The sequence below is a fragment of the Aplidium turbinatum genome, chromosome 10 (genome assembly GCF_918807975.1).
Source record: "Aplidium turbinatum chromosome 10, kaAplTurb1.1, whole genome shotgun sequence".
Classification (NCBI taxonomy): Eukaryota; Metazoa; Chordata; class Ascidiacea; order Aplousobranchia; family Polyclinidae; genus Aplidium; species Aplidium turbinatum.
In genome coordinates, this window is record NC_137481.1 from 17,167,220 (window position 1) to 17,238,728 (window position 71,509).

At 37.9% G+C, this 71,509-nt stretch overlaps 4 protein-coding genes across 6 annotated transcripts; 2 read left to right on the forward strand and 2 right to left on the reverse strand.

The window, feature by feature from the left end:
• The first annotated feature begins 2,573 nt into the window (after positions 1–2,573).
• LOC145778179 (testis-expressed protein 264 homolog) lies at positions 2,574–9,085 on the forward strand. The gene is made up of 4 exons (XM_082589616.1): positions 2,574–2,893; positions 4,699–4,920; positions 5,024–5,160; positions 7,675–9,085. The coding sequence occupies exons 1-4, from the start codon at positions 2,627–2,629 to the stop codon at positions 7,778–7,780; spliced, it is 732 nt and encodes a 243-aa protein (XP_082445742.1). The 5' UTR covers positions 2,574–2,626; the 3' UTR covers positions 7,781–9,085.
• A 4,214-nt stretch (positions 9,086–13,299) lies between these two features.
• LOC145777987 (peroxiredoxin-2-like) lies at positions 13,300–18,109 on the forward strand. The gene is made up of 5 exons (XM_082589363.1): positions 13,300–13,424; positions 15,770–15,954; positions 16,235–16,474; positions 17,410–17,575; positions 17,923–18,109. The coding sequence occupies exons 1-5, from the start codon at positions 13,380–13,382 to the stop codon at positions 17,971–17,973; spliced, it is 687 nt and encodes a 228-aa protein (XP_082445489.1). The 5' UTR covers positions 13,300–13,379; the 3' UTR covers positions 17,974–18,109.
• Positions 18,110–18,773: 664 nt separating this feature from the next.
• LOC145777998 (uncharacterized) lies at positions 18,774–40,987 on the reverse strand. Of its 2 annotated transcripts, none has more exons than XM_082589379.1 (28): positions 40,374–40,987; positions 39,390–39,553; positions 38,668–38,792; positions 36,156–36,382; positions 35,724–35,878; positions 34,321–34,499; positions 33,633–33,770; positions 33,130–33,277; positions 30,859–30,976; positions 30,155–30,278; positions 29,568–29,734; positions 28,867–28,994; positions 28,580–28,654; positions 28,034–28,136; positions 27,393–27,662; positions 27,000–27,161; positions 26,380–26,552; positions 26,053–26,118; positions 25,447–25,593; positions 24,794–25,005; positions 24,452–24,556; positions 23,762–23,864; positions 22,824–22,978; positions 22,055–22,179; positions 21,299–21,515; positions 20,661–20,792; positions 20,457–20,542; positions 18,774–20,111 (listed from the first exon to the last, which is right to left on the reverse strand). In XM_082589379.1, the coding sequence occupies exons 1-28, from the start codon at positions 40,874–40,876 to the stop codon at positions 19,937–19,939; spliced, it is 4,482 nt and encodes a 1,493-aa protein (XP_082445505.1). In that variant the 5' UTR covers positions 40,877–40,987; the 3' UTR covers positions 18,774–19,936. The 2 variants fall into 2 exon arrangements, with proteins under 2 accessions (XP_082445505.1, XP_082445503.1); XM_082589377.1 differs by having other exon boundaries at positions 31,558–33,277.
• Positions 40,988–42,249: 1,262 nt separating this feature from the next.
• On the reverse strand, positions 42,250–56,339 carry LOC145778536 (uncharacterized). Of its 2 annotated transcripts, none has more exons than XM_082590035.1 (7): positions 56,203–56,339; positions 54,178–54,332; positions 50,894–50,996; positions 50,427–50,476; positions 44,411–44,541; positions 44,190–44,295; positions 42,250–43,270 (listed from the first exon to the last, which is right to left on the reverse strand). In XM_082590035.1, exons 1-7 carry the CDS (start codon positions 56,300–56,302, stop codon positions 43,202–43,204), a joined length of 714 nt encoding a protein of 237 aa, XP_082446161.1. In that variant the 5' UTR covers positions 56,303–56,339; the 3' UTR covers positions 42,250–43,201. The 2 variants fall into 2 exon arrangements, with proteins under 2 accessions (XP_082446161.1, XP_082446162.1); XM_082590036.1 differs by having other exon boundaries at positions 42,251–43,270; positions 44,411–44,529.
• Positions 56,340–71,509: the final 15,170 nt, after the last annotated feature.

Sequence of the window (71,509 nt, forward strand, 5' to 3'; positions counted from 1 at the left end):
TTAGAAGGATTTTTAAAATTTCAGCGAAGTCACTGACTCTGATAAGCTTTCATCAGACCAACGACGTGCGCTTGAAGAGTCAAAGCGCCATGTAACTGCTTAATACGTCGCATAACTAATTAACTTCCACCGAACGAGGTCGTGTGGCCTCTTGCGTCACAATGCTCTGGGCACGAGTGGGAAAACTTCTACACTGAAACGCTACCATTTTCTGTTGTGCAAAGTTTCTCTAGGCTTTTTTCTTTAGGTTTATTTTTGCGCATTATGTGAGCGAAAGTGAATTTTCCCTGGGCTTTTTCTTTCTTACTGTAATACCAAAACTTAACAAATTTTGCTGCATCTTGCTGTAATTGCCGACTCGTATAATCTAATTTTGTAACCAACTATGCCTTATCAATATTACTCGGAGATCAAAGCAAGACATTGTGACGTAAGACTTGAACTAAGTTGCGCGTAATTAGTGTAAAAGTAACGGTAATCCCCATCGGTTCTTAGCGAAGACTTCACCTTTGTTACGCTGATTCAATGTCACCAATCGTTGAAGCAACGTAATTATCGAAAGTTTTCCTGCTTGAATGGAACCTAAGAGATACAGTATTCACATTTTCTAGATGCGCGCTAGAATGCACGGGAAATTATATTTTTGCAACAATTGTTCGTGCTATGCAATGACGATTTCTATAAATATTTCTCGGCGGACAAATATGACCGATCTAGATGGTACTTCCCGCGGACATCACATGCTGTGACGGCGGACATGACCGCCATGAATTTCGAGGCCTGTAATTCTTATTTATTTAGTGAAAAAATATCAATCCAAACATTTTAAAGACTTGAGAACACTGGAATGGCCCATTTTGGTGAGTCCGATCCCTTAACGGGGGATTTTTTCAAGTTTTTTTTAAAATTATTGGGTACAGTAGCCTAATTATCATTGCCGTTTTAGGGTTAGAGGTTAGGAACTCACCGAATTGGACTCACCGAATCGGACTCACCGAATAGTAGCAGACCCTGAGAACACAATAGCAGTGATTACATTACTCATCAATTGATTGATTGAATCTTTATCCTCGGACTGGGAAAGCTTCTTGCAGAGCTTAATCCTGGCAGTTTCGCATACTTGTAGAAGCTTTGAATCACTGACACAGGCCTGGTCACCGAGATTGACAGAGTGAAGTTTCCGATTGTTGAAGTCTTGTTGCCAGGGAATTATTCCATCCATTAGATGCCGCTGAATGGAGAGCAGTTCTTAACGTGCGTTGCTCAAGCGCACACACCGAGAGTCGAACCAGCGCCGCTTGATCTTGAAGCTTTTTCGTTCCAGAAGTCACGCTAACCAACTGAGCTATCGGGGTGGACCTGGTTTTTTTTCGCTGAGACTTCTCGGTCATTTGACCAAAATGACTTGAAAAAAATTCCGTCATTTTTTATTTATTTCGGTCATTTTTTCTGATGAAAATATTTCCTTTCAAGTAGCTGATACAAACCAGACTTTGCACTTCCTGACTAGCTTCAACATTAAGTTTCGCTGAGAACTGTTGTTTTTTTTTCGGACATTTTGACCGAATTGACTATATTTTTTTCAAACATTTTGCTAAAAAATCGGTCAATGACCGAAAGAAAAAAACCCAGGGGCGGACGCCATTACACAACGCAACAGTGAAAAAAAATTAATTTATTAAAGAAATTAAAATGAACAACACAGCATAAGAAACACGAAAACACAGAGGAATTAAAATGATTTAACAAAGTCTTCAAATATTTTGACTTGCTCTGCGTAACGAGTGCGGGCGAGACGTACTATGGCATCATAGTTAGTGCATTGCCATTTGTTGCCTTTAAGAGGCAGCATGGATGCAACAGATATTACGTCACATGCTGGGAAAATGGAGATGTCCTGATATAAAATCATCCGGGACATTTTACATACTTCAAACATGTGCTATGTTCCTGTTACTGACAAATAAATCATTGATTGATTGACATTTGTAAATTTGCCTCCGGCTCTGAACACCCCCACACTAACCTGTATAATATACATGTTTAAATAAGTTTCTACATTCTCTAATGCATATATCTGAATTATATCTGCATCCAAGGCAAAGGCTCACTCTTTATTACACTTCCTTACCTTTTCCATGACCAGATCAAAACGGATATAATAAAAGCATGACCGCTCTTGCGCAATCGTAATATTACTCGAATGCGCAATATTTACTATCGTCATCTAGCGGTTGCTGTTTTTAACTTTTATTTGCCACATGGCGCTAGAGTATTATTTTCCGATTTTATTGATGTTTCAATGGCAATTCTAGGTTCTCCAGAAGAGATTTAACAGCAAAGTTAGTGCAGACGGTCAAAAAGTTTTCAATTTTATTAGGGACAGGGTTTTGAGCCTAGGTGAAATATTTGCTGAAATCTGAAAAGTGTTTTTTTTCTAATTTTTAGTGCAGAAATAGGGATAGCAATCTTTTTGCCTGTGCCATTTCAGTTTTTGAGTTTAAACAAACATTAGCCTGTTTTATTTGTTACGGGCTATTTTACCAAAAATTTGTGTTTAGGGGAATCACTATACATGTTTTTGTCTTGTTAGGTGTGTTGTGCAGTGTAAGTATTAAGTAAAAAAATGTTGGGTTTATTTGAAAACATGCCTGTACTGGTAATATTTATTTTGGTATCATGTGTAACTTCAGCAATTGCATGTTTTTTGTATTACATTGGAATACTTCGCCAAGTTAAAGTCAAAGTCGGAAAGCCTGTTTTGAGGAATGTTTGGATTGCATACAAACAACATGTGGGTGCTTACAAAAACTGTGGACCACACTTCAATGAAGTTATCACATTGTGTCCTGATTTAGACACTATTGGAATATATTATGATGATCCAAAAGTTGTAAGTGAAAATTCCTATTGGTAATTAGCTGTGTTGGTGAACACCAGAGGTGGGCAGTAGCGCGCTACTTTTGTAGCGGCGCTACTTTTTTGGTAAAAGTAGCGGCGCTACTTTTTAGTTGGAGTAGCGGCTGCAGTAGGGCGCTATTTTTTTCCAAAGTAGCGGGAGAGGCGCTACTTTTTTCAGTCGCACTCCTGCTACTTTTTAATTTAAATTGAAAAAAATGCTTGTTTTTTTTGCAATACTGGCGTGGTCAAGCAGCTATATAATCGGCTTGGTTGCAAAGTTTCGGTTTTTTCTAGCTGACGTCAAATTCTTCGGCGAATATCTCCGTCTGATGAAGCCTATCTGCCAAGCTTTAGACATTCTCCAGGGCGAGTCCAAGGCATATTAAGGAGTCTTGCTTCCAACCATCACAATTTGCGGGAAGAAGTTGACCGAGATCAGTGATCTTGTGACCTGTGAGGAGTTGAAAGTGAAAGTCCTTGAAGGGGTGCAGAAACGATTGAACAAGTGCTTCAACAACATGAAATGCGTTATGGCATCATGTCTTCATCCCTCCTTCAAGACGTCGTGGCTACAATTTCTGCACTGCGTTTCCATTGATGATGCTGACGCACTGCGAGAAAAAGTCAAGACAGATGTAATTCGACTGTTGCGGGAGACATCAAGCCAGGTTGATACCGAGAAGAGTGACACCAACACCAGTCATGACTCCGAGGATGTATTTTTTGGAGTGTTTGCGCCATCCCGTGAAACGTCGATGCAGAAGGAAGCAGCAATTGTGGACGCTTTTTTTCGGACAAGAGCAAGTCCTTGAGCTTTTCGAATACTGAGTTAAAACATCTGTTCATTAAATACAACACCCCCCATTCCTTCCAGTGCTCCGGTGGAGAGACTTTTCTCTGTTGGAAAAGATGTGCTTAAGCGAAAGCGGGCAGGACTTATTGGGTCTGCTACTATTCGGTGAGTCCGATTCGGTGAGTTCCTAACCTCTAACCCCTAATCCTAATCCCGAACCCTAAAACGGCAATGATAATTAGGCTACGGTACCCGATAATTTAAAAAAAAAATTGAAAAAATCCCCCGTTAAGGGATCGGACTCACCAAATCGGACTCACCGAAACGGGCCATTCCGGGACTTATTAGTGACTCTCATTTTGAAATGCTCGTGTTTTTGAAACTTAATTAACATTTAATTTCCCTTAGAATGTGTTTTCTATAACGACATTAAAATGACAGCGTGAACGAATGATAACATTCGTTTTCAAGGTCATTTTTGAGTCACTAGGGACTTGAGTGTTTCCTAGTGTCATTTTAGACAAAAGTAGTGGAAGAAGTAGCGGTAGCGCGCGCTACTTTGGCCCGAGTAGCGGTAGCGGGTAGCGCACAACTTTTGTAAATTGGTAGCGGTAGAACGCGCTACTTTGGCCCAAGTAGCGGTAGTGGGTAGCGCGCTACTTTAAAAGTAGCGGGTGAACACCAGATAATTAAAGTTTTTTTTTTCATGCAAACTTTATTTTGTCTCAAACATACCCTAATCTGCATTTTAATCTTCAGCAGTGTTTATTGAAGCAATGGTTCCAAACTTTTCTTACTATTTGTTGCAACAATCAAGTAAAACCTGCATGTAATACTTGTTTGTGTCTTTTACGATATTAGCAAGAAATAGAATTTTGTTTATTACAAATACACCATTACCGTACATTATGTGAGGTTATGTAATACTATGTGTGTTGTGTATCTTGCGCATTTGTGGTACCCACTATTCATTTAATGTTAAGAAAAAATTGCTTTCATTTTAGGTGCCTCAAAAAGAACTTCGTTACATTGTGGGTGTTGTTCTCTGCGACGGGGATGAGAAGCCTTCTCAGAGTCTTGTTACACTTCTTTCTTCACACAAATTCCACACTTTTCTGCTGCCTTCAGTAGATTATGCTGTTAAAACTACATTCCCAAACAAGTTCCAGTTCTGTTGCATGATTGCCCCTTGGAAAGTCTATCCTGCTCTGAGTGCTTATGTTGAAGTGAGCATAGACCAGATCTTTTTTTTTTGCTACATTTTCATTGAAATACTGCTTCAACAATGAAACATATTTATCTTTGTAATAATATTGTTGCATTTTACAGGAACATAAGTTGTCGCCTCACCCGTTCATTGAATTATACTCCAAAAGCAATATATATTACATGGCTCCACTCAGCAAGCAAAAGGACTTTTATGTTCCCGAAATTGACTGCAATAGTGAGACACCATCAAAGCCAAGGTTCTCCACTTTCATTTTCCTTTCATTCTTCAGTGCATTTTGTGATTTTAAATGACTTAAAAACCTATATATTTCATAAGTTTGATAGGCCTACCCTATACCAAAGAGCTTAGTATTCTCCAGTTTAAAGGACTTTGTTTCTATGCACAACAATACCCATTAATCAAAACCATTAGAAGATTTTAAAGTGAGTGTTAAATTTTTAGCTGATATTTCCTGCCCTAACATGAAAGAAAGAATCTTTAGAGTAAATAAAATACAATTTTGTTTGAAATTTTTCCACCCAAAGGAGATGTCGTGTATTGTATCCAGGCTTACGTCCGGTAGTTGAAGATTTTAAATTAAGAAGACGGGAAAGCAGAGGAGCCAATCTTCATGTCCACCTTCAGGCATGTCTCAAAGTGTCCTGCCAAAGCCACGGCAGCACGCTCTTGAGCGGTGTCGAAGGGTTCTCGCCACTCGGCTATGCAGCCGACAGGAGATGATAGTAATGAGGTTAACACATGGTATCTAACTGCACGGGTCTGCTACTATTCGGCTAGTCCGATTCGGCTAGTCCAAATCGGCTAGTCCGATTCAGCTAGTTCCCTATTCGGCTACAGTCCAATTCGGCTAGTCCTACTCGGCTAGTTCCGTATTACTAATACTAATCGATTCCTCTGCCATAATAAAGTAACATCAACTGAGAGTCTAACGAAGGAAGTAACCAAAGGAATATAGGTCATGTAACGCCGAAACCCAGGTTTATTCTAAACTGCCACTTAGGTTTTAACTTTATCTTTTATGTCAAACGCTATTTGGCAACTGTCTTTTTTTCGTTGACACGTTTTCGCTGAGACTTAATGAGATAAAGTTTTGATGTAAAACACTTATTTTGAACGAACCCACACAATAAAATTCGTCATTGTACAATTACATTGATCAACGTCTGTAGACGTTAAATCAATGTAAAAATGACGGATTTTGCCGCCTGGGAAGGCACTCAAAGGTAAACACTGGATAAAATGCAAAAGAAACGATGTTGTGGAATAAAATACAAAATTCTCTGAATAAACAGAAGAATCGAACATCCATCTCTCTGTTATCATTTTTAATATAGAAATTCCTTTTTGTGGTCCCTTTGTCTGGAACAAATCCAAACTGTGCTGTTGAAATTTCCGATTTTAGTTTTGGTCTCAATCTCATCATCATGCTTCGGAGTAAGATCTTTGTTAGATGATTCACAAGGCTAATTGTTATGTGGAGTGAGCATTCTGTTGCTCCGGTTTTCTTTGGTAAAGTTATGAATATAGAACGTACCATATCACTAGGGATGTTTCCGGTGTCATAAATGTGATTTAAGATCTCAGTGCTTAGGTCTAAACCCCACTCATCTAAAGCTTCGATAATTTCAACTGTAAAAGAAACGATATTGTGGAACAAAATACAAAATTCTCTAAATAAACAGAAGGCGTCTTTGGATTTAGAATTTTGTAATAGTTGAGGATTCCAATATATTCTAAGTTTGCATGCAGACGGCAACGCAGGATACATGTCAATTTTATCTGAGCAAACATTAATAGTCCAAAAATAAAGTTAATTCGCTTTTTAGTTTTAAGATCCCAGTGGTTAGGTCTAAACCCCACTCATCTAAAGATTCGATGATTTCAACTATAAAAGAAACGATATTGTGGAATAAAATACAACATTCTTTAAATAAACAGAAGGCGTCGTTGGATTTGGAATTTTGTAATATATTCTAGGTTACAGATGGTGACGTAGGGTACATGTCGATATTATGTGAGCAAACATTTCAATTTAATAGTTCAAACATTTTGCGCTAAATTTCATTTCAATTTATTTTTCTTTGTCGGAATGCAAAAGAAACGATATTGTGGAATAAAATACAATTCAAAACTGTAGCCGAATAGGGAACTAGCCGAAACGGGCCATTCCGTAACTGCACTGTTGAATCGAGAAGTGAAATTCTTCTTCTACGCTGACGGCCTCACCAAGACAGGCGTAGATGCGTCCGGCTCGTATTCGTGCGGACATTGGGCTTTTCCACTCAATCATGCATCGATAGAGAATGTCATCTTTCGAATGTGGTGCTGAAGAACAACCCGCATCACTAACGATTGCACCATTGTGGTTCCAATCAAGCTGAAGGTCTGCGAGTGATAACTTTCCGGTGTAGTCCTGGAACATCGTAAACCTGGAGTGGTAAAAGAACTCGGCCTTAGGCTGAAACGAAGAAGGATAAAAAATTGTGCAAATTAGTCGACTCCTTGACCTGGAGGTAAAAGTACGTGTACAATGTTTAAAGAGATGCCGGTAGGCTTTGGCCACCTACGGAGAACAGGCAACTGTGACGTACTAATGTGACAAAACACTTAAGCACATGCTGATATGAACATGAAGATTAGCTTCTTTGGCTTTCGTACTACATCCAATGCTTTCATCACCACGCATGAGGCTGACATTAATTTTTGTAGATGTGTTTAGAATCCTATTAATATTGCTTGTACTTTTTAGTTCTGAAGAAACAGAGAAGGGGGCACCGGCTGCAGATATATCTGATGAAGAAAGTCAGGGAACAGCGTCTTCCTTTGAAGTAATCACTGCCGAACAATGCCAATAGACCAAATAACGAATATTCATGTGTGTAAATGTTTGTGTTGGTAAATGTCTGATGTCTTGCACTTGATGTCTGCTGGCAATTTTTTGTTATGTTTTAAGTGTCCATAGTATCAAAAGTAATTGTCACAATTCTCATTGAGATTTATTTCACATCGATGGATGCTTTTTGCGACCGCACAATATTTCTTGTAGTCCAGACACTAATAGCCTAAAATTATTTTTTTTTAAATAGGACATAACCGGATGTTGTGACTTTTAAGACCTCAGTTTTACTTTTTTGCTTTCATTTTTCTCACAAGCTGCTTATAAAATATACTAATCCTTTTCTACATATTCCACAATGTACAATTGTACATATATACTGATTAATTTTGTCAGGCTGCTCCTTGATCTGTAATGCTTGTCGGAGTTATTTTCACAAATAACTTACACACTTTCTTTTTCTTAAGTCACAAAAATGTACAGCTGTTTGCTTTCCACAATGAGACAAACAATCAGACATGTGTGTCCCGATGTTATACCTTAGCCTCAAATATGGATTTCTATGTTTGTGGAAAGTTTTTAAGTGTGGCTGCTTCTGGAGTCATGTTTCAAGGTGTTCAAACTGCAACGTCAACTGGTGTTTATGTTAATCTTGACATTTATGATTTTCAGCACTATTTATGAAATTGGATTTGAAACTAAGAATTGCTGCCATCACTGTCATTGCTGGTGTGACAGTAGAGTGAATGTAATTTCAAATTTTATTCATGCGATTTTTCAACAATCACAAAAGTGACAACTGCTTATTTTTTCATATAAGATAAATCATAAAAAGCTGTGTATGGTGATTTTATATCACGTTTAATTTGGTGTCAAAAGATTTTGTGCATGTGTATTTAACTTTCTGTTCAAGCGCACTGTTTTACCGACTTGTTATGGTAGTAATGTATTTTTGTCTATAGGCTGTTGAAATAATCGTTCGGTGAAGTACTTTGGCCTAATTCTGTTTTTTGCTCCAAGGATTTATGCCACCAAATATGAAATATGAGACACTTTCTGCGCTCTGTAGAAAAGGTTTTAGTTAAGGTCACACTTTGCACATTCCAAACCAAAGTGGTTTATTGAAAATCAAATTTTTTAGCACTGCAATTTACAATTACAGTAGCACGTGTGATTGACATGTGTTACGTATCTGACTGCATGTTTTTGTCGTAGCCCATGAATGTTTTGTCGCCTACTTGCCTAGTAGGCTATGTATGCTTACGTATAACCTAAGTATTATCTGGAAATTTGTGATGTGTACAACAAGCCGGTGGCAAGAAGACTCGTAGTTTGTTAAATGTGTTTGCTGTTCTAATTAGGCAGGCTAGCATGTTTCTGAATGTAGGCCTATATGATAGCAAAAGAGGAGCTACAAAAATTGCTGAGAAGCTACAAAGCTCATACTTTTGTTTGCGCATTGTCATGATGCGCGAAACGTCAGTGAAGCAATAAAACAAATAGTGTGTTTCACTGTTTCTGCTTCCACTTTCGCATTCATGAGTTGAACGTTGCAGCTGGAATAGGAATGCCAATCAAAAAATTCCAATATTTATTATGAACATTTATGTCATACAAAAGTCCGTAAACATATTAACGACATATTGTCCTGTGACCTATTTCAAATTCACTTTTGCAAAAAAGTGCTATTTAAAAAACTCCGGTTCCGCATTCAACTCACGTTTTTTCAAAACGCACTAAAAATTTCTCACCGCTCCAGCTCGCACAATGATTCTGTTTCGTGTCTGAACTCAATTCCAGCAATGCATGCATTGCATATAGGCCTGTTATTATTCACTGACATTGCATTCAAATTCATTAGGTTAAACTGTAGCAATGGATTAATTATAAATGATTCAAAAATAACATACCGCAGCGTAATGCACTTCTCCGCAACACAAATAAATAAAAATTGCTAGTTGCGTCAAAACAAAAAAGCTTAACAACTGCTGTGACTGACTGCAAAAATGGAATTATGCAATGCCAGATCATTAATTTTGTCTCAATTTGGGAAAATAGGCATTGAATGCCGGTGTGTGAGATGGTGAAAACCTTTATCCGTTATTTTTAACCATAGACAGACAAAACAAAGTAACTTCCGCGGGTGAGGATGGCGAATGAGGAAATGACAGGAGTAACAAACTGGTTAGCAGCAAATAAGCTATCACTAAATGTAAAAAAAACAAAATATATGTTATTCAATAATACCAATAAACTTTCAAACCTCTCTTACACACTGTCTGTGCAATCAACCCATTGAACGTGTCAACACTATCAGTTTTCTGGGCATTCTGCTGAGTGAAGACTTGTCATGGAAACCCCATATGCTATCCTTACTGCAAAAACTTTGGAGTGATCTGCAAGGTTAAGTCCTACTTAAACACCAACAATCTGATTTGCCTTTACCATTCCTTAATCGAAAGCAATCTCCGGTATTGCATAAGTGTATGGAAGCATGGTCATGTAACTGTTTTAAATAAACTTCAAAAGATTTGCAACAAATTTATAAAAATGATTGCAAAACATGAATCAAATCACTCTCAATCCCATAATTTTTTCACAATTGACGAACTATACACAATAGAAACTGCAAAATTTATGTTCAAACTCAAACACAATCACTTACCCCAATGCTTTAATTCTCTATTTCAACTTAATAACAATTTGCACTCAATATCAACCAGAAGCAACAATAACTTTTTCCTCCCCTACTTCTCCAAAAGACTGACTCAACATTCCATCCAGTTTAATGGAGTTAAAGTGTGGAACAATCTCCCGAAAACCGTCACTGAAATTGAAAGCTTTTCAATATTTTGCAGTAAGGGGACGTTCAAATATTACGTAACGCCTTCGAGGGGGAGGGGGGGGGGTATGCAAAGCGTTACGTTAGCGTCACATCGGGGGGGAGCTGGGGGTTCAAGCAAAACGTTACGTAACGCTTTCGAGTACGGAATGGTAGTTTTTTGTGCTGAATTTGTAGTGAAAAAGCGCTACATGGGGGAGGGGGGGATTGAAAAAAGCGTTACGTTGGCGTTACATGGGGGAGGGGGGGGGGTCAAAAATTCGGAAAAAAAGCGTTACGTAATATTTGAACGTTCCCTAACCTGAAAAAGCACTTGCGTTCTGAAAATCAACCTGTAACAACCTATGCTGTAACTCTTTAATTTTCTGACTGTATTATTGATTGTTACACCAAATCCTGGCATAGCATGCCTTTCCAAATGCCACTTTTGTAAATTTATCCTACATATATTACTATATTATACATTAACATATCTTAATATACGTAGGCTATATCTTATCATATATTACACCCGAATAGTTAAAGATGATGATTAGCCTACTATCTTTACTCTTCCATGAATAAGCTACTATACTGTATTGCATAATTTTATATTGCCAGATAAGAATATACAGTAGAACTCGGTTAATCCGGATCTTCGCCTATTCCGGATGAACCTGGAAGTACAAATGAGTCAGGCTTGATAGAACCGTCATCGGTTAATCCGGATCGTCGCCTAATCCGGATGGAATCGCCGGTCAAATCGAATCCGGATTAACCGAGTTCTACTGTATCACTAAGTTACTACAAGCTTGCATCTAACTACCCCCTGATTATTATAAGCTATTATGTTTGTTCAGAGGATCGCTTGACTTTTCGTAAGATTATTGTTTAGATTGGTTTGGAAAAGATGCTTGAAACAGCTCAGACACTACATCCTTCATCGGCACTACCAAAGAATCTCCACCTCTCATTAGCGATACCAAAACACTCCATCCTTCACTGACGCTATAAAAGATGATTCAACTCTTATTGGCAATACGAAAAACACGCTGCTATATCATCATACTTCTTATGCTCTTACATGTGCTGGAAATTAATTTAAAAAACAAAGCTTTTTTACCTATTTTATCTTAATAATGAGCTGCCATATTGTGTATTTGTTCTGCATTCTATAAGCTACTTAATTTCGTTGCTGCGAACACTTCATTTCTGTATAAAACCTGTAAATAGTCCTTGTTTTGATAGTCCCTTATGTAATTTCAATATGTGTGTGTGTATTAGTTTGTTTTTGTGATGTTGTTGGGTTCAGTCGTGTTCTCATTGCTTTAAGAATTGACGCTCCAGTTGTTTTAGGAACGAGGAGGCGACTGATTCTTAACTTATTCATCTACTTGTTTTAATGTATCAGGTTTGGTGGCCGTGCTTAACTATATTTATCGATGCATATACCGTAAAATTAGATCCTTTTATGCACGTCTTAAACCATTATGGTTTTGCCACCTTTTCCTTTTGTTGGTTTTGTTACTGTATTTCTTTTTCACAATATCATTTCTTTTGTATTCTGACAAAGAGAGAGAGAGAGAGAGAGAGAAACCTTTTATTTTGTCTGTTGCGAGAAAAGTATACGGTACAAAATATAGACAATGCAAATAAAATAGCACCATAACTAGAATCTACAACAGACAGGAAGCAGCGAAAGACTATATTAGTCATCGAGTCAGCTGCTTCCCGTGTTTTTAATGTGACAAATGTCAAACATCGGCATTACGTTGAAACCAAGATATGCGTTAAAACAGGATAAGCTTAAGTTCCGTAAAAGATGAAAACAAAAAGTTGTTTACTGCTGCGACAGTCAAGTGAATTCCTGTGATTTTATTCAAATATCAAAAAATATCATGCCCTACAAAAGTAGTAAGTTATGAGAAAAAAAAACAAAAAACTATGCATAAACAACAACTTCTAACTGCTAGCATAAAAGACGAAACAGAAACACTAAAAGTAAGAATTATGCTGGTATATAACTTTAATCATAGTATATAACTTTCCCGGATAACTTTAAACCTTAACAACCTTGACAAAGAAAAATAAATTGAATTGAATTGAATTGAATTATTGCAAAGAGATATATAGACTACGGTATTACAATTTGGGTGGAATGATAACTTTATTAAACTATAAACAGACATAACTCAGCAACAACACTAAATCTATTAATCTAACATTATGGTACCCGGTCATTTGGTCGACAGGACGTTAGGTCAACAGAACGATTCATTTTAGGGTTAGTTAACTAACCCCCAAATATCCTGTCGACCAAACGACCGGCTACGTAACATTAATGAAACAATAAGCAAATATTTTAGGCAAGTCATACAGCCCTTTTCAAGCCTATAAGAAAAATCATTTTTCTAAAAGAAATACTAAAGAACCATACAGTATCACAGCAAAAATATGGTCAAATCTAGACATTTGAGAAACTAGCTTCTCGCTCACACAAAAGCAGCGGTTGAGCACTATGTGGCATGAGTTAGAGGTATGATACTGATGAGCCCAGCTTCATGGGTGAAACACGTGTCTATCGTTGTCAATTCTTGCTACACTTGCCTGCCGAGAAACACTCAATTGACTTGTGAAATAGAATTGCGATTTGGGCATTGTCGAAACAACGGTTAGAAAATTTGGAGTGGTCTGGCAACACCGTGTAAGAGCAAAACATTTGTTATTGTTTCGACTTCCTTTGGGTTTAGGCTAGTCGAATATTTCACCAGAAAAAAAACTAGTTGTTTGATTCATTATGTCATTTTTTCGTCCTTTGGTAAATGGTGTTTCAAAACTGTTGGTAAGTTGAATTATTTTGTTTGAAATTATCTTAACTTTTTTCTAGTAATGTTTGCATAAAGCAGAAAAATAGGCTAATGTGTTTGAAGCGTTTAGACACCATAGTGATGTCTGTGCTGTGAGGACCTGAACTTTGAGAAGATGTGAGAAGCGACAAAACGCGGACGTTATAGCGTGTATAATAGCAAAGCAGGACAATCAGTTTAAAATATGGCACGGTCGTAACACCTAAAAATTTTGTACATTTAGAATTTTTTTTTTACTCATTTTAATTGTTAAAGAAAAAAAACTCACTAGCCTATTTTTCTCTTTGTTTTAAATTTAAAAAAAATTTGTTAAAGTGTTACGACGACGCCACGGTTACGACCGTGCCATATTTCAAACTGATTGTCCTGCTTTGGTATACACGCTATAACGTCCGCGTTTTGTCGCTTCTACCTTTTTCTATACCTCTGTTCAGTAGCATAGCCAGGAATTTTGAAAGGGGGGGGTTTTCGCCTAAGACGACAGCCAACGGCGGGGGGTCTGGGGGGCCTCCCCCAGAAAATTTTAAAAAATTACATTGAATTTGGTGCATTCTGAGAGCATTTTCAACAAAAATGTGGGTATGAATATTCCTGAAAAATGGTACTGTCCGGTGGCATAGCAAAAGGATAAAATCATGTTTTCTTCGGCATTTTTCGGAAATAAAGCTAAGTCTCTATGTTTTCTTGTTGCTAATTCCTGGCTGAGATGTTTGGTATTAGCAAAACTCGCTCTTTTAATGCAGATTTGTTTAAAATTAGGCAAATCTTTTGTAGACTGAAAGCATCATTCTCAATATCGTGACGTCACACACGTGCCAGAGTGGGGGGGGGGGTTGTAACCACCAAAACCCCTCCCTTGGCTACGCCACTGCCTCTGTTATGTTTGTCATATACTGTTTTTTCGTTGTGATGGTCAGAACTAAAAACAAACTAAACTGAACGGCCCCAAAAATGCGTAGCGTAACGATTGAGTCAATTCGGGTTAGAATTTAGTTCAAAAAATAAATCACCTTTTGGTAGAATCGAACTCATATCCTTGCGAGTACGAGCCAGACAAAGATCGCACGCGCCACAGATTTACTTGGCAAAAACAGTTGAATTTAGAATTTATACATGCACGTTTTTTCATGTGTTTCGCTTAAAAAGAGAAGGTGAAAAAAGAAAAAAATAAGCAGCAAGCGCGCAGACGCATCAACAGCGCGCATGCGCAGTAAAAGCGACTTTAAGATTAAAAAAAAGGCATGGAACGGCTGTATTTACGGCGCCGTAAGTGTAGCCACTTCCTTTTTTATTTGTTTCACACAGTGTTAATAGTTACCATGTATGGTAGTCATGGTACCCCTAAGGCTACCATTCCTCATCGCTCGAGCATAAAGCTTGCTTTTTTCCTTCAAAAACGAAGAAAAGCTGGTTAATTTTTTCATGATTCGTATTTTTTACATCAGCTCATGTGAAGCATTAGTAGAGTCTGTGTGTGAATTTCCATTGATTGTGTTTTTTTGCTGCTTCTAGCTGTCTTTTGTGCCATGTTTTTTATTTTTATGTTGTCATGACGAGCAGCAGATAAAATGACTATATATTTATATGTTTTCTGAATGAAGATAATTTTCTATGCTGTTTTAATAGTGAGTAATAATCTTGAATTCTTTTTCAATAGTGTTAAAATTTGATAATTAATCTGGGTAAATTTTTTGCGCCACAAGAAAATGTGGTCAAATTTTCCAAACAAAATTGTATACGACCTTCACCCCAGAACTGCTTGCTCAAGTTTACTCAGTTGAATTTGTTTTAGTGTAGATATTTACTGGTGTAATTTGAGAAAATAACTGATTGCATGCACTACATTTTCATTGATACTATATCGAATAAGTTTGGTGGCTGCATGTATTGGTGATTCTAATTTCCAAAGAAAGCACTTTATCAATGTATATTATATATATTTTTAACTTTATGGTTTTGTCATGTTTTTTTTTCTCGTTTAGTGCCAAGCTCGCGTTTTGGTGCTTGCGCAAATTTGCTCTTTTGCAAAATATGCCCTTTAAGTGATTTGAGAGAATGAAGAAGAAGAGAATACATTTTAAACAAACTTAAACAAAAAATACTTTTAGCAAACTTTAGGAAGTCGGTACTGGTATGTGGTAACCCAGTTACTATATGTGGTAATAACCTCAGCCTATGTTTTAAGGTAACTGAGTAATGATTAGGAATGTTTGAAATATATTTATTCAATCTGTGAAGGGTTTAAAAATTAGTTGGTGAAGCAAAGTTTTCTTTGGAATTGTTCATTGAATTTGTACTGTAGTGTATACTTTTTGCACAGACAAACCGCACTCCTGCTTTGATTCAAGCAAGTAACCTCAGCGTGGCAAGCAGGCATTATGCTAAAGTGACACAACCCGCCCCATCTTTTCAAGGAAAAGCAGTGATCAACGGACAGATTCAAGATCTTTCTTCTGATGATTATCTTGGAAAATATTTAGTTCTATTTTTCTATCCCCTTGATTTGTAAGTTTTTCATACAATAGCCTATATATTGAAATGAAGTATGTCCAATGCTCAAAATGCTTTTGGTATACCACGTGCTAAATGTAGTTTTACTTGAATAACGTTTAAAATTTGGCACATTGTTTAGATATAGTATTGAGTTTTTATAATAAAAAAATGTAGTTTAAGTTTTTTTTATAAGAATTTACACAGTTGCTTGCTACTGTCTTTACTTATTTCTTGATCTTTAACTCTTTAAGCATCACCAATTCACCATGTAACTGTTGTATACATTCCACAGCACTTTTGTTTGTCCGACCGAGATCATATCCTTCAGTGACCGAGCGGACGAATTCAAGGCCGTAGATACCGAAGTGATCGGAGCCTCTGTAGACTCCCACTTCAGCCACTTAGCTTGGGTGAATACTCCAAGGAAGAAAGGAGGGCTTGGGGAAATGAAGATTCTACTTCTGTCAGACATTACAAAAAATATTTCAAAGGATTACGGTGTTTTGTTGGAAGATGCTGGCATTGCACTAAGGTAGAAAAGTCACGTCATTGATTGTTTATGCTATCATAGCAATGACCGGAAAAAGAATCACAAACAATAGTTTAATCAATTTTTGGAGGGAATCTTTATTCTCGGATGGAAAAAGCATCTTTGGAAGTTTGTTCCTGACAATTTTTTATGCTACTTTGAACCGCTCACGCCCGGTCACGGACATGAATATAGTGAAGTTTCCCCTTGTGAGCAAAATGGTTGGAACGCCTAGTTAATTTAATCAAAAAATAAAGAGCCCAAAATGTAGCTACTAAACTTATGTTCAGCGAACAAACCTTTCGAAAACTATACTGTATTCATCTTTAGCGCTATAAATGTATAATTTTATAGTGCTGAAGACAGTATAGCGTTTGAAAGGTTGGTTTGCTGAACATGAGTTGTCATATGTAAATTATCCAACCCACTTAATGTTTTGAATGAAAAACCGTGCTTGAAATACGTTATTCAAACTCACATCCAGATGAATCATTGCTGCTTGATATTGCCATTCTAAATTCACAAAGTTGGGTATTGATCCAAATCGCTTCTGAATACCTGTTTTTAGGAAAACGGAAGAAACCAGGCTGAACCACTTGTAAAAATGCTCACTCAGATGTCAGGTCTAACTTACTCAATGAACTTACTTACTGATTGCGCCATAATCTAACCAACAGTTGTACAATGCATTGTTTTGACAATTACATTTTACTCTGATTATTTGTTAATATATGGCGCTGTTAAAGCAAAATAAATTGACTTGACTTGACTTACACCTATTTTTATGCATAAGGTTGGAGATCATTTTCACTGTGTGTAAGTAATAGCTGCATATTTGACAACTATTGGCCCGTTTATTGAAAAAAGCGCTTTTGTAAAAAGCAAACTGGAAAAAAGCATTAGAGTTCGATCAGAGCAAGTTTTGGTTTGCTTTTCAGAGGACTGTTCATCATTGATGGAAAAGGCATCGTGCGATATTCAGGCATAAACGATCTGCCTGTTGGAAGGAGCGTTGACGAAGTCTTGCGTTTGGTGCAAGCATTTCAGTTCACTGATAAACACGGCGAAGTCTGTCCCGCCAGTTGGAGTCCTGGATCGAAAACGGTACGCATATAACTAGGGATTGTAGATTATGGGGATGCGAAACTTCATCCGCTTTTGGCTTATCCGCAACACTAGAAGGGTTACGTTTTTTTGTAATTTACAAAATATTTTACTTTTTATGGGTTATATAAGAAGAGTGAAGTTGGTTTTAAAGTAATTTAAGGTTTTTAGTTGAAAGCAAGCCAGCAGTAAAGCGTAAAAAAATGTTAAATTGGCAATTGACCCTTCTAATGTTGAAGGAACAACGGAGTTGCGCGTCCCGTAATGTACCGTCCCTAGCATATAACGCTTGTGTCCGTTCCAACCTTGGTTTTGCTTCACTGAACAACTTTCCGTTTTATTTTTAGATGAAACCAAGCGTTGATGGCTCGAAGGAATATTTTGAATCTGCCAATTGAGTTCCACTTAGATACACAATGATCGAGAAATACACAAGTTCTTTTTCCATAGTTTACCTCGATTGTGAATGACTTCAGTTCTCAACCATGAAAAGTGTGTTTTTTTTGAAATTAAACGCTGTATCGTGAAATGTGATCAATGTTTGAATTTTTGGTTGTCCTTCCCAATAGCTCAGTTGGTTAAGCGCCGAAGATCAAACAGCGCTGGTTCGACCAACTTCGACTCACGGGGTATGCGCTTGAGCAACGCTTTTCAGGACTGCTTTCCATTTAGCCTAGTGGATGGAATAATTCACAGACAACAACAATCAGAAACTTATCTCGTTAACGGGCAAGTCAGTCAGTGGTTTAAAGCCTCTGCAAGTACCGGTATGCGAAACTGCAAGAAATAACCTTTGAGGCTTTCTCAGTGCGAGAACGAAGATTAGCAAACCAATGCAGTTTAAAGACAACCTTTCATTTATCGGTAGGTTACCCAGCAAACAAACTTCTTCAGTCCGAATGTAGAGGCCATTGCTAAAATTTGAAATAGTATTACAGTAGCCTATATTGAAATCTCAAGCTGCCTCCAATTAGAGATACCGGTAGGTCACTTGATAAAGGGTTTACACTTTACATAGAGTGAATTAGTTTAACAAAAACGATCTTGTCACCAATCTCATCCACGTAGAAGAAGTACTGGCCTAAAATGTTACGCTAAGGAGATTGGTTGCGCACAACAATGCTTTTCACCTATGACAAACTCAAGTTTTTCGCCTACTAAACTGAAAGCCAAACTGCTGTCCAAGATGAGACCTAAAAACATTTTAGCGCCAAATTTTAAAAATGTGGCATTTTTTAATGGATTCGCTGGTTAAAATATGGCACAGTCGCAACAACTTACCAACAAAATAATGCAAAAACGGTAAGTTAGGCCTATAATTAATGGCACCACAATTTTTTTTTCTTTAAGTTAGCCTACTTATTTTAAAACATCTATCTTACGCCCCAATTGTATCAAAAACTTGGTTTGATTGAATCAGAATTGGAAAACTTATAAAGATAAAATTACGTAGTTCAAAAACTGTTCAAAGAAACCACAGTTTACGGTTAGCCTACTCTGTTCACTTAGGAAAAGTGTGTTCCGTTTGTTTGTGCGCAAAAATACATGCTATAGACCTAAATTGAAAGTTTTCTGAGAAATTTTGAACACAATAGGCTACACTAATCGGGAAATCAAGTCAACGATAATTTGCGCATTAATTTTGAAAAGCAGAATTCCAAAACATTGACAGCAAATTGTTCAAAAAAGCATGCATCAAGTATATGTGAGTAACGATATTTTGCATTAGCCTATCAAGAGATATTTGGTGATATTTCTGCTGAACCAGAAAGATAGCCTACCTAGGCTATAGCCTAAACCATTCACTTCAGGCAGCAAAAGATGTTTTTATTGAGTTGCATAACAATCTTTAGCTCAAAAAATTGAACAAATTTCTTCGCCAGATACCAATATAAAAAAACGTAGGCCTACGCTTTGGTAGCCTATTTTACATCATAACAACAGGCCATATTTCAGAACTTGAGCCCAACACAGTAAAGTAAATTTACGGTCTGGGTAATGAAAAAGTAATGATTAACTAACATTGGGCAGCATACTGTGCTACGTGATCAGAAAAACAGGCGTGTTGCAGTCTGGGCAGTTGATAACAGTTTTAAACGTTATTCTGGAAGTGTTAAATGCCAATGAGCTTTGGCAAATTGATACAGATAAGTGCAAGATTCTAGTTTCAAAAGCAGAAATTAAAGCAGTGTTTTCAAGACATCAAGGAATGGCCTACTGGAGTGCGTCCTCAATATTAGGCTACAATCAAGGTAAGTAGAAAAAAAAAGAACAAAATTATTGTATGGTGAAAGAACGTACATAATTAAATGAAATAAAGTTCACGGAATGAGTCAAGCAAAGCGTCGAGTTTGATTTACATCAACGAGTTCCTGTCATAATTGCTCCTTTTCTCAAAGCATTCATTCTGCTCATCTTGGGGGGAACAGGAGAATATGAACCTTTGCTCCCATTCAGGGAGTCATCATCATTTGGATCAGGAGTTTCAACTTTAGGTCGGGGTGTAACTAGCCGTATTCGCTTTCTCAAAGATGAACTGTAAATAAAAACTAGTTAAATTTGAAACTAGGCTACATGCTTACGTCTTTAGGCTAAAGCAGGGACCGACACAACAGGTATTTGCAATCTATGGAGGCTAATGCAGGCTAAGCAAAAGATTCTACAACTGTGTGAAACTGGGAAAAAATAGTGCTAAGCCTCATACAAAGCTTTCTTAATTTCTTAGTCTGTAATAAAGATTACTACAATCAATTAAGTTGCGTTTTTTTTACTTCAGGTAAGCTCTTAATAAAACCCACAAAGTAACATACAATGACATTCAGTTTAAAACAAGCATTGCTGCTACATGAAAGCTCGCTTAACCAGGCCACACTTAGCCTACCCGGGTCTTTTTTCAAATTCATATGGAATTGGAACCGATTGCATAGTTGAAGAGCCGGCTTGAGTCATGGGTCGTCCGAGTGGAACCTGTAACACAATAACGTCTTACTAAGCCTGCCGACTTGATGCAATCCAAAAATGAAATTGGCCTCATCACAATGGAGTCGTTACATGTTATCCAGCATATTCTGATGTTGATTCTTACCATATCCCGCTGTGGTTCCAATGCTTTCGTGTTATTAAATTTATCGCGTGACATGTCCAATGGATTTTCAATGATGCTTTCGTGCGTTGTCATAAACAAAGGAATGAAAGCCATGTAATCAATAAAGGAGACCTGAAACCGCACAAGATCCAGTTAAACTAACTTAGGCTTACAGCCTACAGCTTGACATTATTGTCTTAACCCAGAGAGTGATTAATGTCTTTTCTAGTGTTTCTGCCAAACCAGTAATAGATTTCAAGTTAAATCAAACTACAGTAAATTCAAAAGGTACGTAGTTTGATGATCGTGTGGTTTACTGATTGTGGCAAAGCTGTTGTTGCAACTCTGGAGCTGTTCTGACGAAAAGCGGTAAAATAGAGCGAAATAAATGTCATTAAGTTAGTTACTCTTTCCTTTTTGTAGACTTCTTGTCAGAAATTATCAAGTCTGTGAATCTCTGAACATTGAATTGACTTATAGTAAACATTTTTTAGACATGAGGAAGAAAATGGGTTCTTGGATTTTCTGATGTTTCGTTTATTAGTTTAAATATATGAAAACGCTTCAGGGGAAACTTGTTCACTTCAAACTCTCCCCTTCCTCCCTTGCAATCCGATAACAATAATAATGTTCTTTACCTCTCTGTAAGTATTTGGCTCAATCTTTTGAATGACGTATTCTTCTTGAACCCTATTCAGTCCTCCAGCGATTAATTCTATCCTTAATGACGTTGTTTTGATGTAATTCGAACTTCGATCTGAGCAAGTGTTCCAATAGAACATCGCCCGATAAAGTCCTATCTTCCTCTCCATGTCCGCAAGATCATTAATCTCCATCCATTGTCGAGTCTGGTCACTGTGGGATAAACCAAGTCTGTTAGAAATACGACATGCAACGTCGCAATAACATCAAACTGACTCTGAAAAGATACATTGTAAGTGACCATAAAATATTGAGCTTTTATTGTAACACTTGCCGTGCATCTTCAACTGAAGCAGAGTTTTTTATGGAAAATAGTGCAAAACGATAAATGTTGGAATGCTTTTTAAATATGCAAATAGACTGCAACTACGGTATAAAAACGTTTTTAGAATGTGAGTGATATTTTACATGATAGTTAATCTACTACAGCCAGCCTACAAGTGCACAAAATTGACAACAAAACTTTTTACAAAAATCTTTACAATTATATATAGCCTACTGTACTTATTATTATACATTTTTATAGCACTGAAGATAAAGACAGTATATTTTTCGAAGCGTTTGCTGAACAAGATTTTAATATTTACATTTTGGGCTCTTTATTTTTTGACCTTTACAATTATATTTAAAAAAGGTGATGACAAAATTTGTTTTCTGACGTCGTTTTGACGTTTAGTGCTGACGTCACTCACTCCATGACGGATAACAGCCGCTCACACAAAGCTGCGATGACAGCAAACATTTTGAAAGTCACCAAGCTTGCGTCATCAATTCCAAGAACTTTAAGGATGTAGTTCACTTGCTTGTCGTTGAGACCCTAAAAGAAAGTGAACAATTGAAACAACGCAAAATTAAAAACACGACAAAGAGCATTGTTTTCATTCAATAATATTTTTAAATAAATAAATAACTCGTGATGAATGGAGACTGAGGATATGCCTTGCCAGACCCCGTCCTACCCTGATTCTAGGAAATGAGACGTAAAACAGGAAGAAGAAGAAATCACAAAAAAATAAACCAAAGTTTCTTTTTGTTGATAGAAACCCATTAAAAGTTTGTGGCGTTTGGCTAATTGTATTTTTCTTTTAGGTTAGTGGTAACCTACAGCACAAACGACAAAAGGGAACCTTATTAGTGTTTGCTATCGCTTAAATTTGTAGTGAAAGCCTCGGAACGACACTCCAAAGAGTGCCTGTTCGACACCGCTCAAGAGCATGTTGACGTAGCCTTATATTTGACAGGACAATTAAAGGCATGCCTGAAGGTGGACACGAAGATTGGCTTTCTTGCCTTTCCGTCCACTTAATCTAACTCTTCAACCACCAGGCAGAAGTTCAGAAATGATAAAAAATTTAACGTATAAAAGCAATTGCAAGCTTAATCTCGATTTTATTTACAAGATCCCGCTACAAACTATTTAAGTAAAACAAACGGTTGAAATCACAAAATTTTAGTATTTACTTGCAGAGCGGGAATGCCTTCAAGTGCAACACGAGTTTCGTTCATATTGATAACAAAATTCTCATCGGTGTCTTCAACCAAGAAAGCTTTTCCGTACGTTTCCAAATTGCTCGGCCTAACAAGGCGGTAGTGCGTCAAATAGTCTATTGATCCTTCTGCATAAGAAAATAATGATAATTTTTAAAAGCAAATCTTCGTTTCCATTGCAGTGACCAAGTGTGGCAAACGTTTTAGCCTCTGCTACGGCAGACTTTGGTTTGACACTACACGCATGCCAGTTCAATACCAAAATGCTTGAAGGCGAAACATTTATTTTTTGCTCTCAGAGCTCGAAATAAAGAAGTAGTGCGGACAGGGAAAACACGCGCGTCTCTGGAAAGCCGTTTACATACAGAAGCCTAACGTATAAGGCGTTTGAAAGAGCTGTTGAATCAAAAAGACTATTAAACAATGATTGACGCCGCTTTGGGGAACAACTCTACTTCTAAAACCTTCTTACTATTTCTTCAGTTTATGTCAATTCAAAATCCTATCATTCGAAATATCCAATTTAAAGACACCATCTATCTTACAGGTTGGAAAACAAAGGATGTTGTAAAGTTTTTCTTCATGCAAGAGGCGCAACAAAGCAGCTGCTCTACCGTAAATAAATACCATTTCGCACCATAGAACAACTGGTGTTAAGAAAAAATAATAGAACATTACGAAATATAATTTTGTTTAGAAATGAAACTAAATGTTTTACAATTCTGAAATATTTTTGTGATCGATTGATCACTTGCGAGTTTCAACAGTTGGCCTATTGTTTCGTGTAGAGTTCACAAAAAATGTTAAATTTGGAAATATTTTTAAACAAACCAAGACTAACAACTTTCTTTGAAGCAAAACAATGTATTTCAAAGTGTTTTCAAGCTGTGTTTGAATGGTTCTAAAAATACCTCGCTCATCAATGTCAGTCGCCCCAGCTTTATCATCAAGTTGAATCATCCGAGGATCTTGGTCGTTCAAGCAACAATCCGCTAACAGTTGATCCAAGCGAGACTGAAGATGAAAACACGGAATATATTGATGCTGGTTGCAAAACCAATAAGGGAAGCAAACGAGTTTCAAGGTAATACAGCATTATCTATAACTAAGTCGAACATGGATGGACACCTTATAACCAAACTTCACTGGAATAAAAATATTGTGAAAATATTCTTGTTGTTTTTGTTACTAATGTTTATTGCAGACGAAAATCGTCTACAATAAACACACAAAAACGACAAAACAAGCAAACCAGGCAGAGTGGGCATTATCAATTAATGATTAAGATAAAGAGCCAGATGACAACTAATTAATTGAAGTTGTCAGGTCGGCAAAATAATCAGAAGCCGCCAAGGACATTATCAGACTGTTGCCTGAGTTAATGCAGCGCTCTACATGACAGAAAACAAGTTTTTTTTTCTCAATAAGGTCTCGAAAGAGAAGATTTTAAAATTCATTTGGTGCTTACGCGCACTCACACAACATGGAAGATTACAAAGAATTCTACACAAGTCATTGCATGCCAGTTATAAGGTGTAAGTTTTTTTAATTTCAAAAGTTGAATCACAAAAAAATTAATTTAAACCTAACTTTTGTGTCACCTGTAACGACTTTCCTCCTCTTAAAAAGAGAACTTGCACTCTTCTTGGCCCCACAAGCGGTGTTGTTGGTCTTTTTCCTGGGGCTGTAGTTTTTTCTTTTAGGCGCTAAAACAGCCAGCAAAGTTATATACTTAGACTAGAAAGTAACTATTGCAAACACACACAAAATTTATGTGTAAAAACGTCTTAAACGAAAAAAAGATACAATTCGTAAAAAATTCTTTGTAACGTCCTTACAAAAGATAAAAATTGAACTAATCCAAGGCTATGCTCTTATACACTTCCTGGAACGTTTAGCGTAGAAAATGAAAAGTAATGATCGATAATTTTTATTACATTTACCTTTTTAACAACCTTGACCACATTTCCGTCTTCATCAACAAATTCCTCCACATATTCCTCCTCATAACTCTTTTCCATCATTTGCTTCTCTTTCTTCTTCTTTTTCTTCTTCTGCTGATGTTTGTCAATATCGAATACCTCTTTACTGATCTTCCCATCTTTAATCCGGCGGCCATCTTTAGTTAGTCGAATCACCTCACCATCTTTGTCATCTGCATGACATGTGACTTGCATTACATATAGAGAGAACAAATTCAAGATTTGAATTCATTTCATTAAAAGGTTTTAGGAATTGAATTTTAACGAGTAGATTTTTTTAAATGTACGTGCTCGTATCGCACCTAGATACTATATCCAAGTAGCAATACACGGTATAGCAATATTTCCCTTAAGTTGTAGAAGACTATCGATGTTTAACTTATTCTAGAAGTGCTTATAAGAACTAAATTGGTAAACATGAGAATATACTATATGCCAATGAGAGAGAGATTGTTTATTTACCTTTCAATATTACAAGTAAAATACAGAATGAAAAAACATATATGCAGGAAGCATATTGCTGGGCAAAAAACATGAGCTAAAATGTCTTACTATAGCAGTTGAATTTCTGCAGCAACAGATCAAAAAGTCATGCTTTTTAAACTAATTCTCACATATTTGCCTGGCGATCATCTTGTCAAGATCAGCACTTCCAACTGAATCGTATTCAGATTCAGCATCCAACTCATCGTCGTCGTATATTTTCTTGTCTTTGCCTTTCTTTTTCTTTTGCCCTTTGACTTTTCTTCTTTGTACGGTTCCTATTCGTTTAACACGTAAAGTAAGTAATTTATAACTACACATTCTTCAACAGTTTAACATATTATGTGGAGTCAATTAAGTTTAAAAGCTGAAAAATGCATGGTACTGTTGTAGGACTACATGGAAATGGCAATCATTTAATCAAGCTGAAAACAAATAATGAACAAAATGTCAGTGGGCTGATGTCGTAACGTATGCAAAGACCACGAAAAGTGACTGCTGGTATTTAAATATGTGTAACTTATTGAATAGATTTGTGAGCAGAGTGAGCAGAGAAGCCAGCGAGTGTAAAAACGTTGCATTGCAAGAGTCAATTGCCGCACAATTATTGTCATCCAGTAATGTTATATTGATTGCTGTCACAACGTTAGATGGTATTGAAATAGAAAAGTAGTAAGTTTATAACATAGACTGCAGCAAATTCACAGTTACGATCCATTCAGCATAGTATAACGTACCGTCTTCTTCAAACACGTCTTCATAAATTGATTGCTCATCGCTATCATCAGAAGAAACTTCTCCGGCTGAATTGCAAGCATACATGTTTATAACTTGATTAAACGTTTTGGTGTGTTCAATATATGGATGCATCAATCATTTATTTAGCAAGCATCATCAAATCTCAGTATCTTAAATTAAGCTATTTTCTGGACAACAAACAAAAACAACAAAAAAGTAATTTTCTCAATTGGATAAATTTTCTCAATTGGATAATGGATAAAAAAGCTATTCATAACTTTATTTGGTCGAATAAGTTATCTCACAAGAACAATGCGGTCACCAACCTTTTCCCTTCTTCTTTTTGCTTTTATCTTTCTTTTTCTTCGCCCGAAGCGGATCTGAAGGGTCAAACTCAGAGGACATATCATCAGAATTTGAAGACGCGTCGCCTCCCAGTTTTGTCCTGTCCTTCTTCTTTTTGTCTCTCCTTCTTTCTTTTTTCTTCCACGGATCATTTCTGTATTGCCATTAAATAAAATTGCACTATGCAGTGGAAATAATGTTCCTGGAAATACTTGATATGTTTGTAATATAAATTGAAATTAGTTCACTTATCTTACATACCCAGTGCGACATATGATTTCAAGAAAACACCACGTTGTTTTAAAACAGCGTAAAGGTGCAAATAATAATTAACAAGGCATTCACTACTTCGAAGTACTTTTCAATTGAGTACACTATTTAAAAAAATCATTTGCTCAAAACTAAGCGATGAGCAAAAAAATATTCCTTTGCACTTTGAAATATCCAAACCACTGTGATGGACAGATTGTAATAGAAAAAAAGAGTCTGAAACGATTGCTGCATAGATAAATAGATAAAACTTACCACACCCATTAGTGGTGAACAAGTCGAAAATAATTGAGTTCAGTTCTCAGTTCCTACAAAGCGGTAACTAACTTACGGATCGTCGTATCCCATGTCCCTGTCGTCGGTTTTTCTGGATTTGTCGAGAATCTTTCTGCGCGATCCACGATCGTACTTGACAGCGGTCTTCCCATCGCCGAAGTAGCTGTCGTCGTCTGATGACGATGAAATCGAGCCTCGCCCTTCGCGATTTTTACGCCTGTATTTTATTTGAAAAATTTTATGTTATTTTCCGAGCAACAAAGATTGTGATAATTTGACAGTTTGAAATATTCGATGGTGGGTACAAATTAAAGTTTCGATGAAACGTGGTTATTTTCGAAATTGCCTGTTTAAACTACAGCGGCTTAGATTTTTATATCAGACAATGTTGATAGTTTGTAAAAATGAGAAAAAAATATTAGATTTGTGGAAGATAAGCTTCATCAACCTTTCTTTCTTCTTTTCCTTCTTTTCCACATATCGGTTGTATTCATCCCACTGTCGCTCCTTCTCTTCTTTTCTTTGGATCTTCTCTTGTCGTCTCTTCTCGTATGCTCGTCGCTCTTTCTTAGACATCTTAGCAAGCCGCTCCTCCGGTTCTTCGGAGCTCAAAGAGCTTTCGGAGCTTGGAGGTCGAGGACGCCGTTTCTTCTTGTCCCGTCGTCTCCGATCACGACTGTCGTAACTGTCATCAGAATTGATGTCGCTGCTATTGTAACTGAAACCAAAACATAAAATACGGAAACGGTTTAATTAGGTAGGAACGGCTGACATAACAGAGTGGCCGTAACACCATCACTGCAGCACAACATCATCTTTTGAAAATAACAATAATAACTGAAAATAACAAGTAGGCTAAACCATGTGAAATACACTTTTCTTTGTTGTCCACCTGCAAAGCAATGCAGGAATGGACAATTAGTAACTCTAGCGCTGTTGAAGGAAAAACTTCCTACATTTATTTCCACGTCTACAATATTTGCTCGAAATTAGAAAAATGTTAGTCAGAATAACTTAAGAATATAATTCGGCAGCAGGTAGCCTAACTGCAATATGTAACACGAACAAAAAAATTCTTCCTCTTCCTACCGATCACGACGCCTTCTGTGTTTGTCCTTCTTTCTTCTTGATGACTTTTCATCTCCAGCTGAACTTTCTTCTGTGCTTGTTGAATATCTTCTGCGTCTGTGATCTGTTGAGGAACGAAAATATTTTGTTGACGCTGCGGTTTGCATCAGAGCAAAGGAGTCAGTTTGCGACTCTCGTTAAAAATAGAAAGTCCTACAAGTAAAAACTATAATGGTATGAAATGTTTACATTGTTTATTATTTACATAAGCTGTCTATGTTTCAGATAAAGGATATCTCAAACTAGTACAGTTGTTTGAGTTCAAAAATCCACGTTCAGTTTTACAGGACTCACATAAGCCAGTGTTTTTTTAAACTTTTTTTTTATACAATACTTGAATTGGCTGATCGAATACTTTACGAAATGCATAGCAATTAGTCTCGTAATGTTAAAAAATCTATGGTACTTTTAATTGCATAGCGTAAAGTATATTGAGCAGTGAAGGCGTTATCGGTTTTGTATGAATTGCACATTGCTTCATGGATCTCGATCTGTAGCTCTATTTACGTTTTTTGTCTTTTCTTCTTCCCTTCCTTCTGTCGCGATCGTAAGAAGAGTCGGAATCATCGTCAGAATCCGAATCTGAAAAACGTCAAAATTATATAACTCTACGTAAATTCAACGTTACCAAACGCTCTAACGCTACAAGAAAAGGTTGAGAAAATATTCAAAGTTTACATGTTTAAATAAATAAAAATTGAATACCAAAAAAAAAATAACCTTCAAATTTAAATAGCGCGCTATTGGGCTGAAGTTACGTATAAAAACAAAGACGAATCATACAAAATACGAACATTTTCGATGTCTTCCTCTATGCCGTCTTCTAGGCCTTGAGTCGTCACTTGAAGTGTAATCGGAAGAGCTGCTGTCGCTGTGACGTCTCCGGTGTCTTCGTCGTCGTCTGTGACGTCGGTCTCGCGAACTGCAACATCAAATGCACGTGGTCGATTGTTGACAAATCGAAAAGGGACAATTTTATGTTCTACAAATAATTTCATAAAGGCGATAGTCTACTCTAGATACTAGTGAAACATCTTAAAAAACAAGTAGAAAGACGTTTATTTTAAAACAATTAAACTGCGCGCGGAAAGATGGAAACAACTGTGTACTACCAGCGTGTAGGCCTACCAGCGTGTAGGCAAGCATCGGGCGAATCATGTGAATGAAACGCTCAAGCAAAATTGATAGAAATACAAGAGTTGCAAAGCAACCAAATTGGAGAAACGCGTTTGGTATTTGATGCAATTATTTTTATTCCAGATTGGGTTCATTTCTTTCACATCGCAATAATCAGGGTTCTCAACAGGGAAACTTTTGCTTATCAACAGGGCAATTTACCAAAGCAGAAAATATAGACTTGCAGTCGGTGCAGGCTGCCTGATGTTTGCCCAGTTTCGGATCCAAACATAGTTGGTGGGGTACATTTAAGAATAAAAATCCGATGAGGGGCAAAAGAGAACAAAAAATTGAGATGTACTGGGTTACATTGACTAACTCGTCACTGTAGTCATCGCTATCTGAGTCACGATGTCGCCTTCTCCTTCTGTGACGACGATGCCGACTTCGGCTGTGAGATGATCCCGAATCTGAATAACTATCGTCCGAATCGTGACGACGTCTTCCCTTCTTCTTTCCTCGGCGACGATGTCGGCTTCGACTTCTCTGTTGATTTCAATTGTGTGTAAACAATTTGTCTTTTTTTGTTTTTATTAATTTATACAAGTCAATTGCACTGGGACAAATAAACCATATGGATGAAAACAAGCAAAAAAAATTGCTCATTCTACTGTCTGTTAAGCGTACCACTTTTGGTGACCAAAAAAAAGTAACGCAAGTGAAAGCGATTTGCTGATTTCTCATCGAAAAGGGTGAAGTTAATATCTGCATTGTACGCACAGGTTTCTAAATAAGCGTTAATGAGATGTAAACGATTTACTGCAATAAATACAGCAAACTCTAAACCACGTTTGTCTTCCAAGTTATACTGAAAGTGTCAGAGGTTCAAAGCCTTTCCAAATATGCAGAAAGACTACGATGAAGACAACAGAAAATATAATTCTCGTCATCACGCATAGTTCATACGCTGGAATAGCTGTCATCACGAGAGTCGTCTGAATCGCTTCTGTGTTTGTGTCTCCGACGATGTCTTCGACGATGAGATCGCGACCGACTACTGTCGTCAGAATAATCCGACCTTGAGTAGCTCCTGCGTGCACGACAAACGCATTGAATTCATCACTTGTATACAGCTTCGATCAACTTGTTTTGACAGAAAACAGTTCGAATGATTGAGGACTGAAAATGCTTGGTTATGCGGAAATAGTGTCACTGCACTTTTGCACTTGATGAGTGTGAACAAAGAAAACGAAAACAACAGCATAGCAAAGTTAACAACAAATTTTACATGAAACCTTGATTTATTTACTGGCTTAAAACGAATCGAATGTAGGTCAGTCAATTACACTTTCGTCAAAAAAAAAAAAATGGAAAAAATTCTTTGAACAAAGTACGCGGCAAAACCAGCCCATGGATGATCAAAATAGCTGTTATTCAACTTGAGCAATTAGTTATCGTAGAGGGTAGAGATAAGGTAAATCTCAAACACCGACATCAAGAAGTAGTCGGACAATTTCGTTATAATACCTCTAGGACAAAACCAGTTAAAGAATGATGACTAGTGTATAGTGAGCTGCAGATTTTTAAGACATTTATTGTATAAGGTGGGTCCACATTTTTGACTTTGCATGTATGATCTTGTGCATTAATGTGTATTGTATTGGACTCACCGACGTCGACGCCGATGCCTTTTTTTCTTGCCCCGTCTAGACTCGGCATCTGCTCCGCTATCGTAGCTTCCGCTTTCATCGCTGTAAGAGTAACTTCTCCTACGGCGACGACGGCGTCCTATAAAGGAAATTGTTGTTGTTGCTTACAGTGTTGTGCACATGTTGCTTACACTGGCATAAAAGACCGACTTAATTCTTTGCAGTCAAAAACTTGATTTCCAACAACAGCAGGTTATTTCAAAACGTTGTAGCAAACTAGGCTACACTGTTTGTTAAACAATCTTAACATTAAAAAGGCAGATGAAGTAATTTTACAGAGATTTACATTACAGTATGTTCTCAAGGAATTAAAGCCACTCACGCAAAATAGGCGTTATCATCTTCATAGAAAGTTAGTTCGTTCAAACTAATTCAAGTTAGAAACAGTTAATAACGTGACATGAAGTACAATGGTCACACCACCTATAGCCTGCGATTTCTTTGTGTATTTCAAATGCATGTGAAATCTCAGACTTTAGTTGATGTGATCGTTTTACACATTGCAATAAATACACAAGAAGGCACAGAGCAGGTGGTGAGTGATCAGTTGCAAACATGTCAGGCTAGTCTCAACGCACAACATTCGCAGAATGTTGTACAACTTAACAAATCCACGTAGCATTTTTTCGTGAAAAATGCTAACAGTCTTTTTTAACTCACTCCTGCTTCTGCTGTCATCGCTGTAGTCGTCGTCATAATCATCAGAAGAATGTCTTCTCCGACGCCGGCGATGTTTATCCTTCTTTCGGCGCCGTCTCCGACGGTCTCGACTGTCATCGCTCATTTGTGAGTCTCTTGAGTAATCAGAATATTCGCTGGCATCTGAGTCGTCGTCGCCATCTCTTCGGCGATGACGTCGACGTCGTTCGCGTGAGCCACGTCGTTTTCCCCGACGTTTTTTTCTTCCTCCACCGTCTTCAGAATCAGAACCACTGTAATCATCGCTGTATGAAGATCCACGGCGACCTTTACGACGACCGTGTTTGCGATCTTTGCGATGTCTTCGTCTGCGATGACCATCTTCACCATCACTACCAGAACTATAGCTATCCTCTCCTGAACCGCCATCTCTGTCACGTCTATGACGCCTTCGTCGACGCGATCGATGGCGAGATCCTCTGGAATCGTCAGAGTAACTTCCATCGCTGCCACTTCTACTACCATCTCTTCGTCGCCGATGTTTGTCTTTTCGGCGTCGATGTCGACGATCACGACTATCGTCGCTGTAGTCACTTTGATCGGAGTGATCGTCGCCGTCTCTCCTTCTACGTCCACCTTTTCCCCTTCTTCCATGTCCGCGTCTTTTTCCTCCATCTGTGCTATAGTCATCATCATCATCACTCCCACTTCTATTTCTGCGATTTCGATGTTTTCGCCGACGATCTTTGCCTCCTCTATCGTCACCATCATCGTCGCTGTAATCGTCGGTACCGGATCCATGTTTACCACGTCCTTTGCCTCTTCTCCGACGCCCGCCACGTCCTCCATCCGTGTAAGATCCTTCGCTGTCGTCATCTTCACCACCGCCTTTGCCTTTCTTTTTGTTCCTTCGGCCTTTGTGTCTCCTTCCTTGGTCATCGTTATCGCTGTAGTCTTCAGAGCCAGAGTCAGTGCGACCTCTTCTCCCCTTTTTCTTTTTTCTTCTACCATCTCCCAGATCGTCTTCGCTTTCGCTGTCTCCGTCGGTTCTTCGACCTACTTTCTTTTTCCCTTTTCCTTTTTTGTTACGTCGTCCACCGTCGTCGCTGTCATAGCTGTCTGATCCACCGGCAGAGCCTTTTCTTCCTTTGCGCCGACCCTTTCCGCGACGTCGACTACCGCTGTAATCACTTTCATCGTCGTCATAATCTCCACCCTTTTTCTTTCCTTTTCCTCGTTTTCCTTTACTTTTTGGGTTTTTGCTGTCGAAAGAGTCTTCGCTCCCGTCTCGAGATTTGTTTCTTCTCCCACGGCGACCACCTTTCTTCTTACCCATCCCCCCGTCATCGTCAGAATACTCACTTCCGCTGTCACCTTTCCTCCCACCTTTTTTACGCCTATTTCCTTTGTGACTTCCATAAGCGCTTTCAATCTCAGATCCTACAGAGCCAGCTCTTCCTTTCACACGGCCTCCTTTTTTGCGACCACCGAGTTCGTCAACAGAAAAATCACTGTCACCACCAATGCTGCCTTTTTGTTTTCCCCTGTGCCTTCTGCCGCCTGGTAATCCATCGCTGTCTTCGCTACCCCTACCATCACTGTCTTCACCGCGACGGTGCCGTCCTCTTCGTTCTCGTGCTTCAGTATCACTGAAGGCCAAGCCGCTGTCAGCTCGTTCACTCTCCTCTTCCCAATCGTAATCTCTTCCACCCTTCTTCCTTCGATTACGTTGCACCGCTCGCTGAAATATAAACGTAGCTATTAAAAAAAAGCTTTCTTTGCAGGGACAATCATTAGTGATACATTTTTGAGTCTAAAGGGCGATGTCACGACTTACGACACGTTTATGCCAGTTCATGCTAACTGAAGCACTAATTGCACAGAGATCATTTAGATAACAATCTCGACATATATGACAGAAGAACCGATAGATGCCATCTACTGGACGTTTTGAGATTGTTCCTACAGACTGGTTTACTTTGTAGTTTATTGGTGTCAATTATGAAAAGTACATTACGAAAACCAACTGCATTAAACTCAACGTGGAAATAAAAACCATTGTAGAAAACTGGGAACTTAAACATACTAATCATTACCTCAATTTTGTCAACATCGTCAAGGAAAATGGGTTCACCGTCTTCATCCAAAAGAGGATTGCCCTCTTCATCCATTGCGATGTCAGCAGCACCAACAGATTGTGCATCCCACGTGTCCAAAAGATCAGCATCTTCTTCCTGTAGAAGATAGGCTATTCCATTACAAGGTCCAAATTTATCCAAAAACAGTACCGTATCGTTTAATGCTGACACGAAGTTATTTCCAACCGGTCTGCAATTATTAGGCTACCATATGCCCTAATAGCTCAATTGATAAATATGTCTCTGTAAACGAAAAAAAGAAAAATCATTAGACAGTGGTTACTGGTTATACTGTTGGTAGGCCGTTGCGTCGAAAAGAAGGGCATTTTTAAAAGTACTCTTTTTTTCAGCAGCATCTAGCGGATAGAATGATTTACTGAGAGCAACTCTTCAACCGCAACCAGAAACATTTTACTCTGGATGCGGCGCCCGCCTTGTGTCAGTGATACAAACTGCAGCACCCTGACTAGCGATGTATGCCGTTTTTTCGTCGTTTCATTATCTCAAAGAGAACTTGTTAATGCTGCAACTTCAAAAGGGCAACTTTTTCTAACCGAAAGGGGGCAAAGTTGTCGCGGTTTAGACTGTCTTAATCTGAAAATAATTATGCACTTAACCAAACTTTGCATACCGGTAATCCTCTTACCGACAATCCCATCGATTGTGCAAGCTTTTGCTTCAGTCTTCGTTTTGCTGATTCCGAAGCTCTTGAGCCTGCCTTGTTCAATTCCATCATGTCATTGTAAACATCCTCTGACACGTACTGGTATTTAGCAATCTTACGTCCACTGCTTGTGCGAACAAAAGTCTTGATACGCCGTTCTCCTGAAAATGAAAAAGGATGAGAGCTAAGAAAAAGCGCACCAAAATGTGAGCGATTTTTTAGCATTATAAAGATAAGACATAGTCAGAAATTTTTTGTTGTAATCCTAAAATTATATTCTGTGAAACAAAACAAAAAATAGAAAAGGGTTAAATTATGAAGGCTGCAAATGTGAAGCAAGTCATATTGCACCAAGCCATGAGAAATCTCAGTACATAAAAAGCTTCAGATGCTGTTCAAGTGATGTAGTTTGAAGAGAAAAATAGAAAAAGAAAGCGTTATTGTTTACTCTGGGACATTTAATACAACCAATCTTTTGTTTTAAAGGTGTTCAAAGATACATGACGACAACAAGCAAACAAACAAAACAAGTAATCTGACCTTTACAAAGTCCTACAGAAGATCGACAATCCAATGTATTACTCAAAGCTACATTGGTTTCTATAGCCACATGAGTTTTCATACTTAAAACATGATATCATCACATAATATTTTACTCGCAAAAATGCCATCAACTGTGAGATTTAATACATATTCGTGATATCATTGTTCAGAACTACAATCTCTTTAAGGTGCCGTGCCTGTTTCAAGTGTAGGTTCTCACGTAGAATTGATTGAGTGTTGAAAGCTTTATAGTAGGACCGGGAAAGCTTCTTTTCAAGCTTATTTTTGGCAGTTTAACGCACATATAGACTTTAAACCATTGACGGATAAAGGCTTATAGGGGGCCTTTATGCCGCTATGCACTGACGCACGGTCACCAAGATTGGCAGAGTACAGTTTACGTTTGTTGTTATGTTGTTGCGTGCAAATTAATCCATTCACTAAGGGTCACTAAATGTAAAACTCTCCTTGGACCACATTTCCCAACCACACGCCCCAGGAGGTAAACTATCATCGCTTGATTTTGCCGTTTCTTTGTTTGAAAACAATCTACTTAGCTATCGGGGTAAATTTTGGAAAATTACTTTATTAACTTTACATTTAAATTATTTTGACACTTTGCTCAGTTGTACCATAAAAACCTCAGTGGATAGTTACAAAAGGAAAGTTAGTAACGTCCTTCAAGTTCGACAGTTTAAGTAACTTTTGGGTTTAAATACTTTAGCCTACTTGACATCATGTAGCCAGAATTTATTTTACGTTTATTGCACTTATGTTTTGTTAAAATTCTGACGCAAAGTGAAGAAAACATCATCATACGCAAAGAAAATCATCAATCGTACTTTGCCCGTCTTTCCCAACACGCCAGGCCAACTTTTCGGAAAATATTTTTTGGTGTTCTTTTCTCAGCAAAGCCATCTGTTTGTCTTCGTCTTCCTTTGCCTTCTCGATTAATTGTCGTACGAACCAATAGCTGTGTCGGAAACCACCTCCGATTCTGAGGGCACAAAAATAATCTTGGTGAGAAGAGTTATAAACATGTTGGGACTATTGTTTGGCAAGCACAATGAAAAGTCAAGAAATACCCAGAATTTTTATTGTTAATTCTCATTTTGTTTTTAGACTTTTTGTGGTAAAAAAGCCAATACTTCAAGAGCATACCTTAAGTTTTAAAATTCTGCACTATGTAGGCTACGATTGCAACTACACGTACAAACACTTAACTTTTCACACGTAAGACTGAGACTACGATTGTCCCTGGACAAATAACTGACCTTATATATTTCGTTGTCTCACATTTGGAATGTTCGAGACGCAGCGCACAACGCCAGCACTCGTTCGGCGTGTCATCAACCTTTTTAATTGCTGATGGCCGCTTCAAAGGAATCGCATTAATCTTCGAAGGACTTTTGCGAGCTGCAGCAGTACATGGAGGAGATGCCGACATGGGAGGAGCGGAAACAAAGCCTCTATATTCAACCCTCTTTTCACCTCTGGAAGCCTGTATAACACAATCAATATAACACAAATGACTTCATTTAATGCAGCACAGCAGGGAAACAGTGACCCTTCCCTGAATTTAAACTTTCTCACCAAATTCAAAAGCAATAGTATTTTTGTTTCTATCGGCTTCTCCTGTTTGCCTAAGATTTTTCATAGTTTTCTGATGCCCACATCAACAAAACAAATTCAACATTTGTGGACATTCATTGTCCACAAATCAAGAGTACCGGTAGCATCGTAGTTTTAAATAGGAACAGACAATAACGATGGTAAAAATTTAACATTTAACGCTTGGAAATTTAAATTTTTGTATTGCGCGGCATCCAACAAACCCAGATAAAAAAAGATATATATAAACAATAGTATGATTTATCAGCAACCTATCAGAAGCACTACTTTGAGTACAAAAAGATACCAACAAAACATGCAAGAAGAGCCTATACTGCCAGGGTATAAGGAGATGATTTTTCTTTTACACTTCAATCTATGCGTTGGTGAAATTACCTCCCAAATCAAAAAGTGGTATTATACACAACAAGGCAGGCGGAACATACGCAAGGTTATGGCTGGCTTTCAACAGAATTGTATTCTTTGTTTTATTTATCTCTGCATTGATACAGGCCTTTCAGAGGCATTCCATTGTTGATCGTTCAAAGACAATAGATGACATTGTATTTATAGACAACAAGGCTTTTGTTTTCGCAAAACAATTAAAAGGAAGGAATATTTTCAAAACAGTAGAAAACCGATTATTATTTATAATAGGTTTCTAGTAATTTCAAACTTTCGCAAAGCGATTGACCCTAAAGAGAGTTTCATGTTTGCCATAGAGCGAACACACTGGAACCACGGCCTACTAAAACACGGCCAAATATGTTGCTATTTGGGAAAATTTCTAAGAGTCTGAATTGTTACAATCATAGTCATGACAAACCTGTCATTTTTCCACTTACAGAAGTATGTAAAATAAGCAATACTTGCATTTAGACATATTTTTGGCTGGTTTTGGCGGAGATTAGATAATAGATATGTACGTTAAGCACAATTTATGCAATAAGAATATAAATTATGTAAGACTTTCCAAAGTTCTGCATCCTGCAGGTAGTCTCATAATACAGTCGTTGGGTTTTTTGTATAGCAGGCTCTTTCGCCAAAAGACATATTTTACTTGCAAAATTAAACTTGGCGAAAAACAATACAAACTAAAATTTAAATTGGCACATTGAATAAACAGCTTACAACATAGAATTGACAAAAAAATTTGATATTTTGAATGGAACATGCAATTGCACCAAACGATACTACCTCCAGGGTGCAGTTGGAAAGTCTTACATATTACATTATTATTGTGTAAACTGTGCTCAACATATGTACCTAATCTTCGGTTAAACAAGACAAACATATGTCTAGGTGCAAATATTGCTTATTTTACTTACTTCTGGACATGGGAAGATGACAGGTTTGTCATAGTTATGATTGTAACAATTCAGACTCTTAGAAATTTCCTCAAATAGCAACATATTTGGCCGTGTTCTAGTAGGTCATGCTGGAACCTACAGAATCTACAAACTATTACTTCCAATATTATTAGCCTACAAGTACTTTGTACAATGTTGAAAAACCTCATGAATTAAAAAATGTAAGTTCTAAATAACGATATAAATACCAACTAATGTTAAGTCGACAGTTAATTTGAAAAACTTGAAACCAATTCAAACACATCTACCATGTTTTTCCGCAAGATACACAGCACTACATATAACAGACTGGGTTGCACATTATGTAAATTTGCCTCAATACTGACAGCCAGGAGAGAACCATTAGCGTAGCGTAACACAAAAAAAAGTGAATTTTTGGAAGAAAACATATTTTACGCAGAAAAAGTATCAAGAGAAAGGTTGTGAGAGTATCACAAACATTATTTCTTGGAGGGCAATTACCACGAGGTCCAATTGAGTTAGTAGCGCAAGTGAATCAAGCTACAAGTTTGCAATATTTTTGTGAATAACTATTTACTGTACATAACTATTTACTGTATATCAACGACTAGACAACGAAATGCCATTTTAATCTAGGCTGCGACAATGAAAACACTTTGTCGCCACGAAGTCTTTGAATGAACGATGTCGTCGTCGTTTGGTTATCCATTTCAGACCAAACAAGCTTCACACATGTACGATTACACAACTTTATACAATCACCTAAACAATCGATAACCTCGTAATTGTTTGAAGACAAAAACAAATTACGACTAAGAAAACAAAACGGGCAGCTAAGACATACCCAAACAGAAGGATGGATGGCCGGTAACCGCTCAACTTCTTCCATTGTTGTCCGAACATAAAACGGAGGTAAGCCAGCATTTGACATTTCTGATTCTGGTCGAGGAGCCAGATGAGATGGCACACCTGCAACCATATTAATAGAAGTTTTCAAATGTTCTCATTAATTTCTTGAAACTTGGGTGTTCCTGTTAGTTACAGACTATTAAGCTACCTGTACCACTTTTCACAAATTCTTTTTAGCTTACTCCAGCCACTATAGCAATAGTTTAACCCTCGTACCTATACTACAAACACAGACAAATGGGTGTATTTGATAAAGTTTAATACCGAAGTTGTTTTTGGACGTTTCAATGTTGCAGTAAAAAGTAGGCTTAGTCGTAAGCTTAGCCTATTCAGCACGCTACTGTGGAGGTGCGTAAGCGTAACTGCGTAGTATCAAAAGATTGACAATGTTGCAATGCAAACACAAAGCTTCCACTCAATGGAGTCTTTTCGAATATGCACAAGAATTAGGCCTACTTACTTTTCAAATGCAGATTGAACAAAGCTTACTATAGTGAGAGTAGCCTTAGTCAACCTAGCTCTTGTGTAATCGTACAATTATCTTTGCAACATACGAGTAGGCTACATTCAAAATCTACATTGTGGTAGCCTACAAGAATCAAGTCATCTGACATTTACGACATGTAAAATTACCAATGTGATTTGTAAACTATTCACCGGATGTTAAGCCAGGAAATCGCTGCTGTCCAGGACTGGTAGTTGCGCGTAGCTGGGCATTCTGTACCGCGTTTGAAGATCGATTTATGTTTGGCAACTTTGGAAAAGATAAATCATTTTGTTCTCTGGTAGCAGATGCCATCTCACCGAATGAATAAGATTGTCTGAAAGCCAGTTATAATTTCAGATTAACTTTTAAAATTAGGCAACTGATCGATTTGCCGCAGATAGTTTTATACAAACATGCTAGTTTTTTTTCTTGATAGCTTATATGGCGCAGTATGATTGCCATATTTACGATACAAGATTCGCTTTTGCATTTGGAAAATGTTTCTTACAGGGATATCTGAAGAAGAGAATACGAAGGCTTACAGCGATTGCTTCTTCTCGCGATACTAGAAGAGCGGTAGTCGGTATCGCGATAAACATGCGGTTCTTTTTGAAATTGCAAAAAGTTTTGTAGTCCAGCGGGTACAATCAGCTACAGAAGAGTTAGCAAATGCAATGTCGAACATATTTAAAGAATACTTGTTTGGAAAGACAATTGATAGGTTACCAGTAAGCTGTTTTCTCAACAAAGCCTTTGCGATAGGCTGGGTGTAAAGCAAGTACCGTATAGGCCTACGTATATTTGAATTAACACGTAATTATGAGCATTCAGTGAATATCCGTACTTGATGGTAAATGCAGGTTATCATAACAAGGTTTGCTAAATTATTATCGGTGCCAATTGTCATTTTACGATGAACAGACGTAATAAAAGCCTTCGTACCCTCTTCTTTAAATATTTCTGGTTTCTTAATACTTTTTTAACGTTTCCCATACACTTACAATACAAGCCAAAACCTTCTGCGCAAACAAATTACCAAATTTTATTCTTTGTGTTATAGACCAAGGTTAGTCTAATAGTAGTAACTGTTGAAAAGAAAAATTAGTTAGGTCTGGGCGACAGACACATAAAAAATCAATGTGAAATACACTAACCTTCGATGATTGGCATCTACTGTTGCTCTGTGGCTAAAGTGGTTTTCATTTAACGAAACTATGGGACTACTTCTCGGGGCTGTGGGAGGCGGATGCACCAGAGATGAATAATACACATCGGCTTGCTCACCGCTTGAACTTGGCCTCTGTGAAGCTACCTGAGTATCAAGTCGTTTATCTTGACTTAAAGTGGACACTGGTTTGGTCAAACGTTTCACTACAAATCCTTCAGGTTCGGAACTTTTCACACTCTCTGTTGATTTTTTCCTGTCGGTTTCATTGTCTGTCACTTCAGGATCACGATGTAATGCTGTGGTGATGTTGTGGTCCAACTCTGGCGTCACATCTGATATTCCAGAGACAGTAGCGCCAGTGACCCTTAAACCCCCACTCAGAGCAAAAATAGAATGCTTTGAGGTCGAGCTTGATTCAACTAAATTGTCTTTGATTGGTTTATTAACATTTCCTTTGCTGGCCTCTTGAGATTCTTTTTTAAATAGCATTGTTCGAATCTCATGGAATCATAACTTTACTCAATAAAACTATGCCATCGATACTGTAATTCTTCACACACCGCCAAACGCCCGTAACGACTCCAAGAATTGGCTGACTGATATGAAAGATTTCATACAATGGTCATCAGAAAGAACTCTTGTACCACATTGTTCTATCGTCATTATCTTCTTCAAGACAAGTCTTGCTTCAAGCGCACGTATTGGCGGATTCGATTACGCTGCCTGAATGTCAGTGTACGTTGGCCAAAAGTAATGTTGCAATTGCTTTTCGTGCTTGTGTTACTAAATCAGTGTGTGAAGACACAAATCAACACAAGCCGTAAATAAGGGAACAATTGCTACCAGGTACGGTAATAAACCTTCGACTAGGGAATGAAAATGCCATTAGCCTTGATTGTGACAACTCATGTTACTGCGTTTGACTTCGAAAACTAAAAATATTTCTGCTCGTAAAAGTGGTTTCCAAAAAAAACTAGCCCAGGCTACACATAAATTATAACTGAATGGTGGTAGGCTAAACAAATAGGCTGGGCCGGGAGTTACATAGTTTAACCAACAACTTTACCGAGAAATAGGCTAGATAAAATCTGAAAAGGCGTCAAAAGGAGCACCTTTGTCAGTTTGTTTGTGTGAACTAGTCCATTTCTGGCCTCTTCTTCGGCACGTTGATCTCATTATTTTAAGAAAACCCGTAAATTCAAGTAAGTTATCCACATTTCCTACCTGAAAAATTTTTGTTTATTTAAACTTCTCGCCGTTTATTTTTGTGATCGACTTAGTTTCAGACACGTGCTGTACTGAAAGTCAATTCAACCTTCAGCCACCTTTCACTGACGTGTTGAAAGGCCATATCGTTCATTGTCAATGACGAAAAATAAACGATATCATATATTTGTTTCACATTGCATTGACAAGTTAGGCATTGAGTTTTCGTGTCTTGGTTTTCGGTTGACAAATTGAGCCCCTAATCAAAATTGATCAAACGCCCTTACGCCCATAACTATGCCAACAATTACAGTTGCAAAAATTTAATTAGTTTAAGTTTGAAACTGAAAAACTACGCTGCTTGCCTCCACCTAACGGTAATTTAAAAGCGTTTTCCAGACACATATCGGTAACTAACTTGCGTCGAAACCTTTGAAGGTTAATTTGATAATTCGTTGTAAGCGACTGGATACTGAAATACGACCGTATCGTGAAAAACTGTTAAAATACTATATGAAGTATTTCGAGAAGGGGTGTCAAAACCGTTCAATATGTGCGTGACAAGAGTTTTAGAAGGGAGTAAAAACACTGACGTTATATTATATTTGAACAACTCCTGAAAAAATAAATAAAAGAACCATGCATTTGATAAATAAAATTCCTGAACTAATTGTAATCTAGTGTTTATTAACTTGTCTTTTGTTCCTCAATGCAGTCATCGCATTAATTTATCAAAACTTTGAAAACGGTTGTATTATACGTATCCACATTACCAGAATAAGTTTTACAAGATAAAATCACAAAAGCTTCAAGTTGAAAAGTCCAAACCACTCGAGGAACTGTTCAAACATTACAGGCTTCTAAAAACAACCACAAAGCCTTCTTCAGTTCTGCTCCTTCGTTCGGCGACATCTTTTTTGTTGCCGAGGCATTACGAAAAACGCAATAAATACATTACATATCTGAGTGAAAGCAATATTCAAGATTTCCGTTCTACCAAAGGCTTAAACAGACAAATTCTATAGCGCTTGATTATAGGTAGTAGTTCCAAGAGTTCGGTGGTACAAACTATTCAATTGCTGAAGATCGACAAAGCGCTATGAACAGTACAGTAGGCGACGACACACACCTCTAACTGCAACGATTGAAAATTTTGAAAAGGTTTTTAACAACCTTGTCAAATGGTAAAGCAACGTAAAACAATACAAACTTTGTTCGCTGGGCTATTACTGAAAAGCATATTTTAATTTTGCTACTGCTTAGCATTTTATGATGTTGCAAATGGGTGCGAGAATGTGAAGATTTCGTTTCCAAAATAGCATTCGCGATTTCGTTTTATTGCAAAAACAAGCCAGGAGTAGGCTATTTTGATAACCACGGGTTGACATTTCCTATACCGCAGTCTTCTTGCAACTGTCCTTGAACGGTCAAAGGGTAACTTTTCAAAGCAGCATTGTGTTGCATCATATTAACAATCCATACCACACGATACAATAGCCTAAGCAAGCTTGAAAAGCAATAAGCACGCAAAAAAACTGCATGTCTGAACAAGCTCAGACCTCGATGGAATACAATGCAAGCAAACGGAGCAGTTGAGGAAGGCAATTCTTATTCATGCATTTCCTGCATTAACTTGTGTAGTGATTCTTGGATTTTCTCTTTCATTTTGTCACTCGCCTGAAAATCATGTAGTTTTATTTAAGACAACCTCCTCGAAAACAATAGTTTGACAAAGCAGAGATTGATTCACATTCACTTTCTAAGGTTCTCCTATCCACAAAAAAGTTTTTATGCACGTTGGAAAATAGCAAATTGACAAGAGTTAGAAGTGTTGAAAACAAAATTTTGTTTTAATCTAAAATCCTTTTTGGGTTTCGTTTTGAGAGCGAAGCGAAACGCTAAAGAATAATCTCTTAATACAGACACCGCCAGAAAAACAAGCATATTTGGTCCTGCGTCATATCCTTGAAAGGCTAACTAATTAGTAAATCTGATAAATTTGCTTGATACAAAAATATTTACAATTTGGGTAGAAACTAGAGAGCAGGGCTGGGGAGCCACTGCAAAAAAGCATAGGCTCCGGCCCCAGCTACGGAGCTATCAAGAATTCATCCACTAGCTCCAGCTCTGGAGCTATAAACTTTTAAACAGCGGCTCTGGTGCCATACTTTATCCGACTTATTCTTTTAAGCGGTATGCGCTTAACCGATGTTTTTACTTAACAGCAGATTGGATTTGGTTTGGGAATTCAGGTTTTGATTCAAATAAACGATTGATACGTTTAAGCAGTATACCATTAACCGATTTCATCTGTATTCAATACTGGAGCTGATAAATATTTTGTAGCTCCAGCTCCGGCTCCACAAGAAATGTTTAAAAAGGCTCCAGCTCCGGAGAAAATGCTTGGCTCCAACGCTCCAGCTCGGGCTCCCCAGCCCTGCTAGAGAGGTAACTTTTTTAAACCATAAACAAACATTATGCCTGTTTACTTGTTTAGTGTTTATAGTACAAAATATTTCACAGCGAAATGGCGCCGCATAGCACAATATGAAACTCGCTTCGAATACAATTAGCAAATAATAAAAAAACAACTTACGACCATAGGGCTTCCCCGGTCTGAATACATTTTAAACTCAAAAGCTGTCACACCATCGCCAGCCTTCATTGTACGTGGGGTTTCGGTTAAGTTGAGTTGGTTGGAACTGCACAAAAAACAATCAATCAAATAGCTTCAAATCTGCCTACGATTACGCACAATGCAAAGCTAACTGTAGGGTTCAAAAGTCTCGCGAACGAGTTTGAGTCTTATCGGTTCACCTTACGCCTTTTCTTGAGAACAAGGGTGTCCCTTCAATGCTCCTGAACGGTGGATGCGTGGGTGCTGGAGTCTTCACATTAAGTCTCTTGCTTTTGGACGTTGCTGCACTTGGAGGAACCTTCAAAGTTATCTAGATATCAAATAACACAGCTTCGATGTTTCGGCTAAAAGCGACGCAGATAGATCAAAATCTATTGATTACCTAAGTCGAAGTCAATTATCCAATCATATCACCAATACATTACAAGTCATGAAATCAAATCTTTGATTACTATTCAATCTGCCAGTTTACACTTAACTAGCCTAAACTAATGAAACAATTGCACCAACACATCAATTATCCTATTATGAAACTATTCTGACTAAGCAGTACAAACGGTGGCAATAACCCCTGAACGACAGGCTAAAAAATGCAGTAAAAACCTCAATATCAAATTTGAGATAAATGAAACATTGACTTTGATTAAGATTAGCAGTGTAAGAAGCATAAAAAGTAGTTCTAAACGGTGCAAGTCTTTTAGGTGCATACAGTTAGGTACTTGCCCAATAGGTGCCCACACTATGGCGTCAGGATATTTAAGTGCGGCGCCCAGTCGTTTAGGTGTTATTCCCAGTAACGTCTATTTCATTAAGTGCGATGGTAACACTGCAGACAGTGGCGTAGGCAGGATTTTTTCAAGGGGGGCATTCAAAATGCTTTTCAAATTGAAACAAAAATGAAAACAAATTTCAAAAAACGCTCATTTGCTAATTATAACCAATTAGCAAGTTATATTGTATAGCATTAGTTTGTAGCAACAATCAGGCACTGCACACTGATGTTTCAAACTGAAATTCACCAACACAGCGGGGAGAACTGTCGCATGATAATCAAGCATTTCTGATAAATGATTATGAGTGTAATTTGAAACACTGAATAGCATCTAAATGACCGGGCGTCATAATGCACCGCACCTAAATATCCTGACGCCACAGTGCGCGCACCTATTTGGCAGGCACCTAACTGTCTGCACCTAAAAGACGTGGACCCGTTCTAAACTATTGTTTATTTAAATAAGCAGCTTTACTATAAATGCAAAAACATACAGTTATTTACTTTCTCCACACGAACTTGTAAATAGAAAATGGGCATGGTCTAGTTGTACAATTCAATAGTGACATAATGTTGTGGCAAATAAGACTTCAAAAATGATATATTTTTCAATTAAGGGCATGAAACATTTGCTGTACTTTTTTGGTTAACGAAGTAACGGTCTCACGCAGTGACGAAGCGGGAAAGGAAACTGCTGTAGCATAAAGGATGACTGGCTATGACGTTCACAGTTGAAAGACGATTAACCTTGTCAGATCAACACTCGACAGGTCACACCTTTGACTTGCACCAAGATGGCACCAAAATGCAGCAGTGAATAGAAATTATTACAAAGTTAATTTAGAACGCGATTGGTATCATATATAGAATACACATTAAGCAAAATCTCCTGAACATAGGCGCCAACTTTTCAAACAATCTTGGGGGGGCGAGAAAGGTGATGACGTCATAAACATAACGCTATTTTACTCAATTAAAATAGTCTTTGATTAAGCTTACTGTCTTGTTTATTGACACCTAGGTCGCCAACCGAATTTATTAGAACCGCTGTTTGAAACGATTAATTAGTTTTACGCATATATGGTAGCAAATAACTGCAGACAGGACGTCACTGTTTCGACCTTAAGGTCTTCTCAGTGCAGTAAATCGTACACTAGACGTGAACGCCTTATTACTATATAAGTAATGCAGCGTGGGATTTTTCCATTTGTGGTACGCAAGGAACCACATTTGGATACTTTCACCCATCTTGCCAGAGTGCTCAAACTGCCGAAGCAGTGAGCTTTGCGCAATGCAACAGCAAGATGTCTGCTAGCAAAGTGCTCAATTGGCGAACCAAGAGCATTAATGCAAATGTTATATGGTATAACATATATGCAAATGCTATATGGTAGCGAGACATGGGTATTGAGAGAGAGTGAACTGGCAATCCTGAGAAGAACGGAAAGGTCAATGGTGAGAGCAATGTGTGGGGTGAAAACGAGAAGGGAAAAAAGGACTGAAGAATTGTTGGATATGCTAGAGATGAGAGAGACCATAGACCAAATGGCAAGGGCAAATGGAGTAAGATGGTATGGACATGTGATAAGGAGGGAGGAAGGAAGTTTTCTTAGAAAGGCACTAGATCTAAAGGTGGATGGGAAGAGGAAACGCGGTCGTCAAAGAAGAACGTGGAAACAACAAGTGAAGGATGAGTTTAAAAAAGTCGGACTGAAGGAGGAAGATGCAAGGGACAGGGTGAAATGGAGAAAAAGGATAAAAACAATTGCTGCGCGGAAACAATCGGCCACCCCCACTAGTGGGGAACAAACCGACGATGGATTATGATGACGCATATAGTACGCCTAGTCGTAAAAAATTTGATATTGTTAGCACATAATTGAAACAGTTGGAAAACAAGCCGATTCATTTCCTTTTTATGCGAGTGAATAACAACAATCAAGACAGTGAAGTTATCGAAATAAAACGCAAAAAATCATGATCTAAAGCAGAGTGGAAACCCGCTATCAGTTTTATCAACCTCGTTTCGCTCGTTTTGCTAATTACTTACCTTCAAAGCGCTACCAACGGCAAAGTGTTTTCTCTTTTGTTGTTTATCGAAAGTCTTTACAGTTATTTATATACTCGAGCATAGGTCGAGATGTTCGCAAGTGATTTTCACCTCAAAAAGACAGGTTCAACTTATACACGGGACAAGCTGTTGTCTCCAGCTCGGCAGTTTTCAAAATGAACGCATTTTTGCTGCCGCAAAATCGTTGACGACGTAGATTACGGAGTTTGAAATGGCGTTGTCCTAAGTAAAAGTTTTGAATACGTATATTTGCAGTGATTTCAAATTTAATGATTTCTTGTTAATTCTAAACTTTATGCACTTGTTGAGCAATATGCTAAGCAGGGCTGGAAAAAATGTTTAGCTTCCCGGGAATCTGTTTTTTAGCGAAAAAATTTCCCGCGGCTTACAATCACGATAATGACGTCATAATTACACCGTTTACAGTTTTCCGGCGAAAAGCCTCAAGCAAAAAATATAGACGGCCATTTGTAGCTTCATAGTTCCAATAAAGACTCTTGGTATCGTATTCGTAAGCAGGCATGGCGCACTGTTTGTGCCTGATGTGCCCGCTTTGATCGGAATACATTGGCCAACAACAATAGCTTAATAAATTAGACGCCGCATGCTTACAAATTAGATTCACTGACTCACCGACCACCGTGTGAATGTCATGAAACAATGCGACATCACGAGCCGCTTGTTACGTACTTGACAAGTTAACAATATGCTTCATGCTCGAATGGGTTGATAGTATGTGCAATGTGCATGAATAGAATAACTAATTATTAAGCGATATAGGCATATAGCACAAAAAACGGCCAGATTTGTATTTTTTTTCCAGCGGTCAAGCATGTCCTACCGGACTGGCCCTTTCAGCGGACATTTAATATCTCAACCGGACATATTTTTTGCATGTAGATTTTGCACAAAATCACACTACAGTATTGTGTAGTCGTGTTTGTAGAAGAAGATTTTCTACAGCAGACAAATGTGTCTAACACCCTCCCTTCTGTGCAGAAATTCTATTTCTATCACTATCAGCGTGAATAAGGTCGCCACATTCGCCTTAGCACGTGCGGAACCCAGCTGAGACTTGCTTCTCTGTGACGTTTCTTTTTAACAAACGATCAATGTAACGCAATAATCCTCATTGTTAAAATTAGAATACATATCCTGCCGAAAAGTTCAGACAACTTTATTTCAAGGCAACATTGCAAGGCGTTGAAATGATGTAAAAATGGCTACTTTTGCCATCAGCTCGTTAACCACGCCACTCTAGTGTGATCTTTAAAACAATTGCCTGTAGCCTCCTATTATTGTTTCAGCTCCGTATTTGTTCGGGTTAAACAAACAATTGTAACAATTCAAATTTAAAATATATTTTTGCTGTATTAGCTCTATTTTTGTCAGGAATTTTGCGGCGGTCAGTTATGACCGACCAATGAGTCGGCTTCGGCAGACATTATTCGAGGTCATTCCGGAGGTCATGATCGCCGGATATTTCGAGGCCTGCAAGACGTTGGGAAAATTACTTCTGTAATCTACAAAACAACCAGTCGGTTACACGAAGAATAACGAAACGCATTAATTAATTTGACAACAAAATCAAAATTACGACGTTAAAACAACTGTTTTTGTAAATCAAAGAAACCGCAAGCAAGTTTTGCCCATGCGAAATTACTACAAATACATTACCAGGACATAAAAAATGGTGACGATTTCTTGTTGTTTGGTCTATCTACCACAGCTTTGTACATTTTCGAGCGAACGTCATTAGTACTAAAATGCCATAGTTTTCCTTTGAAATGTAGGTCAAGAGCTTGTTTCACGATGCTATTACACTTGCTTATGTGAGGCCCATTCCAGTGAAAGAGCAGCTCGTTGCTAATGTCTTTATTTTTTATTTGTGGATGTTTTTGTACCTCCGCAAACATTTGAATTTTTTCAATTACACTTTCCGTGCTTTTTACGACGCTTTCGGGCGGACTACTGCAAAATATTTGCGCAATTTTGCTAAGAACTTGTTCAGCTCGGAGGTACAAGTTGGAAATCGTAAATACGCACTACGCAGTGATACGAATCAGTGTCGGAACTGCAATGTGGTAGCAAATTACGATGACGGTTGACGGTGAATGAAAGACGTTAGTAACGTGATTCTTCCGGTAAAAATTTCCCGCGAACCGACAAATTTCCCGGGAATGTCATTCCCGGATTCCCCATTTTTTCCAGGCCTGATGCTAAGCTCACCAGACAAAACAGCGGAAAGAGCTGTTGAGATCAATTTTTTTATTTTTGCGTGTAGCATATAATCGTTCTTGTTACGTAACATTCCATGATCGTTGAAGTCGATGTCAAACCTAAGCGGCCGCATAAAACATTGATGTCAGGTTAGCTAGGTGACAATAGCGGTAAGAGACGTCGTTAATGCAGGCAATATCTGCGACCAAGACCATTTAAACACCTTTTCTTTTATCGGTTTTCGATTTAATTCTCACACATTGCGAACAAAACAATGCGTTCTGTTGAATCATAATTGATCTCACAGCGGGAAAACCTCGTTGAAAATAGCGCGTTTAGTTTAGCTGGTTTACTTAATATTGCAGTGAATACTAGTTACGTTACTATTCCAGCAGCGTAAGTTACTCTACCATCTACTTTGTAATTTCCATACGGTATGAGAAAGCCATGCGATCAGCTGCTGTTTTGCGGGCAAGAGCAACGTAGGCTGTTTTTCGCTTTCGGCATTCCTAAAGTCCGTTTAATTAAATGATCTAAATGTCTTTCGCGAAGTGTTTTATTTTTGAAACACCACTTGTAATAACCATTTTTGTTGCCCCTCAACCATAAGTTTATGGGGGGCGCCGCCCCCCGGAAGTCGGCGCGTATGCTCCTGAAAATCAGGGATATCGCTAAGTAGAAGTTCTACTCATTGGAGCTACTGAACAATAGCCTACTAGATCTTTGCGGCTAATTGGGCAAACCAGCATAGAAATGAAAAAGCTGAACACAACCAAGATGCATTCATTACTTATACCCACAGCCCACACCCATGTCACTGGTATGCCAGTGTAAAGATTGGCGTGGTTACGGCTCAACACGTCACCGAACAGGCTTTGGACTTTTCCGCCAGTCCATTCAACAGTGGCAAGTGGAAAGTCCATGCAGCCTTTCTCTTACAAGTGTGAGGCTGGGAAACAGACAACCAACCTTATTACCAACGACTTCACCACGTCACGCCCATGAACGACGAAACAAAAGACTGGCTGCACTGCATTCTGGTAGCCTGTCAGCATGGCCAGAGCAAACATCAGCACTCTTGGGTGGTAAACTAACGAAACAGAGGATCAGACAAAGTAGTCCCATCACATACCTTTCTTTTGGATTTCCTGATAGGATAGACTGAAATCAAGTCTTCAATCACTAAAATGCAACAAATACATTGACAAAAAGTGAAACTTCGAAAGAGGGGTGACAATATTGAAACGTGACACATCAAAACATTCTTTCGTCAATTAACATTAATAGACTGTAAAGTGCAAACATTTCAATGTGAATCACATCCACAACTCGAATGCCCGCAATCAGGAGTTTATTTTGAACTTAAAAAAATCATAGGGTATAGATAGAACGGAAGTATGATAGTGATTATTTAAACTGACTGTCAAAATAAATTTATTTAACATTGTTTTTTTAACTGATTAGATGTTGTTTACTAATGAAATTACACAATTCAATTTGGATTTTAAAACGTTTGCAGTTTCCACAAGCCTAAAAAGAGTACTGTGAAAAATCTGATAAACATAATAACCAAATATATAAACCTAACAGCTAACGCACCATTGTCCACGTCCCCACAAAGATCTGGTTTGCAAGATTTTTTCGATTGCGATGTCTTCTCGGAGGTATCAGGTAGCACCACCTCAGGATTGTCTTCTTTCACCTATACAGTAACCCTTACTACATGTGAAAAATGACAATGTATATGTAATTATGTATCCCATACCATAGGCGTCGAAATAGGGTGGGCAGGGTGGGCGACGCCCACCCTGCCGTGAAACGAGGGTGGGCAAAATATGTTTCGCCCACCCTGTTTTCATGCCACTTATGAAGTGTTCGTTACAATTATTTCCGTTTTTCTTAAACGCTGGACTAATTAGTGGACTATCCAACCAACTGCAGCGCAACTTCTTGTTTTACGCTATGTCTCTCGCTAGGTATCCGACAGAACAAAGCAATTCCATAACAACGCTGCGTGGAAAAACGGCGGTACGCACTGCATTGTTGTTGCTACGGCAACTGCCACAGCTGGCAATTCCTGGTGAGAGAAAGCCACGTTTGATCTTTTCTCCAAATTTGCATCGGCAAGTTGATCTTTTCTCCGAATGGTCTCACTTTCGTTACGTCACAATCAAACTTCAGTTCCCGGTCATCGTAAGGGAATGTGAATATGACATCATAATGAACATGACAATAAAATAACCGATACAAACTAAAGACGTACTAAAAACAATCGCTTTTACAAATGCAACAAATCCGAAGGCGCCACTTTAAAGATAACAGGTCACGAGTCACGCGCTTTTTAGGTTGCAAAGGAAAACATAAAAGAAGTTTGTTTAGTTTAGCAGCGCTCATAAGATCGTAAGATGCAAGAAAGAAAACATCCAACCTATTAAAGCTTAATTGCTGCAGCGACGCTAAACGCAGTCTTTGTGAGAAAGACTAACCAAACTTTTCGAAATTAGCGTCGGCAATTGTAAGGACAACAAGATTACAAGAAAAAACTAATTTTCTTAGACTACACCAGACTAAAATGTTGATTCAATCTTACTATTGCTGGATGTTTTATTTGGGTTACTTCCTACTTAGCCGGCGCTTAGACACGTGCCCAGCTGAGAGAATCTTTTATAAAAATATCACCCTATAATTCAGGCCTTGAAACTGAAGGCGGCCATCGCCGCGATTAACCTACAAAAACCGACATTTTGTCCACCGGGTCTCGCCCTTCCGTCGGCCGCATTTATCCGCCATGAAGTTCCGAGAAAATTTTACACAAGCGGCCTTGTAAATAAAGTAGTACTGTAGTACTTTGCCACTTATAATCACAAAGGACTAGAAAAGAGTTAAAGTACTCGATAAATCACAATACACCCTGTATATGCTTGAATTGTTAACATTATTGAGTGATCAAGCAGCTGATGTCTGACGATAAGCTGGATGCAAGTGACACCACAATACACTTTATTAATGCGATATATTCAGTCTTCGAAATTAGCGTCGGCAAATGGCGCATTAGCGTCGGCAATAAAAATGCCGAGGCCACACGAGCGCTTGTAACGTTAGGGTTAAACATTCCTCCCAGTCGTTATGGCACAGCATAGATTTGTTCCCTAGTCAACACCCTGATGGATCTTTATGAAAAAGAAAGAGGCCTGTGGAGTGGTATCAAAGCCCGAAAGCCGCAAAACGTGGACGCTTCATTGCGAACGGCAAAGACGGTATAGATTTACAGCCAAGCGATGAGCCTCTTGATGTGTCTGATTCCAGTGATGACGCGACAACCTCGTGCTCCGATACAGCATCTGATGATTCTGACAGCTAGTTCTTTATCAAACAGACTTTGTGTTGTTCGCAGTATCCCAATTGTGCCGAAATTATGTTAGTGTAGTGTATACGTAAATCGAGGCAATCTTCTCGCAGGGAGCTATTAATTTGTTACCTGTACCTGGTTGAGCAATTGACGTTATTTTATGATAATTCAACGTTGCTAGATGTCGAATTAATGTAAAACAAACGTAACTTTCTTATTGGGCATTGTTGTTACGCAATATAACCGAGCGGAAAAATTAAATCGATTTGTGCTGACTCGAACGTTGAATCAACCCAAAATTAACTTACTTTTCCCCGTGAGTTATTCAACGTGAATTCCTGCAACAGCGTGCCACGTGCGTATCTTGTAGCTCGCTTTATCGCTACTTTTGGCATTATTACATCACAACAAATCAAACAGTGCGGTCGCGATAGACTACTCTAGTATATTTTTCGCTTCTGCCGAAGTAAAAATGTGCTAATTTCGAAGACTGTATGTTGATGCGTGTCGAAGTTCCGATGGCCGCCATGTGCTTGTGATTGGCCGCCGAACAGCTTGCTTCAGTCGGACACGTTTGGCAGCCGGAAAAAAAAGTTGTTTCAAGGCCTGCTATTTGCATTGATTTAACTCCAGTAGACGTCAAATTATTGTAAGCATCTACTCCTTGTTGCGCCTCGCTTTCCGTTATCTCGTCCAGCTGATACAGCATCTGATAATACCGATTCTGACTAGTTCATCAAACAGACTTTGTGTTGCTCGCAGTGTCCCAATTGTGCCGAAATTATGTTGGCTTATAAGCTTACGTAAATCGAGGCGATCTTCTCGCAGGGAGCTATTAATATGTTACCTGTACCTGGTTGAGTAATTAACGTTATTTTATGATAATTCAACATCGCTAGATGTCGAATTAATGTAAAACAAACGTAAATTTCTAATTGGGCATTGTTGTTACGCAATATAACCAGCCGGAAAAATTAAATCGATTTGTGCTGACTCGAACGTTGAATCAACCCAAAATTAACTTACTTTCCCCTCCAAGTGAGTTTTTTTAACGTGAATTACCGTAACAGCGTGCGTATCGCGTTGCTCGCTTTATCACTACTTTTGGTATTATTACATCACAACAAATCAAACAATGCGTTCGTAATAGACTACTCTAGTATATTTTTCGCTTCTCGTTTTACATGTTTTAGTACAATCTTTTCCTAATAAATATTCACAGTAATTGCCGAGGAAATTTCAAATTTTGCCGTTTGGCCTCGGCAACGTTTTTGCCGAAGTAAAAATATGCTCATTTCGAAGACTGAACCATTGCGAATTTGCAAACATACACATTCAATGAAATCTGTTTGAAAACTCTCGCCCACCCAAAATTCCTCTCTTGTAAGAAAAAATCGACGCCTATGTCCCATACATAAAAAAGCAGAAAAATTACACGATTTGTTGCTTTGTACGCTATTTCAAGCACCATAAAAACAACTCAGAAATTCCTAATCTACAAAAAAGTGTTCACCCCTATTGAGCAACAACAGACCTGAGGAAAGAGTTTCAAATATTGAGAAATGTATTCTTCGACTGTCATTTCTGCTATTTCGTTGGGCATGTTGGCAATTGTTCCATGCATTTCCTGGGTGAGCTGAGCAACAAGCGCATCCGAATGCCTTTGAATTTCTCTCAGGTGTTCATGCACTGTGACACACAGCAGATCATTAGGCAATCTTTACGAAACAAACAGCTTGATATATATTTAAATCATAATATGATGATCGGTTCTATCAAATGCTAGAATGAATTTTGATAACACAAAATTGTTATAATGGATGGAACCTAATGGTCCATGGATAGAATAATTTCCCAGCAACAACACTTCAACAATTGAAACAACTTCACTCTGTCAATCTTGGTAATCGACCCTCCATCAATAGCCTCTATCACAAGTATGCGAAACTACCAGAATAACTAATCAAGACTTTGTCAGTCCGAGGATAAAGATTCAAAACCTAACCAAGATATTAAAACAAAACTAACCATAGGTTTTGTGGAGCCAAAAGGTTTGAAGAGCAATGGTTTAAACCAGGGGTCACCAACCTTTTTTGCATGCGGGCCACTTTGGCACTAAGGAGAGCTGTGACGGGCCGCACTAATAAAATTTTAGGTAGGCTGACTCTGATGCTAGAAATGAACGCATTTCGTGCCCAGTATTCAGCGTTACATTTTGTTACTATTTATCTTAGAATACCGCAGCAACAAAATTAGTCGAACAACGCTACCGCCAGGCCAAGCTCCTTCAACAACACTTTTGACTTCTTTAACAATGTCTAACAAACGAGGCCACTTGTTTTGCGCACTTGTAGCGAGGCGAACGGTTTCATTAGAATATTCATCGCCAAGCAAGAGTGATGTCACTTCGCTTCGCAAAAGATATCTTGCAATTAACAGTTTCAGCAACCAAACAAATGTTTGACACATCGCAATACAGGCAACAACAGTGACCTGCTATGCTGCTAACATATCAGCGAACAATAGGCTCCTATAACGAGGAGAAAGAAACTAGGCACCATGAAACAAACACTTGTAGAAATTACCGAAAAAAAACGTTTCTATCGTAACTCATGAACGGTGTTCCTTCTAAAAAAGCAATGAGTTGGTTTTTCATCTTTTTGTGAGAGTCTATAAAACCGTATTTCTTGATTATTTGACAACTGTTACTTGCGGTGCTTATCAGCATGGCAAGAATTGTTGATTAACAACATTTTGCAGTATCAAACTAAATATTTTCATAATTCAACCAGAAGTTGTCTTTTGAAAATACAACCATAATAGGCCTACAACCAGTAGTTGTCTTTTGAAAATACAACCATAATACAACCAGAAGTTGTCTTATGAAAATACAACCATAATGCAAACAGAAGTTGTCTTATGAAAATACAACCATAATACAACCAGAAGTTGTCTTATGAAAATACAACCAGAATTAATACAAACAACACCTGTTAGAAGATATTTCATTTTATTGATACAACCAGAAAAAGTCTTTAAATTTATATATGATACTTTGTCAATTTATTATAAATTGACTTGGCACACCGGCCTATTTTGCTAACAAAAACTTGCTTAAAGGGAACACTGCTTGTGAAACACAATAACGGTGAAACGCACACTAGTGTTTACATGACATTCACAAACTTAAAATAAGCAACCCTATGCTCACAGACAATTTCGAAATTCAAAAACAGACGTTTTAATCAACCACTGGGACAGTGTGGCTGGACATCGCATTGGAATAACGTTGAGCGACCCCCACCTAGAACTACAATCTGAATGGTCGGTGGAATCGTATGCAAAGCGAAAATAATATGCCTCCCGGAAAATATTTTTTACCTTCATGCTCATTGACTCCTCAAGAAAAGTATTTTTGATTATACTTGTACGCTGATACCTTCCGCGGGCCGCAGCGATACGGCGTGGCGGGCCGCATGCGGCCCGCGGGCCGCCATTTGGTGACCCCTGGTTTAAACAACTCTTCCATATGATACAGTACACACAATAAATGACTTACTTTGTATCTTGGAATTGTTGGAAATTGCTTGCATTCTTTCTATTTGATTCTCAGTAAAAGAGCTTTGCTTTTTTGAAGATTTCTTTCTCTTTTTGACCATGGTGACAACATAGACACAAAAAGTATACAAATCTTAAACTACTTTTTCAGAAAATAAAAAAAAACTTGCAATTAAACCAATTTAAACCACACAGAAGCAGGGTTGTAAAAAAAGGATTTTTAAAATAAAATCTAGCCTATCCAGATTTTTACAGGTAAAAATAAGTTTTTGGTGAAGAGTTTTATCATGCAATATTAGCCAGAAAAAGATTATTTTAGGAGTTTGTTGGTTTAAGGAAAAGTTGACTATTATTCATGTAAAAATTTTTCAGCAATATCATACATTAAAAACAAGTACAATACCAAGACTGAAAAAAAATGTTAAGAGTTGCTGTCTATCAAACTAAATTGTCTGCCCGGTTAGCTCAGTGGTTAAGCACACAAGATCAAGTGGCACTGGTTCGGCTCTCAGGGTGTGCACTTGAGCAACGCATTTTAGGACTGCTCTTCATTTAGCTACACCTAGTGGATCAAATACTTCCCCAAAATAACATTTCAACAATTGGAAACTTCACTCTGCCAACCTCGGTAACTGGCGTGAGTCGACAGTCTTTACAAGTATGCGAAACTACCAGATTCAAAACCAACCAACCGAATCTGGAATTGATTTATTCTGTTTTAAACAGAGAGCCCATGATTCTCATTAGAAGAAATAAATGCAATGATGTGCTAACTGAATGATCACCACAAAATTGCAAACAAATCATGGGAACAAGTCTTTTAGGCGCCGGTCAAATAGGCGCGCACACTGTGGCGTCTGGAATCTGGATATTAAGTGCGGAGCACTAAGGCACCCGTTCATTTAGGTGCTATTCCTAGTAAAGTCTGCTGATTATATCAGCTTGACAGGTAGGGCAATGCTTTTCACACAAAATGTTGTAGTAAACAGAAAAATATAATATGTCACGGCTTCGGTGAGTGAAGCTACTTAAACCGACAATGCTTTCCACACAAAATGTTATATTGAAAAGAAAAACATATTGTTTTTTTAATGGGCGTGTTCGGCATTTATTTGTTGTTAGTCCAGATTTACTTCGGCGAAAGCTTTATCAATAAATTGTTCCAGTTTCCGAACATGACTTAGTTTACTTTTAGTTATATTAGTCAAATAATAACTGCACTAAATATCAGTAAAAAATTTACCGTAGCCTATATTCAAGTGGGTGGTAGGCTTGAGTGAAGAGTAACTTAGTTTTCCGTCAAAACCCCGACTAGGTTTTGCCAAAGCTGAGCTGATACAATCTGCAGACTTTACTAGGAACAGCACATTTATAAATGGATGGGCACCACAGTGCTCCGCACCTAAACATCCTAATGCTACAGTGTGCATGCCTATTTGAGCGGCGCCTAAAAGACGTGGACCCCAAATAATGCCACATCAACTTGCTGAGCTTCGTCACAAGGGAGCCATTATACACCTGGCTCGCCAGTCGCCAAGCTGAAGATCCTAACCAGTAACCACTTGCTCAACGCAAAACTCATTCCACCTCAGGAATCTTCATGGCGATAATAGAAAAGACACCATTTTGTACTAGCTGAACTTTAGTTGATGCAAGCATTCAGTGGTCAGAATACCAGCAAAGCACATTAGCTACATAAAAAAAAATTTGGAATGCAGAGCTGCATTTACCTAGATTTCCACTATCTGCCCTAAAACCTGAACAATCCTGTTTTACATGAAAAATCACAATTCAGATCAGCTGTTTTTATTTCTAACATTCACAATGAAAACAACACACGTCAACAAAGAAGAGGTTTACAAAAAAAAAAAACTAAGCGGTGCTACTTTTTAGTTGGAGTAGCGGCGCTACTTTTTTCCAAAGTAGCGGTACCGGTAGCGGCGCTACTTTTTTCAGTCGCAACTCGCACTCCTGCTACTTTTTCATTTAAAGTGAAAAAAATACTTGTTTTGGCAACACTGGTGTGGTCAAGCAGCTATATAAACGGTTTGGTTGTTCATGTGCATTGTGCAAACTGGTTATGGTTGCACATATTTGACATGAAATGGTTATGGCATCATGTCTCCATCTCTCGTTCAAGACGTCGTGGCTACAATATCTGCACTATGTTTCAAAGGATGATGCTGACGCACTGTGAGAAAAAGTCAAGACAGATGTAATTTGACTGCTGCGGGAGATACAAAGTTTTTGAAAGATGCATAACAATAAATTTTCCTTAGAATGTGTTTTTTATAACGACGTTAAAATGACAGTGTAAACGCATTTAACGGAAACTGCGATCAGCGACTTCAGCTTTGTTCTATTTTTTTTCTTGATTTTTTCAGTTTGTTTGTTTGCGGAAACATCCTGACCTTTTAAAATGTTTGCGGAAAATCCAATCAACCCTAACCCTTTTTAAATGTTTGCGGAAACTGCGATCAGCGACTTTGGCAAACTCTTAGGATCATTAGCAGAAATTTTTAAATGTTTGCGGAAAAACGGAAACTGCGATCAGCAATGTTCTATTTTTGTTTCTCGATCTTACCTTACTTAACATTCGTTTTCAAGGTTATTTTTGGGTCACTAGGGACTTGAAGAGTGTTTCCTAGTGTCATGTTAGACAAAAGTAGCGGAAGAAGTAGCGGTAGCGCGTGCTACTTTGGTCTGAGTAACGATAGCGGGCGCTTTTTTGGTCCGAGTAGCAGTAGCGTGCTACTTAAAAAGTAGCGGGTGCCCACCTCCGATAGGCGCCCACTTTTCAAAAAAACCTTGAATAGCGAGAAAGGTGATGACGTCATAAACATAACGCTATTTTACTCAATTAATATAGTCTTTGATTAAGCTTGCTGTCTTGTTTATATTGACACCTAGGTCGCAAACCGAATTTATAAGAACAGCTGTTTCAAACAACTAGATATACGCATGCAGCACGGTACGCCTAGTTTGTATCAGTTGTATATTTTCACCGATTGGTACAGCTTTTTTCCTGTGTCTTTTCTTCCCGCTGTTTTATCGACATTCGCTGTCATTGGAAAGCACAAGCAAAGGTCCAACCAACTAAGTAAATGGCAAGTCCCAAAATATCATTAGCTCCCTCTAGTGACTGCCTAAACCAATACTAATTAAAGGAAATTATTATTGTGTATTTAACTAAGTAATAGCCTAACTTTCATATCTATATCAGACCTCGAAATTCACAATGGACATGTCCGTTGTCACAGCATGTGCTGTCCGCGGGAAGTACCGTACCATTTAGATCGGTCATATTTGTCCGCCGAGAAATACAACACAGGAACTAAAGATACAAATTGTCATTGCATAGCACAAACAATTGTTGCAAGAATATAATTTACTGCGCATCTAAAAAATGTGAATACTGTATCTCTTAGCTTCCATTCAAGCAGAAAAACTTTCAACTTTTCAGTTGCTTCAACTCAGGGCTGCGACTTTTGCCTTTTTCGGTGACGAGGTCACTCGACACGCGCCATCACTATTCAACAAACGCCGTGCCTTATGGAAAAAAAAGGAAAATAAAAAGGAAAAAAAACTGAGAGAGGACTAAACGTCGCCAGGTCGAGGAACAATTGGGGGGGGGGGGGGGGGTCAGTTCAGTTATTTTTGACCATCATATCAAAAACAATTCACGTCAACATAGCAGAGGTAGAAGCGACAAAACGCGAACGTTAAAACGTGCTTGAATTCGTCATGTCAGTTCAGTTGTTTTTATTTCTGATCATGATATCAAAAACAATTCACGTCAACATAGCAAAGGTGTAGAAAAAGGTAGAAGAATAATGTTTATGTCTATAAGTTAATACTTTTGAATAGTTAAAATCATAGGCGCCTAACTATTTTTTTGGCCGTGGGGGCGAAAGCGTGTTTTATCAGCAGCAAGGTAATTTCGGCGAAATGTCACGCAGATGGATGACGTAATTATGTCATTATGTCGTCACACTAGGATTGCTTTTATTGCCACTCGACCAAAACACATGCTATGCGTCTGCGTTGGCTAGCGGTTGATGGACTGCGACTCTTTAAGCTAAGCACAACATAAAGTTTAGCAACGAACTAGATTTATTAGCAAGAAACAAGAGATGAAAAGGTTTACTAAAAGGTATACTGTAAATAGAATGAAAATACTAACTTGATCATATGCTTGAAAATATATATATACCTGTTGAAAGCAAAATCATTCATGTTTACATCAATTCAACAGCACGTCACCTTTAATAAATTTAAAAGTTGCTGACATCCGTAAACAGCCCTTGAAAAATAGTTGCAGAGAGACGTTTGATTAAGTTTTCGACTTGACATTGCTCCCTTTTCACTACAATATCGCAATTTATGGCTGACCAGCTTTCAAGTTTCAATTCGCTGTAATACGCCCGTTTTCGTGTTGCAGATGAAACAAGAGATGCGCATATTCCCCGCCTTTGATCGGGTTTCTATGGCAACAGTCGTGTGTGCGCCATGCAGTTTGCGCGAGTCCGTTGTTGTGTTGATTATGTCGCTTGTGCGACTGTGGGCAGTGCGGTTTGTACCAGCCCTTGTTACGTTGGTTAGTGGTAACCTCGGGCCGAGACTTCAAGTTCATTTTCACAGCAACCGATTCACTGCCGCGACAATTCTCTGCAGAGGTTTCGACTTTCGAAAGCGACAGCGAGGCTGTTTGCAAGCGCATTAAGTTAAACGCACGCTGCGTCAACGTAGCAAGTTGTTGTTTTTGGGTGCATTCAACATCTGATGACATTGAATCGACGCAAAATGGTAAATTTTTGCTATGTCACAGGCAGCAAAATCAGTCATTTTTACATTGATTCAACGTCTGCAGACGTTAAATCAACGTAAAAATGACAGATTTTTTTGTCTGGGGTGGGATTGTAGCATCCCTACTCGTTCTAGTGATTATTTACTGCGAAGCTGTTGCGGTTTGCATTTAAAAATGTTTTTCTGCTGCCGATCGCTAGTTCATCTATTGTTTTATGTATCAATGCCGCATAAAAAGTTGCTCCCACGCGGAAATATGCGTGGGGGCCTGGCAGTGCTGGTCTTTGGGGTGTGCAAACCGTGCGATCGCACAGGGCCCGCAACTTAGGGGGCCTGCAATTTACTCAGAAACTGCAGTAATTTTGTCATTTTCAATGGAAAAATTCAACAAGTGAATTCAACAAACAAGGAATTAGCAACATAAAAACATAGAGACTCAACAGGTGCAACCTATTTCGTACCCTGAAAAGATCGAGAAAAAAAAACAACAGAGCCGAAGTCGCTGATCGGAGTTGCCGCAAACATTTCAAAATTTCTCGATCTTTTCAAGGAACGAAATAGGTCAATTTTTTTTTATTACACGATTCAGGGTGCGAAATCGGGGTAGCCTACGAATTTTTCAGGAGACGAAATAGGTTGCATCCATACTCAACATAGAGACATATAGCTTTATTTTCGAAAAATGCCAAAGAAAGCATGATCTTATCCTTTTGCTATGCCACTGGACAGCACCATTTTACAGGAATATTTATACCCAAATTTTTGTTGAACATGCTCTCAGAATGCCCCAAATTCAAACTAATTTTTCAAAATTTTCTAAGGGAGGCCCCCCAGACCTCCCTCTGCTAGGTGTCGCCTTCAGCGATCACGCCGTCAGACTTCGTCCGCCGACCGTCAAATCACTCCCTCCCTTTTAAAATACCTAGCTACGCTACTGAATTGGATCATTGTCATTGGGGCCCTTAACGCATATTCCGCACAGGGCCCGAAATACCCTAAGACCGGCAGTGGGGCCTGGCCCCCACGGCTTAGGCGCCTATGGTTAAAATGATTAGTTTGGATCAACAAATGTGTGACCTACACTCCTACAGCTTAGATTGAAAGGAAATTATCGGGTAGGCTACCATAGCCTAGTTATCCCGACCAGCAAAAATTTGTTCCAAGAACCCACTTAGCCTAACAGTTCACTTTTACATTGTAGTAACAGAATGAAAAGGCTAACCAAATGTGTGGCCTATCGTTTTAACGTCGCTAAACGTTGAAATCGTGTAGAAAAGGGTGCTTTTGCTGACTAGAATACGTTAAAACTGAGAAACATTCACAGAAGCCCTACGATACGTTGCATTTTTAAGATAATGTATTCAGACGTAGAAAATAAATCAATAGCTTTTTTTCCTTGGTCTGAACCTTAAAACATTTGACCAGGCTAACACACACAATAGTATTTCAATAAGATAAATTTATGTTATGGAACCGGTTTTCTTCCATTAGGAGTCGTCAGCATAACTGAGTCGAAATAAAAATTAGCCTACATCAATAGATGTCAGCACAACTGAGTCGAAATAAGAATTAGCCTACAATATCAATAGATGTCAGCATAAATGGACCAAAAACAAACGAAAAATTACAAATTAATTAAATAAATAAAACTGTTCATGACCTCCAATCCTTCATATTCATTTCTTTATTTCTGCCTTTTCTTCTCTTCATAGTTTAAGCAAAACGCAACTATCGAATATTGTAATTTCAATTTGACTTAGCTTGAGCAAGTATAATGGCAAACACTTGAAAATTCAAATAAAATTTACTAAGCAGAGGATTATAGAAATACTATGTCGGTGAAATCTAGAATAAATGCTTCTATTACATCATCATGCTAAACTTGCAATTGTGCAAAAATTTAAAGCAATCAATGCGGCAGAATAGGTGACAAGGTTAGGAAAAACTAGAAAAACCATATCTATGATCAAAAATGGGAAAAACCAACTGAAAAAGGTGATCTGGTACTATGACACTTCCTCAAATGGGCGATCTACCTAATACAGAAAGCAATATCACTAAGAAAATAAATCAATAGCTTTTTTCCTTGGTCTGAACCTTAAAACATTTAACCAGGCTAACACACACAATAGTATTTCAATAAGATAAATTTATGGTCAAATGTTTTAAGGTTCAGACCAAGGAAAAAAAGCTATTGATTTATTTTCTTAGTGATATTGCTTTCTGTATTAGGTAGATCGCCCATTTGAGGAAGTGTCATAGTACCAGATCACCTTTTTTAGTTGGTTTTTTCCATTTTTGATTTTTGTATTCAGACGTTGAATCAATGTACAAATGAAATGTTAAATGCTAAATGGGTTCTTGGAACAAATCGTAGGGCTTCTGTGAATGTTTCTCAGTTTCAAAGTATCCTAGTCAGCAAAAGCTCCCTTTTCTACACGATTTCAACGTTTAGCGACGTTAACACGATAGGCCACACATTTGTTTAGCCTTTCCATTCTGTTACTACAATGTAAAAATGAACTGTGTTCTTGGAACAAATTTTTGCTGGTCGGGATAACTAGGCTACGGTACCCGATAATTTCCTTTCAATCCAAGCTGTAGGCCACACATTTGTTGGTCCAAACTAATCATTTTAACTATTCAAAAGTACTAACTTATAGACATAAACATGATCTATTTTTTTTTTTTTTTGGAACATTTTCTTTGTTTTATTTTCCCTTCATATCTTAAATTTTTCTGAAAGTGTTGCGACCGTGCCAAATTTCTTTCAACTCAATAACTTACTTTGGTCACAAGCACGTTTCAACGTTCGTGTTTTGTCGCTTCTACCTTTTTCTACACCTTTGCTATGTTGACGAGTATTGTTTTTGATATCATGATCAGAAAGAAAAACAACTGAACTGACATGACGAATTCAAGCACGTTTTAACGTTCGCGTTTTGTCGCTTCTATCTTTGCTATGTTGACGTGTATTGTTTTTCATATGATGGTCAGAAATAAAAACAACTGAACTGACATGACGAATTTTACATTAATAGTTCAAACAATTTTTTTTTATTCCTTTCTGCACGATTTCAATGTTTAGCGACGTTAAAACGATGTAAAAACGGCAATTATAATTAAGCTACGGTACCCGATAATTTTCTTTCAAAAATTTTAAAAACTCGCCGAATAGGGCACTCGCCAAAAAGGGCTCTCGTCGAATAGGGAACTCGCCGAATCGGACTAGTCGAATCGGACTCGCCGAACAGTAGCAGACCCTCAAAGCAAGGTCTAAAAGCGACGCTTCGAGAAACTCCCAAGGCGTCAGCGCCGCCATTTTGAACACTGCGGGAAATTGCTTTGATCGAAGTTCCAACGCCTGGCATCAAACATTTCGCAACACACGTTTTATGCTACTCGACACAACTGGTTTCTTTTATAGATGAAATAACCTAGACTACGGTGAGTTGTCAACGTCTATATGCCAGTTTGTATTTCGCCGTTTGAGCAAATTAACAATATTGCTCTGGTAAAATGACTGTTGGATACTTGCTATAAAAGTTTTTCTCATGTAAAAAACAGCCTAGTTTCCAACCAGATGTTCAGAAATACAGATGAAAAAAGCTGCTATTTTTATGGAAAGGAGTTCTCTTCCAGAACATTTTGAACCCTGCGGGAAAATGCTTTGATCGAAGTTCTAACGCCTGGCATCAAACATTTCTCCACACTCGTTTCATGCTATTCGACACAACGGGCTTCTTTTATATATAAAATAACCAAAGTAGGCTACTTTTAGTTGTCAACGTGTTTGCAAGTTTGTATTTATGTCTGACTTAAGCACTTGTTGTTCCAAGATTGCAGAAATGTGTTGCAATTAGGGATGGGCAATTCAGAATAATTCACTATTCCAGAATTATTCCGGAATACTAAATCGAATCCAGAATACCGAATCCTATTAACTTCTAGGCTCCAGCAACGCAAAAAGTAAAAAATTTCATGCAATGTTTATTTGCAAATTTAGACACAAAAGCAACACAATCAAAGTAGATGTTTATAACCCTAAATAAATCAATTTCGCCTAAAATCAATCAATCAATGTTTTATTTGTAATTTTACATAGTTTTTAAAAAAAATACACATAGTTTTTAACACACTGCCATCACGCATACGCAAACCTTGCAAAACGTTTTCTATACGAGCAGGGATTATTTGCAAAAAAGTTTAAAAAAATTGAAAAAATTTTTTTGAAAAAATTGAGTGGGGAAAATTTCACCAAAAAGTTGTTTGGTTCCAAGGTCAAAAAGCTTGGCACCAAAGACCTCTAAATTTCACTAGAATTTTTTAATTTGGTATCCTACTTTCCCATCTGGCAACGCTGAACGGGAGCGATGCTTAGTTGCCGTCAAGCACGCACTTGGAAAAGCATTGCTCGGAAGAAGCTGATTGGCAAGTATGCTGAGATATTTCAGAGCCAACTCTTTTAGCAGGGACATCTGCTCAATGTTTTTACGCCACCAGTCAAACTATCGCAGAGTCGCATACGCACGTTAATTGAAAAAAAGCACTGAACATTTTTGTGCATGTGTACAAAGCGTGAAGAAAATTGTGCGCTTGGTTTCTTTGATTGCTCATGCAGGCCGCGCACAACCACGTGCAAAACGTTTTTGAAACTGCGAATGGTGTCAGTGCAAAGAAAAATAGAGTAAACTACACCTTTTTCAGTTCACTGTCTCAAGCTGACAGCTTGCACAAGACTTATACATATCTTTAAAACCGAATCTTATTACCCGGTTTTATTGCCATTTTGGATTCGGATAGTTTAGGATTCGAATCCTTCTGGATTCGGTATTCTGAATTGCCCATCCCTAGTTGCAATGTGAATAAAGAATAGCAGACAGATAAACACGGTTGCAACTCGACTTCCTTCCACCAAAAGAGATTACATAATGGGCGATTTTGCACATTCACAAAAGCACACAACCCAGCTAGCAAAACCCGTCGTTTTTACATTGATTCAACGTCTGCAGACGTTGAATCACAATGCATGACATGTATAAACAAGTTTGCTGGCTGGAAAGTCTGGACATTTGCAAGAAATTTGTCTCGCACCAGGCGAGATGCCATCCTTTGAAAGATTTAACAATGATGGATTTATTGTTCACAAAGTAAAGTTCACGTCCTCACAAAAGAAAAACTTTTCCAGGATTTAAGTGAGCTCATGCACTTCTGCTTGAAGTACCTGGTACGCTGTTGCAACGAATGTATCGTCAAGTCTTTCTGCTCCAGCTACGCACTGCACGACTCGCAATTAGTGCCGCTGTCTAACGAAGCTATTCAAGATGAACTATTCATTGGCATGTGCGGTCCACCGATTTCACTGGCGAAACAATTGTTGCATAAAGCACTTGACTGCCTGTTCCCAAATGATTGGCATTTCTATCTTCAAAAAAAAGTAAAGGAAATTTCCTGTCTATAGTCATACAGAGGCAGCAAAATCAAGATCTAGCAGCAAGCATGCCCTGGCATTAATGTTTGTGTTGTTACTAATAATCTTTCCTTTTTACAGTTATTAATTAATTCATTCTTGTGTTACTTTACATGATTGCATGTAGTTTGTTGCAATGTTGTACGAAGAGGCTTGTTTACCATCTCGGCACACCTTAAACCAGGGGTTCCCAACCTTTTTTGCTGTTCGTACCCCTTTGTCAGGTCAGAACATTCTTTGTACCCCTCAAAAAAATCTGATTAAATTTTTCAGGTATATATTACTTAATTAAATTGCTTTTATAGCTCAATTAAACGTTAAACCGATCTTTCACACCAAAATGCAAAAATTACCAAATTGAATGAAATGTCGGTTATTTTGTTTGTCACTTCTCAGTAAGATATTTGTTGCTGCTTCATTGATAAAACTCGCTCAAACGATGGTTCGATTTTAGTCAAGGCAACACGTAAATCATCTTCCAGTTGCAGACAATTTCTCCACTTATTCTTGATAAACATCATGGTTTGTTTGATTTCTCTGTTTTTGTGGTTTATAGTCAAGTGGGGTAAAAAAAAATAGTGGGGTTATTGGGGTAAAAAAAAACACTTACCATCTCACATCTAAAATGAGTAGATATTCACTCAACTTTTTTAGTGTCTGTTTAAGTGGTCTTTGGAGATTACTTTGAGGGGTAGAGGAAAAAGATTGGATTTGACAAAGAAGAGCTATGTTAAATAGAGTAAATATGGCCAGCAAAGGGTGCAAAAAAAGGTTCGGAGGAGTTTATTAAAGGTTTTTGCTAAATTTTAGTGATAGGTAGTATGAATGTTTTAATGTTATATTGTGAGTACTATGTTGTGAGGCTACTAGATGCAACAAAGACTGGGGCCTCCAAATGTTTGTGTAAATTATTATTAAGGTGTTTTTTTTTACCCCAATAAAATTCGTTGATTTGGGGTAAAAAAAAACAGTGCATTTTATGGAATGTTTTGGCTTTGTATTGGTGTTATGTCAACTGCCAAGCAGTATATCACCAAAAAATACAAAAACAAACTTCTGGATGCATCAGTGCCAATGTATGCATGTGTTATGCACAATCAATTGATGTTTTCTGGAGTTGGGGGTCCGAGCTTAAGGTTAGTGTTGCGGGTTAGTCGATCAATAGCGCAGATTGAGAGTACAGAGTGATCCATTGATTGATAGTGCACAACACATACAATCATACATACACAAACTGTTGTTTTATTTCCTGTCTGTTGTTTTTTAGTTTTATGTTCATTCACAAACTGCTGGTTAATTTTTTAGGATTTACAATCCGCGAAATTTAATCGCCCACTTGCATGTTCAAACCAGAGCTGCAGATAAAATTCAGGATGGCGTGCATAAGTATACTAGACACAATTTTTTGTCTTGCTGCTGTTTTTATTACAGTAATGAGACTTTGCGATTTCACAATGTGTATTTTAATAAAAAGTGCATACAAAAATTGTGGGCAAAATCGTTTACATCATCATCATGACCCATCCGGTCAGTTTCGAGTATGGGTTCAGCATCTCTCACAGTCCTTGATATATGAGTTACACAAAGCTTCTTTCCTCTGGTGGAGAATCATTTACATTACATATGAAATCAATATTATAATAATAAAGAAGAAGAAGCTGCTATACTAACAGGTGTTTTTTTTTACCCCATAAAAATTTTTTTTTACCCCAAAGCTGGGGTAAAAAAAATTCAGGTATTTTGGGCATAATTTCCAAACCAGTTAATAGATTTAAAAAATTTCATTGGGGGATGATAGACATACATAGTCTGCATATTGTGACCAACTTTAGTAGTCATACTTGATAAGCTAAAAAATCTAGGACAACCTTTCTGAAAAAAATTTTTTTTTCCCCACTTGACTATATGTTATGTTCACATACAATCTTCTCATGTTTTGGCTTGCATTTACTAACTGCCACATTGCGATTGTAACCTTATTCAACGTTTCATTAGTGTTTTCAGTGTAATTTTCATTGGTAATATTTTTTTTGTAAAATACTGCCGCCGGGGTGGAAGCTGACTTGGTGACCTCATAAGGTCTTTCACTTCCTTCCTCTCTCTCTCTCTTCTATGTAGGCTAATGCACCAGTGTATTTGTCAGGATAATTTGAGAAAAAATAAACCATTGATTGATTGATTGAAAAGCCTCTTTCACAGTAATAAGTTGTTGAGAAGAGAATTAACACTGTATAATGTCTTCCATAGCAAGACTTGGAAAAGATTCATAGCAACACACCAAAAATCTTCTAATTTTAATTTGTCAAACAGCAGTTTCAATTTTTGGCAGCTTTTCATTTCGATGTTTTTTAAATTATCCTCATCCGACATTTTTGTTAAATCAAAAAAGAAATAGATTTATAATCCAATCTGGAAATAGTTTATATCACCAGCAAAAATGTAACTATCGAAAGAATCAACCAGCATCTTTAAATGGGAAATAATTTCATTTTTGACATTTTGCTGCAAAGAGTTATTTGCAATTTGATCAAGACAAGGAAAATTAGTAAGGTTTCCATTTTCAGCAGCAGTAAGTAAAAAAACACACTGTTCTGAGACAATGAGGCTTCTTAGCCTACTAAATAACAACAATTATTTGTAGATATTTGTTTTTTTTTCAAAGGAAAGACGGTAATGGCATAACATCATTTACAATTCCAAAATAAAATTGTAATGTGAAATCTGTTTGAAAAGCTGCCCTGTGGCCCAAGGATCTTCGTACCCCTTGATGTTTAATCTCGTACCCCCAGTTGGGAACCCCTGCCTTAAACGCTGTAGGCCTGTAGCATTACGCTTACGCCGTTGTTTTGTATTATCGTGGTATTGATCTGTTTTCTTTTATCTGCAGTTCATTTTTTGCAAATATCTTCGTTGTGTTTCTTGGTAACTTGCATGTTTCGCTCCTAACTGTGTTTGCGTGCGGGACTGCGGGTACGTATATAACCATTAACGTACTAAGCGAGACTAAAGAGATGCCAAAGGAAAAATTCTCTATCACGCAGTAATTTGCGGTCAAACGCTTATAATCTGACTCTTGTGACGTCATACCACTATTCGACAAACAAACGCAAACTTTTTGGTCGCTGGACAAGAAAGAAAAAATCGCAGCCCTGCTTCAACTATTGGTGACATTGAATCAGCGTAATAAAGGTGATAAGGTGAAATGTGCTAAGAATCGATGGGAGTACCCATACTTCTACACTAATTACGTACAACTTAGTTCAAATCTTATGTCACAATGTCTGGCTTTGATCTCTGAGTAATATTGATAAGGCAAGGTTGGTTACTTATATTAGATTATAAAAGTAGGCTATTACAGCAAGATGCAGCAAAATTTGTTAAGTTTTGGTATTAAAGTAAGAAAGAAAAGGCCCAGGGAACATTCACTTTCGCTCACATGACATGCAAAAAAACATAACCAAAAAAATAGGCAAACTTTGCACAGCAAAAAATAGTAGCGTTGGCATAGGCGCCGACTTTTCAAAAAACCTTGGGGGGGCGAGAAAAGTGATGATGTCATAAACATAACGCTATTTTACTCAATTAAAATAGCCCTTGATTAAGCTCAGTCTTGTTTATACTGTGTTGACACCTAGGTCGCAAACAGAATTTATTAGAACCGCTGCTTGAAACGATTAGTTTTACACATGCAGTAGGGCTAGTCGTAAAAAATTTGATATTATTAGCTCATAATTGGAAGTTGGAACAATTGGAAAACAAGCCGATTCATTTCCTTTTCGTGCGAGTGAATAACAACGATCAAGACAGTGAAGTTATCGAAATAAAACGCAAAAAATCATGATCTAAAGCAGAGTGGAAACCCGCTATCACTTTACCTCGTTTTGCTAATTAGCCTACTTACCTTCAAAGCGGTAACAACGGGTCAACGGCGAAGTGTTTTCTCTTCTGTTTTTTATCGAAAGTCTTTATAGTCTTCTATCGAATACCCTATATACTCGAGCATAGGTCGAGATGTTCGCATTTCACAAGTGATTTTCACCTCAAGAAGACAGGTTCGACTTATACACGGGACAAGCTGTTGTCTCCAGCTCGGCAGTTTTCAAAATGAACGCATTTTTGCTGCATCAAAATCATTGCCGACAAAGATTACGGATTGTGAAATGACGTCGGCCGAAGTAAAAGTTTTGAATACGTTTATTTGCAAAGATTCAAACTAAATTTTCAAATTTAATGATTCCTTGTCAATTCTAAACTTTATTCACTTGTTGAGCAATATACAAAGCTCACGAGACAAAACAGCAAAAAGAGCTGTTTTAAGAGATCAATTTTTTTATTTTTGCGTGTAGGATAATAATCGTTCTTATTACGTAACATTCCATGATTGTTGAAGTCGATGTCAAACCTTAGCGGCGCATAAAACAATGATGTCAGGTTGGCTAGGTGATAATAGCGGTAGGAGACGTCGTTAATGCAGGCAATATCTGCGACCAAGACTATTAAACACCTTTTCTTTTATCAGATAATATGAAACCAAGGAACTTTCAGAAATAACTAATTAAACTACCATTCAACATTTTATAGGCAGAGAAAACTTTTTCTCAAACCGTAGAAAATTTCATTATCAGATCACCGCTTCAATGCGTGATGGAAATCTACAGATAAATCTGCATCAAGCATTGCAGAGTGCAAAAAACAGTGTTGCAGAACGCGTTTTCGAATATTAAATTCTCATCAGTGCAACTACGTTTATGAAGTTTTTTCTGCCTATAAAATGTTGAATGGTAGTTTAATTAATTTTTTCTTTTATCGGTTTTCGATTTAATTCTCACACATTGCGAACAAAACAATACGTTCTGTTGAATCATAACTGATCTCACAGCGGGAAGACCTTGTTGAAAATAGGTCGTCTAATTTAGCTGGTTTACTTAATATTGCCATGAATAGTTACGTGGCTATTCCAGCAACGTAAGTTACTCTACGCTCTACTTTGAAACTCCCGTTCCGTATGATTTCCAAGCTGTATTCACTTAAT

What these genes read in the sequence shown, in the direction of transcription:
- LOC145777998 (XM_082589377.1), bottom strand. Translation starts at nt 40,876, where the DNA reads ATGCTATTTAAAAAAGAATCTCAAGAGGCCAGCAAAGGAAATGTTAAT. An exon ending in CGATGACAGCAGAAGCAGGA is followed by an intron (nt 30,977 to 31,557) that starts GTGAGTTAAAAA and finishes TTTCCTTTATAG; the next exon opens with GACGCCGTCGTCGCCGTAGG. An exon ending in CGGCTGTTATCCGTCATGGA is followed by an intron (nt 21,516 to 22,054) that starts GTGAGTGACGTC and finishes TTTATCCCACAG; the next exon opens with TGACCAGACTCGACAATGGA.
- LOC145777987 (XM_082589363.1), top strand. Translation starts at nt 13,380, where the DNA reads ATGTCATTTTTTCGTCCTTTGGTAAATGGTGTTTCAAAACTGTTG. An exon ending in ATGGTGTTTCAAAACTGTTG is followed by an intron (nt 13,425 to 15,769) that starts GTAAGTTGAATT and finishes CTTTTTGCACAG; the next exon opens with ACAAACCGCACTCCTGCTTT. An exon ending in GATGCTGGCATTGCACTAAG is followed by an intron (nt 16,475 to 17,409) that starts GTAGAAAAGTCA and finishes TTTGCTTTTCAG; the next exon opens with AGGACTGTTCATCATTGATG.
- LOC145778536 (XM_082590035.1), bottom strand. Translation starts at nt 56,302, where the DNA reads ATGGTCAAAAAGAGAAAGAAATCTTCAAAAAAGCAAAGCTCTTTTACT. An exon ending in TTGTGGGGACGTGGACAATG is followed by an intron (nt 50,477 to 50,893) that starts GTGCGTTAGCTG and finishes GTTGCATTTTAG; the next exon opens with TGATTGAAGACTTGATTTCA. An exon ending in TCAGGAAATCCAAAAGAAAG is followed by an intron (nt 44,542 to 50,426) that starts GTATGTGATGGG and finishes TTTGATATCTAG; the next exon opens with ATAACTTTGAAGGTTCCTCC.
- LOC145778179 (XM_082589616.1), top strand. Translation starts at nt 2,627, where the DNA reads ATGTTGGGTTTATTTGAAAACATGCCTGTACTGGTAATATTTATTTTG. An exon ending in ATTATGATGATCCAAAAGTT is followed by an intron (nt 2,894 to 4,698) that starts GTAAGTGAAAAT and finishes CTTTCATTTTAG; the next exon opens with GTGCCTCAAAAAGAACTTCG. An exon ending in CTCTGAGTGCTTATGTTGAA is followed by an intron (nt 4,921 to 5,023) that starts GTGAGCATAGAC and finishes TGCATTTTACAG; the next exon opens with GAACATAAGTTGTCGCCTCA.